We start from the raw sequence: 60,948 nt of genomic DNA, 5'->3' as shown, positions 1-60,948 counted from the left end.
GAAGAACAAACAAAACCCCAAGTCAGCAGAAAAAAAGAAATAAAGATCATAGCACAAATAAATGAAACAGAGACTAAAAAACAATAGAAAAGATCTAAAACTAAGATCTGGTTCTTTGGAAAAACAATGCTTTCAAAAAACAGCCTTTAAAAACATTCTGAAATTAAAACTTTTTTCCTTCATCTGTATGACTCCAGCTTTGTAATACTGGAAGGGAAAGTGTATGTGTGTAGGAGTATGAAACCGCCTACATCTGTATTACCAACCCCCAAAAGCCAGAGAAAGCACAAAAATGTTATAAAACAACATTTATTCTGTAATATTTTATCAGAGTGAATTGCATCTCTTTGGTAAAAATAAACTTTATAAACAATTTAATAATCAGAGATTAGATACAAAAACTAAACATTTGTTAAGTTGTTTTTAATATGAGCAAAGACTGGCAACTAAGAAGTGGTTCACTTAGACTGGTCATCTACTTACTGGCAGTTATAACTCAAACTCAGGGTAATTTTTATGCTACATTAGAAAAAAGGATAAGGACACAATTTAATAACTCAAATTTCTTAAATCAGAAACCATTCTTACACTTTCACTTAAAAATAAATAATAGTTACAATGAATTGGCAATTACACATTTTTATACACTATTTAATGGCAACATAATACTTTAAAATTAAGCACTTAATAAGAAATGTACAACAATTTTGACAATGGCACTGGCAGTCAGATGCAAAAAAAAAAATGTGTGCTTTAAGAAAAAATGGCAGGTATAACATTAAAATACTTTGTATTTCAGAAAATAAATATTCTGACTACATCATTAATGTATTGAAGCAAACTCTGTTTAAATCAAAGCTTATATAACGTTTCAAACCAAAGAAAACTATAAAGTATATATATGTAGACCAGAAAGCCTCAGTTTCTTAATTAAATGCTATGGTCTTCACAAAAGGTTGTTAAGCTACTGCAGTATTTAAGACAATAGTCTTTACAGCTTTGTGAAGTATTCACAACCATTGCTTAAATTGCTGAGAAAGGCCTCCTGGTCTACCAAGACACACACACACACACACACACATACACACACACACACACACACACACACACACACACACACTCCCCCTTAACACTTTCTCTAGCTTTGAATTTGTGCTAACATATAATTAATTGACCACCTAGTATGACCCTTTACACAATGCCTCAGAGAATAGGAAAAGAAAAAAATATGTATATTCTAAACTTTACTATATACAAGGAAATCAAAGTTAAGAGAAGCCATGTTGGTTATAAGAAGGATAGGAAAGACAAGGAAATCAAAGTTAAGAGAAGCCATGTTGGTTATAAGAAGGATAGGAAAGGCTCAAGGTAGAAAAAAGGAGGTGATCCATCAATTCATTTCCCATGTAATGTTTTCTCTGAATTTGAAAAGTTAAATAAAACATGAACTAACTGAGTTATACATTGCACAAATAAATTTCAAAAATATATATTCATGAAACACTGATTCTATTTGGCATGTGAAAGATGAAGATTAATTGTTAAAACTTCTACTAGGGATCTGTCATAAACTGAGATTGGCTGTAACAATTCATATTGACTCAATGAAAATTATACATTAGCTTAAGTCACAATTTTAAAAGACTGAACCTTTCCAGGATTTCCAGGTTGTTTTTTATTACAGTAAAATTTGCTAGTAATATATTCTTAGAAATACAATTTCCAGTCCATAGGACTAGAAATGACTTCCCTTAATTGGGTGGTTATTAGCCATGTTTTTATCTCAATACACCTGAGGAATGGGATTATGTCTATGGAAGTAATAAAGGGGGATGGTAATTAAGGTTCTTCCCCTTAAAAATAACTGCCTTGGAAAATCAGCACATGGAAAGTGATACAATGAATTCTATATAAGAATTCAATAAAGCATCCTGTAACTTATTCCTGTTAGCATTTAGTGTGAAAGTTTACTGACTTTGCTAGTGATGAACATAATTTTTAACTTTTAAATTTGTGGTAAGAGTACATGAAGAGGGAAAGAAAATCAAGTTTAAAAGTTATTGCTATTTATATTAAGACAAAAATAACTTTAAAGATCTTTATTTGAACTGAGAATGACTTTCTCCCTTCCTTATATCTTAGATCATTTTCCTTTACTTACAAAGACTAATGATCTAATGGACAAGAACCAGAGAGAACATTTGTAGTACAGAATTTCAGTTAGCAAAATAAAGTGGAACCAGATCATTAAAACACTGTTAATAAGGTCTATCCAGAGGACCACAGTAAACAGCTTAAAAATATTTTGTTATTAAATGATTTTTATAATCTGTGTACTATTTGTGTGTATGTGTGTGTGTCTGTGTGCTAGTCTCTCAGTCGTATTTGACTCTGCAACCCCATGGGCTGTAGCCCACCAGGCTCTTCTGTCCATAGAATTATCCAGGCAAAAATAATGGAGTGGGTAGTCATTCCCTTTTCCAGAGGATCTTTCCAACCCAGGGAGTGAAGCTGGGCCTCCTGCATTAAAGGCAGATTCTTTACCACTGAGCCACCAGGGAAGCCCCATGTACTATTTATACTGTGATAAAAACAATTTAATAATTTTTGGTGTTATATTCACTGTGTATAGTAAAAGATGTTAACTTAGGTTAGCAATTTTATGCAGCAGATGTGATATATATGAAGAACAAAAAATTCAATACCTCATCCTGCATACTTGTTATCAACAAATTGAAAGATTATTACTTTCAACAGCAGCAATTCTATTACTGTGGCTACCCAGGTTCAACTACAATTAACATGGAAACAGGACAGATAAAGTTGTTATCCCTGGCTTAATGTCTTGACAACTGAAAAAAACATTTTCATTATGCTTCTCATTTGACAGTTTTGCCCAAATAAACTCTACAAGAAAAATGTCTTTTTTTAAAATGATTTATCATCATAGAAACAGCTAAAAGTAACAAACCAAAATCATAAGCTTATGTGTGTATGTATGTATATGTATATATGAAATTATCAGAAAATAAAAACAAGGTCATTTATGAAACAGGATGTAGCATGTGATAAGACTGAACTTTTAGAAAGCCGCTTTTGCCATTGTAAAAAAATACATTATGAATAAGTTTAACTTTATTAGTATCCTTTGTCCTTTTTGAATGATATAGTCAAGCTATATAAATGATATGAAAAAATGTGTATCATATAAGCAGATTTGTTCAAATACTGAAAAAGGCCTTGGGCAATACACATTTGGAAGAGTAACAAAATCTTTTAGGATGGATTTAATGGCACGTAATTACACTGCCTCCTTAAAAGGATGTATAAAATTTTATACAAATTTTAAAATCCATGAAGGCATTTTATCTCTACAGTTTTGTTAAATCCTTTAACGTAATTGGGTGCACATACAATTTAATTCATACAAAGCTTGAATAGAAGTTTTTTCCTAAATGATCTACCTTTATTTATGATGACATAAATAACACATATTCAAATGTTTATATTAGATTACACTCCATTCATGTAATTTTCAGAATGCAGTACATTTAACAAGCCAATGAAAGATCCTCTTATTGCAAAAGTGTGCCTAAATGGGACTCCATGGCTATATCCTTTCATTGGATACTTTCTCCTCAACAAAGACAGCTAGTGGCTAAAATCAAAATAATGGTTGCAAAGCACTTTGGCTCCAATAAATGGCTCCAATCAACACTATGGAATATCTAGGAAGTTAAAAATTTTGAAAAAATAATATTGTAACAGGAATTGAAGTTCTTAGATGAAATTACATCACAAAATTGCCTTTTCTAAATCTTAGAACTTTTTGCTATCTCTTTGCCAATGTATGCAAAAGGAACTTTCTAGACATTTAGGATCTTTTCCAACTTATATTCAACTTTGTTCATGTGTCAACAAAAAATATTTAAAAACAAAAATTAAGACAAAATAAAATATTCAAATCTCATCCTACTGGATTACACATGTCAAGAGAGGAGTATGGGAGAAAGAAAGCAGCAAAATTTCTAGCTGGATCGGCAACTATAGTTAATTACAGATAGGAAAAGAAAATGAAAAAAAAAGTTAGAGTTGCCAGTTCTTACACTTGGACATATTAACAGAACAAAAGACTTCCCTACAAGTTTAAGACAGAGGCTCTGGACTTTTTTTTTTAACATAAAAGTTCCAATCTTGAAGACACTTATCACAAAAATTATGCATTTAGGATTTCACATCATATTGATGATTGGGCATGATCCTAACAGCAACTATTTTATAAAAATTCAAAAAACAAAAATATTTTGAAATAAACAAGTAATTAGCACCCCTCCCCCACCCTAAAACAAAAGAAGTCCATTATGGCTTTGATATCCCTTGTAAAGAATTAAGTAGAAGAGTATTGCCACATTTAAAAATAATTTCACACTAGTAAGTATTTCTATTTTTTCCGCTGCTTTTGATTCTGTGTCTTTGCAGTACTTATTAGGGAACCTAGACACGTACGAATACCAGCAAGGTGGAGCAGAGATCCAGCTGCCTCTTTGAGCTCCTCATCAATTTCTTGACATGCTTGTTTTCGCATCTTTTTGTCTGGCTGCCCCTTTTCAGTCGTATCTGCACAAGCCTGCGACGCATAGCCACTGTCTCCAAGTGGATCATCTTCATAGTCAACGTCTGTGTCTTCTTCACTGCGAAATCCTTCACTGCCATCACTTCCTACATGGCTACTCTTTGGGATAAATTCATACACCTCATCCACAGAAGACAGAGAGGACACACTAGACCTGGACGCACAACGCTGCGCTGCCATGCTACTTGCACTGTAATTGTGGTCTTCTTTTGGATCAATGCTGGTGGCTAAAGAATCACTCTCATGTAATCGCACAGCACTGGGATGACTGAACGCATTGCTATAACTTCTCTTTTTTTGCATTGCTGTTTTCAGAGGCAGAGGCTTCTCACCTGTGGAAAATAAAGCTTCCATCAGTAAATCAAATGCATGTGACTGCAGAAACAGGCCATTTAAAACTATTATATCACTCCTGAATAAGTGTGTTAGACTGGTGATGTTTTGTGGGTCTTTAAATTTTATGCAGACCATCATCCTGTAGGAATCAATCTAAAATATTTTTAAACCATTTAATGGTATATCTTGACCTTCCCATGGAAAATACAATTATTTTGAGCTGCTTGCAGAAAATGCCTCAATATTAATGTGTCACTGGTTAGCTAACAATTTACTTGTTGATATTTAGGTTGTTGCCAGTTTTTCACTATTACAAGTAATACTGCAATGAAAATCCTCTACATGCCTTTTCTTACACATATGGAATTTTTCTAGGAGAGATAAAATATATATGTTTTAAATTTTAGTTGGTGTTTCCAAATTGCCTTCCAAAATAGCTGTATCAATTTATATCCTACATTGCATGACAACACCCAGCTACTATACTTAACCTCTAACATTATCAATTGTTTTAATTTTTCATAATCTCATGACAAAAAGATATTATCTCAATATTGTTTCATTTTACATCTCCTTGATTTCTAGAGAAGCTGTATCTTTTCAAATGTGCGCTATCCATGTGTGTATTTCCTGCTCCGAGGCCTAGCTATTCATATATTTTGTTGAACTGTTTTCTTATTTCTTACTTACAGAATCTTTTTATGTTGTGCATGTATGTATACTCAACATTATTCCTTTGTCTGCTATATACAGTGAAGAAATACGTCATCCCAGTACTATGCTTGTGTTACTTTTCTTACAGGTATCTGCTGTTGTCAGAGCTCTAAATAAGAGTTTGATGTTTAATTAAATTTACACAAGCTTTTATGGATCTTGCACTTTGTATGTCAAAGATAGCTTTTCTCATTTCAAGGTTATAAGCATACTTTCTATGTTTTCTTATTCATAGCTTTTATTTTTACTTTTATTCATTTCTTTAGAATATTTATTTTTATTTATTTATTTGGCTGCAGCAGGTCTTAGTTGCAGAATGTGGGATCTTCAACCTTTCGTTGTGGCATGTGAGATCTTTTGTTGCAGCATATGGGATCTAGTTCCCTAACCACGGATTGAACCTGGGTCCCCTGCATGGGGAGCACAGAGTCTTGTCCACTGGACTACCAGGGACATCCCCATTTTCACTTTTAAATCTTTAAGCTTAATTTCTAAACATGCTATTTATTTCTTCATTTCTTGGTCAATGTAACAAGAATTATCATAGCATTAACCTCAATTTTACAACTGCTCACATAAATTAAAAGAAAATAAAACAGAGACTATTTAGATGAAAACACAACCTAGTTAGAAAGAAGTAATTTTGCCTGTCCTAAATGACATTTGAAAGGTGCTCATGAAAAAGAAAAGCATGTTTGCTTACATTCCAAAATTCCTTGTTCTATAGAAGTATTTAAAAGCATCATTGCAGTGGCAGCATCAATATCAGATTCTAAAAAAGGAAAAGAGTCATAATATTAATGTTCTTTATAAAAAAGAGGCTATCATAGTGTATGCAAACAAAGATAACCAACATTAAGGTTTTGGTGTATCTTCTAGTAAAAAAATGTATAATGTATATAACATGTAATTTATACACACACATGTATATAGATATCATATATATATACAGACACAAACACATACAGATAAATGTACAAAATGAGACATTATTTCATAATCTACTTTTGTTCACTTAAAATTATGAACAATATTGTATAAAGGAGAATTGAGAGGCACTAGAAATAATGAAAGTTTTCTTTAATTATTCACAATGAAAATAAGAACCTGACCTGCATTTCAATAAGGATTGCCCTTAAAAAGATTAAACTAGCTAAGAACACACATAAACATTAGCACCGTCTTTAGTCATAATTACATGCAAGCCTGTAAGTACTACAATTATGGATATTCCATAAGAAAAGTGGATTTTAATAGGCTGGTAAAAACAGCAGGTCCTATTCCAGAGGTCATTACACTCTCATATCTACTTTTGCACTAGCAGTTCCTCTACATCTTGGCAATCTGTTAGCCTTTATAACCATAATCAAATAAAAGTAAAATGGTACAATCTAAAATGTGAAGGACAAGTTAGAAAATGTTTACAAATTTTAAAGGATAGGTTATAAAGGATAATTTATATAATAATTTATATATCCTTTAGTTATAAAGGATAGGTTTAAAACAAGACTCAAAAACATTCCATTTCTGCCCCAAAGCTGGAAAATTTTTATTATCCCCAAATCTTACATTCTATTTATATCTAATTATAAAATTATCTTAGATAATAAAGCCATGTGGATAGTTACTAGTTTCCTCCTCATCTTGACCACAAACTCTGTAAAGGCAGGAAATGTTATGACCTTAAAAAATAGGTTTAAGTAAATCAGAAGACTGTTGCTATGAGAGAGCACATATTCTTCTCCTTTGAATACAGTGCAATCTCATTAATCAGAGCTTCTATATGAATGTCTTTCCAATTAGACTGTCAGCTCCCTTAAGGTAAGAATCATGTCTTATTCTCTATATTCCATAATACCTGGAACACACAGTAGTTCCCTGATAAATGAGTGAAGAATATATTGTATCTCTGCCACATCTCCTTTCTTTAGATTAAGCTGATTATCACCAAATTACTAAGCCTTTGGCATGTTCTAAGTATTATTAACTCATCTCACTCTCATAAGTTTATGATGTGGTACTGTTAGTATTTCCATCCTAAAGATGAGAAAATGGACAAAGAGGGATCTCTAGGAATGATAGAGATGGGATTTAAACCTGTGCGGTCTACCTCCAAAATCCAGGCAATTTGTAATCTCATCATCCCTCAAAACTTACCAAGTATCTATAATTAGAGTAGGAAATTTTGCAGGAAATTATAGAGTATAATGGAAATTCTCTGTTACTCATTCAATAAATTGAGTGTCCTATCTCACATTCCAGGCTGAAAACAAAACAGGAAAATCCCTGACTCTCAGAACACAAAGAAATACAACTTCTGAGAGATAAACACTAGGGAGAAGAAAATTGGAGGGAAGCAAGACAGAGAATGTGGGGAAAGGTAGTTGCAACTTTAAATACAGAGGTTAGGGAAGGCCTCAAGGAAAGTTAATAGTTGAGCAAAAACCTCAGGAAGGTGAAAGAAAGGAAACTATGAAGATATTCAAAGAAAAAGCATTTCAGGCAGAAAAAAAAAAAATCAGGTTATAAAGAACTTGAATTAATGATTCCCAGATGCCACAGCCATAGACGCTAGTAAGACAAAGACCTCTCCAATTCCCATCTTTTAGAATGAGACTTGACTATAATAGAGTTCAGTATTCTAACATGTCTTTAAAGAAAAAAAGCTAGTACAGCTCTAGCCCATATTGTATCTCTGTGTGAACTGGAAAAAAAGCAACTGGCCTCCAGGTGAATGCTTCTCTAAACCAGGGCACACAGCTTGAGGACTGGGTGTAGTCCAGTCCTTCTGACATCAGCCCACTCATTGTCTCAGCCAGGTGTCCTTTGTGCAGGGTGCAACCTGGCTGGCATTATACTAACAGAGAGACTTCTGTTCCATGAAATAATTTTGTTTTCTTTTAATTTAAAAGAAAATTTACTTTTTTTTTTAAAAAAAGGGAGAAGGGTGGTGAGGGAAAGAATCTAATACTGGAATGCATTATAACAAGTAAACAATTTCAGGAAATTTATTAATCTTGTAAATGAAGCACCTATAAAAGATTTTTAACTTTAAAATTAGTGTATCTTTATAGTGTGTATAGGGGCTTCTCTGGTGGCTCAGAAGGTTAAGAATCTTGTCCACAATGCGGGAGACCGGGTTTTGATCCCTGGGTTGGAAAGATCCCTTGGAGAAGGGAAAGGTAACTCCATATTCTTGCTTGGAGAATTCCATGGACACAGGAGCCTGGAGGGCGATAGTCCATGGGTCTCAAACAGTCAGATATGACTGAGCAACTAACACTTTCACTTTCTGTAACAGTAGAAATGACAGGAAAATTGTTCTTTAAATACAAATTCTTGTAGGAATTTGTTACAGCCAAATTAATTTGAATAGTCCAACATGAAATTACTTCTTTGCAAAAGGATTTTATCTACATCTGACTTTGTTTGATTTAGAACATTCGTTAAATATGCTTCCCACAACATCTTGTCAATTAACTTAAAAAAAGTTTAACTTCAATGTTAAAATAAGCACCAGAGAAATGATCCCATCTGGTAATCAAGAACACCTGATTATCCAACATGGCATTGGAAGTGTGGAGTCCTAACCACTGACCCACCAGGGAAGTCTCCTATCCAACACTGTAAATCAACTATACTTCAATAAACACCACCACCACCTAATTATCAACTTCAATAAACACCACCACCACCTAATTATCAACGATTTGTCCAAAGTACATTCTTGAACTTCTTGGAACAAAAGCAACAAAACGGTGTAGATTTTACAATGCTTATTTATAGTACCAAATCAGTTTTGGTATTAAAATTAAACCTAAGACTTACTTATTGTCACAGCTGAAAACACTTTATAATGTTTTTTCATTAATAAGTATAGGGTTGGTTTGTTCAGGTTTTTCCATAACATCTTACTGAAAAATCCAAAAAAACTTTTTGGTCAACTCAATACATTTGCAATTTTAAAGATGGCTCTGTGTTCTCAATAAACATACTATTAGCTATATTATCTAACACATTCAGAATAGAAATTTCATTTTTTTATAAAGCCTTTTGTATATATTTTCTCTGACACTATTTAACTCAATAATTCACTTCCAGCTTAAAGTCATTTGTCATGAGAGCCATCCAAACAGTGAGTTAAATAATCACAAAAATGACCTGTTAAAAGTCATATTAAACAGTTCCCTTTTTATCCTTCGTAGTTCTGACTAGAGTTCAAAATATGCTAGTGATTTAGTAACTGGTTCAAATAAATCTCTGTCAAAACTGTTAACTTATGCTTCCTAGTTTATATTTTCTTAGCCTTGATGCTAAGAAATTATTAACAATAACAGAGAAAATTAAAAAGACTCAGTTTTAACTATGCGAAAGTAAGAGTTATAATAAGCCAAGTTTCTATTACCTGATTCTCAGTCCATTTGCTTAAGGAACGATATAAGAACCACAGTGGCATAATTTAAATGATTATAAGCCAAGTATTAACTACAGCAGGATTTACTGCCTTTATCAAAACCAGTATACACATTTACAGAGCATCCAAACAAGGAAGCTGTTTCTCATGATTCTTAAAAGTAGGAGAGTGATTTCAATAAATTACTAGTATGTGAAGCTGTTTGAACTACCAGTTTACTTTCACTTTAATTAAGATACAAATTGTGCAAATTTGTAAACTTAAATTTGAACTTAGATTTGCATTTAGTTCCTACCTTCATCATTAACTATCTGAATTTTATATTTGCTTGTAATACACTACATACACTTTAGTGCTTAAGTATAAATACTAAAATTTACTAATCAGAATATGGTTCCATTTTTGCCTTCTTTGTTCACTGATGCATCCCTGGTGCCTAGAGCAGTGACTGGCACACAAATGCACTCAATAAATATTTTTCAACACATGAATTTACTACAAACCCACACCAAATCAAAATATTGACCAAAAAAGGTTTTGTTCTGCTATCTCAGTATGAGATTTCTCTGCCTCCTGCTGCCTGTTATACAATACTGTAACACTGCTATTGGCCAGATGAGCAAAACACAGGAGACTTTAAAAAGGATAATTCTATGAAGTGACAGATGAATTTTATATTTGATTCTACTATTATTTTCTTGGGCTCCAAAATCACTGTGGACAGTGACTGCAGCCATGAAATTAAAAGACACTTGCTCCTTGGAAGAAAAGCTATGACAAAACTAGACAGCATATTAAAAAGCAGAGACATTACTTTGTCGACAAAGGTCCATATAGTCAAAGCTATGGTTTCTCCAGTAGTCATGTACCGATATGAGAGCTGGACCATAAAGAAGGCTGAGTGCTGAAGAACTGATGCTTTCAAACTGTGGTGCTGGAGAAGACTCTTGAGAATCCCTTGGACTTCAAGGAGATCCAACCAGTCAATACTAAAGGAAATCAGTCCTGAATTTTCACTGGAAGGACTGATGCTGAAGCTGAAGTTCCAATACTTTGGCCACCTGATGTGAAGAACTGACTCATTTGAAAAGACTTCTGATGCTGGGAAATACTGAAGGCAGGAGAAGAGGATGACAGAGGATGAGACGGTTGGATGGCATCACTGACTCAATGGACCTGAGTTTGGGCAAGCTCTGAGAGATGGAGAAGGGCAGGGAAGCCTAGCATGCAGCAGTCCATGGGGTCGCAGAGTCGGATATGACTGAGCAACTGAACGACAACAATAAAGTTAGAGCCAACAGTGAAATTTCAGTGATACTTACAAAACACAAAACTGACAACGTCACCTTATTCTTTAAAGACCTTCAGTAGTTCCCCTAACTCCTCATATCTGGTAGGAGTGCAGGCTCTGAAATCAGAGTTCCTTCTATACCATTTACTAGTTGTGTAACCTTAAGAAAGTTACTTAATCTCTCCAAAATTCGATTTCCTTATTTGTAAAAGGGGGTAACAAAACCTCAAAGAGTTGTTGTAAGAATTAAATGAAATAATGCAAGCAAAACACTAAAGTCAGGAACTCAATGTAAACTAACGTTACAGTTACAGGAAGAAGTTCCAACTCATTATGCTAAAGAAGCTCTCCTTGATTTGGCTGCTGCTGCTGCTAAGTCGCTTCAGTCGTGTCCAACTCTGTGCGACCCCATAGACGGAAGCCCGCCAGGCTCCGCCGTCCTTGGGATTCTCCAGGCAAGAACACTGGAGTGGGCTGCCATTTCTTCTCCGTTCATTTTGCTAATGCCTGCTTAGACTTCTTCATTCGCCTTGCCCATGCTAAACGATCACATCTATAGCTGCAGGACCAAGGCTACTTAGTCTTCTACGCGCTTAGGTTTCAGCCATGCTTACCAACCTGCAGTTCCTAGCAACTGTCCCAGACCAAACCTCTAACCAAGGTTAAGTATCTGTCCAACTTTCGAGGCCCAGAGCTCAGGCATCACACTTTCTTCTTGAAGAGGCCTTTCCCAACCTACCTCTAAGCTTAATTTGCCACCCACTTCCTTTTCTCCCAGTGTATTCTGTACAATTCTAATCAATTAAACAAGAATTAATTCTTTAATTAGACTGTATATTTTCTGAGACTAGGGCCTGGGTCTCTTTCTGCATATCCCAAGGCACCCAGAGTTCAATGATTAGCACAATGGATGAATTCAACAAGTACTTGAATGTTTAATCAATTTATTGCTGTATTTTTCAAACTTTTCCCTAGAAATAATATCAAGAGCTAAGAAAAAGCAAATTTCCTCAGAATCTACATATATGTGCTATATCAACCTGATTTAAATATAAAATTTCTTAAAGTTTTTGTGTGGTACAGTATTTCATTTTCTCCTAAAACTTCTGAGAGATGATGGATAATACATACAACTCATTAGATGAAAAAGTACCTATGCTCTCCTTGTGGAAGCTGATCCCCAAAGGAAGAAGCAGAATTCGGATGGAATAGAACAAGAACAAGAAGAGATTCTAAATAAACCCCAGAATTCAAGACAGAAAACGTTCTCAAAATGTGCATATGAGCTAAAGCTTAATAGACTAAGGGTCAGAATTTACTGAAGTAATAAAAAGAAAAAGGAAGTTTCAGCAATACCTAAACATAAAGAGAGCACATTTACTCATGTAGGTAACAGGAAAATGGGTACTTGCCTTATGTTCAGTCACAATATTATCTGAAGCAGACTCCTAATTCCATTAACTTCTTTGCAGAGTTCTCTTAAACTTTTCACACTCTTTCCCTCCCTTATTTTTACAGACCATCATCATATGTTTCCTAGGCTTGGCTTAGTATAGATTTAAAGAGCCAAAATGTCTCTGATACACAGAAAGGCTTTTCATCTGATAATTTTTATTTTTATAGATCAGAGTAACACCTGCAAGCTCCAAAGTAGCAATGTGAGGAAAACTTATGTTAGTATATCACTAACCTATAATATTAACTATGAGTAGAGGAAAAAACAACTAATTCAAAATTTTGATCTACTTTTTAAAAGTCAACCAAGTTCAAAAGTTAGCTTTTGAAAGCTTATTGCTTTCTTCCTAAATTATAGTTCTTTACACCTAATCTATAAAAGAATTATGTAAAACCATCCCTAACTCAAAGGCCATAACAAAACGAGTGGCGGCCAGATTTGGCCCACAGGCCACAGTTTGTCAACTATTCCAGACCGACAGACTTGAAAAGATGATTCAGTACTTATCACATTACTAAGAAATATTTCCCTATTTTCAAGGAAAAGTATACAATAAAAGGAAAATGAAAACAGGGATATAAAACAGTATACACAGTAAAATCTAAGTACTTGGAGAAAAAGTGTGTTTGAGAGGTGAGGGGTGGTATGTGCATATATGGGCATGCATGCAAACATATCTACTCTTGTGCAAGGCATAAAAAGGACCAAAGCAATTATATTAAAAATGTTAACAGCAGAGGGGCAAGATAGACAGGGTAAGAGATTAAGAGGTATAAACTACTATGCAAAAAATAACTAAGCTTCAAGAATATACTGTACAACACACGGAATACAGTCACTATTTTATAATTATAAATGGGGTATAACTTGAAAAACTGTGAATAACTATGTTGTATACCTGAAACATACAATACTGTACACCCAGTATAGCCCAATTAAAAAGTTAACAGCAGAATAAAGGGTAAGTTTTAGTTTCTTTTTTATAAATGTTTTTTATTTTTTAAACCTTCTATAATGAACAGGCAATATTTTTATAATTAAAAAAATTAAATAAAAATTCTGATTTTAACCTGAGTTCTTATGATTTAAAATACTGATCTTTCACATACCTTTGAGAGTTCGCACCTGGTTCTGCTTGAGTACAGAGCTTAAGTAGTGAGGTGATAAAGAACCACTGAAAAAAGAGATAAGACAAGCACACTCATTAAAAAAATTTTTTTATTTCACATTTTATAAAACTTAGTTACAAATACAACTAGTTTTTACAATAAAAAACAGTTTTTACCTTGTTTTCTTTGCTAATACTATTCAGTTTAGCAAGAGTCTGCCAAAGCAGAAAGAGCATAAGATCCAAGTTTAAATCACAACTATTTGGGCGTTCTTAGGCAAAATAATTAACCCTTTAGTTTCTTCATCTGTAAAACAGGAATAATTAAAACTCCCACATAGGGTTGTTGTGGTAATTAAATAAGAACATTAAATTTAAAATGCCCAAAACAACAGACAATACATAATAGTTACTGTTTGATTCTACAGTGGATGCCTACATTCGATAAGATATTAATATAGGTGTTACTACAGAAATGAAAGTGTTTATCAAAACAATGTTTAAAAAGAAGACTGTATGGTGATGACAAAAAAAGAAAAAGTTCCTGATTTAATTAAAAATATCAATTACAAATTAAAATTTCTATATTTATGAAAGAGACCAGCAGTTTCTTTTTTTTAATTTCAAAAATTTTAAAATATTTTTGGAACAAACTTTCCTCTTCTCTGGAATTTGTGATAGTATTTAAAAAAAAATCTGTTTGGCTAACTAAATTAAAACTCTATTTCTCAGTCACAGTTTCATATACACTATAGTTCATTCTCTTCCTCAGACTTAACCAATTATGGCATGAAAGGACTACACAAAGGCATGTCAGACGGAACTGTCATTTTCTCCAACAATAATATAGAGAAAATGTTTCTAAAAATATTTTACAGTCAAAGATTACAACCTCTATGCTGCTGTTTATCTACCTGTTTTTAAACCACAAAATCATCTCTATTTAACATTTAAACATATAAAGAATGAAAACATGAAAATGTTTCATATCAAAGGCACAGGAAAGTATATTTTTGATGGTGTACAAAAAAACTGTGCCAATTCTCCCATTTGATTTTTAATAAAAAATAGCATTGCTAAATAAAACATTAAAGTAGTATCAACAAAGCTTACCATTAGTTTCCCAACTACTGTTCTTTTAAACTAGGACATCTCTTAAGTACCAATACTAAGGAAAGTATCAACTCCCAAACAATGAGAATATAAACTCTGAAAACATCTTTTCAGAGTTTCATTTCATAAGGATAAACTAGTTCTTGTTATAATGATCCTTCTAATCTACTAATATGGTAAATAAGTTTAAAATCTCAATAAGTATTATGTATATATAATGGAGAAATTTCAACTTTAGGCTAATTTTTAAAACTGTATCAGCTACAAACACTCCTCTAAAAGTTATATAATACTTTAATTCCTTAAACACTACATGAAATGTTGGTAACTGCCGCAAATGGGAGTTCACTCTTCTACTTTTGTGAATGTTTCAAATTTTTCATTTATTATTTTACTAAAAAGCTTTAAAAAACTTTTTATAGACTACCCTTAAAAGTATTTTGACAAAACTGTCATTTTCAACTCAAATGAATATATATAATAGAGTTTAAAAATAAAGATTCTAAAGGCTTCTTTCAAAGGCAACAGTCAGATTTAAAGTCATCATTTTCAGATTTGACTTAAAATGGGAAAGCTATAAGATCAATTTAATGATCACGGAGTTAGAAAACAAAAGGCCAAGGAAAAGCATATTTGCCAACAGAAACAAATCAAATAAAAATCCAAAGCATTATTTTACTTGACATTTAAAAATTTGAGACTTGAACATAATTTTCAAATATTAAACATGCTGTGAAGGGAAAAAATCTTAAAATAGAAAAATGAATATAAGTATATATATATAAATGCTGCAAACAAACTACCTTATTTAAAAAATTTTAAATATACTTCTACTTTCTTGTGTCTTTAGGTCAGTACTAGTACTGCAGACAATGTAAACGATCTGATCTTTACAAAAAGGTTTCAGGTTATACCTCAATTCATATTATCACTATCTTCAGAGTTTAGTTAGAATATATTATTAATTATTAATACATTTTCCAGAATTTATGCTCTCAATTACACAACATCTCAGTTCCTAATAAGCAAAAATGCCTTAGTCTAATGTCTTATCCGTAAATAATTCTCTATGTAATTAAAAAAAAAAGATGAAAAAACCCCCACAACTTAAAAGTTACTCCATCTCATATAATGAAATCTTATATATTGCCACTGACATTTACATCTTAGATCCTGTACCTTTGTGGTGATGCAGGAGGGCTGTAAAATGTGGATTTTGAGGAGAAAGGTTGCTTCTTCAGTGCCTGCATAAGGTTGGGTTTATATTCTGGATCAACACACCATAAGGAACCTTTTCCATTAACCTAAAATAAATTACATAAGAATTAGTTACCTGGAATCAGACACAAAAAGTGTCTGAATGTTTTTCATAGATGTGTGGGGGAACAAAACCCAATAGCACCTTTTGAATACAATGTAAACACTGAAGTAAACTTGCTAGCAATGAACTGTGTGATTAAAAGCCCTGGAGGCAGACAGCCTGGGTTCCTATCTCCAGCTCTGCCATTTACCCGCTGTGTAATTTTAGGAAGGTTAACTAACTTCTATTTCTCTGGGTCATTATTCCTGTATTTGGAAGGTATGGATAATAACATTACCTACCTCACAGGGTTGTTCCATGGATTTAATTACACATAGAGTACTCTGCACAGTGCATGGTGCATAGGGCCACAAGACCACAACACTCTAGGACACACCATTCACATCACAGTTTGTGAGAATGATGCACAACACCAAGCTATGCAGAGAACAGCATGAAGGGCTATGCATGATGGCCCTTCAATTAGGTGCTGTCATTCCCCCCAAAGTGCTAAACAATATGATACTGGGTGATGCATCCAAAAATAATTATTTTTATGGCATTAACACTAGTGTTTATTTTCCCATTTAAACTGCTTAAATTCAAAGCAAACAATTTAATGAAGATATGGCAAAAGTCTCAGAGAGTAAAATAAAAAACTGAGGGATGGAAAAGACTCTTGTAAAAGATAAAAAAGAGGAATAAATACCATCCCTGCCCTCAAGATGGTTAAACTACAACATTTGAGGGCCTTTTGGATAATAAGGTAAGGGGCACACAAGCCCAGATTTCATGGAAATAGTCATAAGAATCTAAAAATAATAGAAACGTATGATTATTGGAAACTAGAGAAAATATAAACAGAAGCTCCCACTAAATGGCAGATGAAAGATGCCTCAAAGGATGGCTTGCCTACTCCACAGTTCCCCTAATATGACGAACAACTCACCAGGAAGGTAAGTGGACAATATACCTGCAGAATATCACTAAAATGATCTAATGTGCAGGCGAAAGACCAGACCAGGAGATAATTCCTTCAAAGAGGTTTGAAAAATGCTGCATGTTTTACCTCCTTTCTGCTTAGAAGGTCACACTACGTATTAGCAGGTTGGTGGTGGTTTAGTCGCTAAGTCATTTCCGACTCTTGCGACCCCACGGGCTGTAGCCTGACAGGGTCCTCTGTCCATGGGGCTTCTCCACGGCAGAACACTGGAGTGGACTGCCATTTCCTTCTCCAGAGGATCTTCCCGACCTAGGAATTGAACCTGGGTCTCCTACATTGCAGGCAGATTCTTTACTGACTGAGCTATGAGGGGTTCTAAGTAGTCTTGCTTTAATTAAACCTGTTTTGTATTAAAAACACTGATGTAACTGATGAATATGAATTCTTATAGAATATACTTTCCTAATGTTAACACTGAGAAATGGGTTTTATTTTTTTTTTTTGGGTAGGAAAAAATACAAACATTGATTAGACCATGAAGAAAAATAAATCTTATTTAAAGGTCACTTTAGTGCAAAAAGGAAAAAAAAACCCAATTGCAAAATTCTCTGACCACTTGGAAATTTATAAACGCTCTTAAATTTAAAAAGATATCCAAACTATAATTACATATTACAAAGGGCATAAGAAAAAACATAAAAACTAAGTGGATGTGGTCAAATACACAGACATTAGTTGAGCTAGTTAAATGAAATAACTGAAGGATTTCAGGAGCTGTAACATCACCTGCTAACTCTTCCTTAAGGATAGATCTATCCTATTTATTTAGCTGAACATCCATCCCTATCTACCAACCTGAACAGTCTGACTAGAAGAACATCCCTACAAATGTACCACATGGACCCACAGCTTACACATAGAAGCCCACAGCCATGCAAGAAGGATGTTCAACTGCAAACTCATGCCACTTCCCCAGAGCTGAACACCACTTGCACAGAAGTTAAGAGTATAAGCCTTGAAGAAGAATACCTACCTTTGGAAACCTGGCTCTGTCACTTAACAGCTGTGTAACCTTTAGAAAAATGTCTATGGTTCTCTGTGTATTAGTATGCTCAAAATATATATAAAACTGTACCTTCTGGCCATAAGTCCTTAACACCAAATACTACTATTGTTATGTTTTATGTTCATTTCCTTTGCAGTTTTAAAAACTGTTCCTCTTTCTTCCAGTCTAATATCATTGTTTTTATTCTCTAATAATTTGTTTTTCTGCTTCTACTCCACTAGATACTGACATTAAATTTTAGTAAATATTTTTGAAGATATTTAATCTTTTGAAGATATAAATATCAAAAGTTAAATGTAAGGTATAACCTGAACCCTTCTTACCATGGTATACAAAATTTCCTCACAAGATTAGTGAAATTCAAACCGCTACTAATTTTTGTTTTTACATTACATCTTTTCTATTTCAAAAACCCCTTTTGAAAGTTTGAATCATACCTCACAACATTAGCAATTATCTAGACAACAGTAAAACTGACCTGTGTCTTATTCCCCTGCTCCTTTCTGCTTGTATAAAATCCCATATGATGTAAGCTATTATGATTGCTGAAGATTTAATGTGATGAAAATTCCAGGGTGCTTCCATTTCCTGAACTGTTTTCAAAGTAACATTAGTCTATTATTGAGGTTTTTTTTTTTTAATCTCTGAATATCAAAACTACTCTAGCAGAACAGTATAATGAAAGAACGGTTTCACAGGTTTTAAAAGCGAAATCTTAAAACACTGCTTACTGACTGGCTACATGACATTGGACTAATAATTTAATCTCTATCTGTCCTCTAATTCATATTTTATCTGTAAAAAAACAGACCACTTCACTGAGTTGTGATGAGATTCAAATAAGATAATTTTTATGTAAGTGACAGAGCTGCAAAGTAAATGAATACTAAGAGGTTATATTGAAAATGGCAGAAAGTCAGTTTATGTTCCTATTCTTTTCTTCTAAGAGATTAAGGAATTTTAAAAACAAACAATAAGAACAAACATTAATTAATTTTGAATATGAGACAAAAGTTAGAAACAAGAATTAAACTGATAGGGGAAAAACACTTTTTTACCATACTATCAGATGAAACTTTTTCTGGCCTGTGGTAGCAGGATATCACATGAACTACATTGAAATTTTAAGTTTTTCCAAAGGAAGTCAAATTTCTACCCATGTATTTTTGAATTAAGTGATGGACCATCCCATCTTAAATTAGATGTAATTCCAATCACTTGGCCTAAGTGGTAAGTGTATTCTGAAGATGGAGAAATAAAACTTTAAAGTGATAGCACCCACAATATCCTTTGTTCCCAAACCACTTCAGTTTCATATAATTATTTTTCATATATAGATTAAGACAATTATTTTAATGATTCCAACCATGTTCTATCTTGGTATTCCTGAGATTATACTCCCAGAAGCTGTTTAGTTCAAGTCGACTTTTAAAATTCTATTGTGAGAGAACTGCAAATTGTTTTGATCATAGAAGAATCGGTATTTCCTTGAAATAGCAAATTGGAAGCACTAGTACTGAAAACTTGCAGTTCAGGGCAGTTAAGTATCTTGAGTAAGGTCTCCAAATAACCGTCTGTTTTGTGTTACCATGGCAGCACTTCCGTTCCCTGAGCCCGTTCACAAACTATCAGTAACAAGATAGAATTATGTATTTGCTAATCTGTGTTTTAGAGTCTAAAGCAAAAAACTTATTTTTAAATCTAAGTCTCAGTTAAAAACTATGCCTCTTTATTAAGTTGTGCTTAGATGATAGAACACAAATATTAAAGAGTTTAAGAAGTATTAAAGCAAATATGACTATTACAAGAAATGCTTTTTTGTGCAGTGGAAACAGGAAATGTGCATTCTCTCATGTACTATTTTGCATTTTGAAACTCTAAGGCTTTTGGACATATTTGGTAAAGAACCACCGAAGGTTCAGAAGAAATAAGGAATATACTGAGAACTGAACTTTTAAGGTTTATCTTAATGGAAGTTGTAAAGAACACTGGGAGAAGAAACAAGGTTCACTATTCCTGAAATGTTTTCATGTACCTGCACTGTACATTTTAATATTTTCCCCCGCTGACTACCTTTTTCAATGTTTTTTAGAATCGCTGAATTTAAAAGGGCATTCATAATTCTTGCTCATAGTGTGAACTTTTAATGGTGGCTTGCATGACTTCATTTCTTGGGATTCAGCTATTGAAGCAAATCACCACCACGAAAATGTACACCCTGAAATTGTACTAAATCAGGCAAAACTTCTGATTTCACGTTCCCCAGCTAAATTCTCACCTTAAATATTTTAGTTTGGCTTTTATAACAAAGTTTGAAAAACAAATTTTAAGACTTCAATGTTAATGTTCAAAACATAAAAACAAAACAAAAACACCTTGCATAGCTTTTCTGGTTTTAAAATTCAAAATAACAAGCCAAGATTTTTAGGCCTATCTTTTGAGAGTGGTAACTATGGCATGGATGAGGGCAGGGAGCTAAGCAGCAGCCATAGCAAGTGACTAGGCATCTATATCAACCTGTAGTTTGACCTGGACCTTTGTCATCTTGCTTTCTTTTTTGAGATTATCATCTCCAGACAATTACTCATCAGAAAAAGTGCTTTTCAAGGTTGCCAAACCGAATGGAAGTAAGTATAACTTACTTGCCTTTTGCAGGTTGAAAAAGAAAAAAATCAGTATTTTGAGGTACTGATTCAAGCAGTATTTTATTAAAAAAATAAAAACAAACCACAAGCACTCCCAATCTCACTTGAATGTATCACTTTTTGTCCAAATTTTGCATTTAATGACAGAATGTTGGCAGCTTGAAAATGGCCACAATAGAAATATTTATATCATGGAAATCGGCAAAAGTGATACCTTAAACCTCATCCAATTGTTAAATATTCAGCAATACACCACTGTTCGTATATTTTTAATTCTAATCTTTCGGCTGCTAGTTGATGCTAATCAAGTTTTTTTTTTCTTTTGGCTGTGAGATGCAGCATATGGGATCTTAGTTCCCTGACCCATATCAGACCTGCACGCCCTGCAGTGGAAGTGTGGAGTCTTAACCACCACACTGCCAGGGATATTCCCATTTCCAGGTTTTTTTGTGCAACATTTGACACTGTTGCTCATTCACACTTAAACTTACCCTCGCTGGCTTCCATTATACCATACTTTCCCTAGACCCTTCTACTAAAAACCAATGCTGATGACTAGTTTCTTTTATATCTTGCCATAAGCATAAATACAATAGGTCTAAAACTAGAAAAGAATTCAGTAGATACTTTCAAGTCTGAACAGCACTGTCCTATGAAATCCTTCAGTTATCTAAAGATTTAATTACTTGCTTTTTAAACTTTTATTCCAAATAAAAATGGGAGCTTTCTGCTACCACTTGGGTTATAGAAAACTACAAAAGAACAACACTCCTAGATTAACAAGAAAAAGAACAAAATAATCTACAAAACCATAATTTTTTATGAGCCTGAGAATTTAGGCTGCAAGAAGAATTGATTTTGAGGTGTGACAGGTCCTGTGAGGAGGGATGAAACGTAAGAGCTGTTTCACTTTCAGTAGAGCATGGAAAAAGTGGCAGTCACGATAAAAAGTAAGAAAACAAAATACTCAAGGGGACCTAAGGAAGACACCCTTGGAGATGGAGATAGATGTGTTGAGCCGACTATGGTCTGTGGTTAGAGCAAGGTTATCAGGCAAAGCTCATTCATGCTCCAGGCCCTGAGTGAGTATAAGGTAAGATCAGGTGTCCGTCTGGGAAAGGCACTAAACCTGCCTAAACCCTGGACAAAGCAAATAAGAAGCAAAAGCTGTCTGCCACTGATAGAGAGACAAAGTACCCTCCCTCACCCCAGTCACCAGCAAAAGACAGCTGCTGTTGGAAGAAAAGTACAAAACCCAGTTATCCTCACACTTTACTGATACTAGGCAATGCAGTATACATCATGTGGAGGACAGGAAATTGGCTCATGCCCAAATGCTCCAAAGATACAAAGCAGAGATCTGCTGCTCCTGGGAAATGGTCACTCACTTGTACCCAGAACTTCCCACTGATATTAGGTAACATTTACTTACCATGATGGGAGTGGACAAGAAACTGGCCTGAATGCTGGAACAGTGCTGTTCAAAAGGAATTTATACAATGACAAAGTATCCTATATTTGTTCTCTCCAGTATACCAACCACTAGCCACATGGAGGTATCTGGCTATTGATAAGTGCAGCTCTGGACTTCACTGGGTAGATCGGAGTCTGCTCATGGAAGAGACAGGGACGTCCCACACTTGAGACACAGGCACACAATAAGCCTGCCTGACACTAAAACTGGAGAAGAACCAAGAAACCTCTCCTGTTCACACCAGGAACCCTGCACCAAGTAACAAGGAAGAACAATCTATTGCTAAGGGAGGAGCAAGAGCACAGAGAGATAATATTTAACTCCCCTCCCACTTCTAAGTTAAATGTGTCACAAACTGACAGATAAAGGTGGAGCAGAAAAGCTAAGAAAAATCACCTGACATTCCAGGCCTCACACTAAATACAAAGTATCAGCAGTCTCTCCACAGGAATGTAAAGACTATGGTATAGCAAAGGTGACTATGACAACCACAAAACCCACCCAACTCAACTGTTAACTAAATTGATCAATACCTGTCCATACTAACAACCTGATAGAAGTAGAGACATATCTATTTCTTGATAGAAATACTCTTTACTTCAGTTTCTACCATTTTTTCACAGGCAATGTCTGATGTTTACTGCAAAATTACGTGACACACAAAAGCAGGAAACAAAACAATTAACAAAACCAGACCCAGAGATGGTCCAAATATTGAAATTATCAGACAGACACTGCGACTATGATTAATTTAACAGACCTAGTGGGAAATTTTTAGCAGAAAGATGAAGACTATTTTTTTTTAAGGAAAATGAAAATACTTAAAAAAAAATGAAGATGATTTTATTAGGGTGATCATCAGAATGGATACAAGAAAGAATAAAACTATACACAGATCAATAGAAATTATCCAAACTGAAACAAAGAAAAAAAGAGTAGGAAGAGGGACAGAGCAATCAAGAGGTGAGACAACAGCAAATGGTCTAACATGTTTTCACTTGGAGCCCAGAAGTAGGTGGTGAATCACAAGAAATATTTGAAGAGATAATGAGGAAACAAATTTCTAAGTTTAATGACTGACAACAAACCACAGATCCAAGAACGTCAGAAAAACCAAGGCAGGATAAAATAAAGAAAAACACACTTAGGCACATTATAGTCAAACTGCTAAAAAGTAGTGATAAAGATAAAAATCTTGAGGACAGTAAGGAAAAAAAACTACAAACAGAAGACCAAAGATAAGAATGTCAACAGACTTCTCATCACAAACTATGCTACCCAGAAGACAAGAGAATAATGTCTTAAAGTATTTAAATAGAAAACAAATAATGTAATGATAGATTGAAATCCAACCATATCAATTACACTAATGTAAATGATCCATATTCCAATTATAAGGCAGACACTGTCATATTGAATAAATAAGAATATATAAATACAGCAACAAGAACATTACAGAAACTAAGAACAGAAAGTTTGGACATTAACTATGCTTCAATTTTTAAAAGTTAAAGGAAATAAAAAGGAAATAATAAACTCCTAATTTATACCTAATTTGTACCTTTAGTAGACTGAACATGATTCTGCTAGATTTACATCAATACTGAAGAAATTCAAAAACATCTGAGATGAAAGCAAATGGCAGACAAAATTAAGTTCAAGCTAAAGTAATCTGACTTGACTATTTTTTGTCTTCCTTTGACTTCCTCATATTTTAAGATCTCCATGCTATTTTCCCCCACCTCCCTAAATATAGCAACGTTCATAAACACTGACCTTGCCATGGCTTCTTTCCACTTTCTGAAAACATTTATTCAGGGACAGATTATGTCGAACAGAATTCTTCCAGCCAGTTGGTGCAGTTGCAAAATACGGGAAGCGGTTCAGAATCCAGCTATAAATTTCTTTGACTGGCAAACACTTATTTGGAGAGTGTTCAATAGCCATATAAATGAGAAGACTAAAGGAGTATGGGGGCTTTGAAGTTGCTGATTTTTTTTCTTGGTTCTGATAGCACGATGGTCCAAAGGATGGCACGTCATCTCCTTCTATGTCATACAATGGACTAACAATTGGAAGACCTTCGCTTCCAAAGCTGAAGTTTGTTAGGAGATTAGTACTTTCGTGAAGCCAGTTCAAGTTTGTGAGTTCATCATCTGCTGACTCATTTTCCACTAGAGTGGCCTTTGGCCTGGCAGCATCAACAGCTTCAGGCAAGCTTCCCATTTTGTAAATCTGGCTCAATCCTGCAACCTTTTCAGCTCCTGGAGTTTCAGCTCTCTTTTCTGGAGTCATTCCAATTACTGGACCCATTTACTCTTACAGTTCTGTAACAAAAGAAACAATTATCAACCAATGTTATACTTAAGATTCATAAGCACATGGAAAAAGGAAACACAAATTTAAAGATCCCCAAATCAGAGAAATTTTACAATCAATATCCCATATAATATTTAAGTATAATATTTGCATAACAAATGCTAAAGGTTATAATACAGAACTTATTTCATGTTATTTGAAATGGCTATAAGTAAAATGCCCGACTATAGCACAATATGTACAGGTGATATTAATAAAGTTGAATGTATTCTGAATACTTATTACAGTCCCTAGCCCATAACTGCCTAGTAAGTAATGTGTGGTATTACTAAAAATGAACAGATTATATCTTTGAATTCTAAAATTCTAGAATCTATTCATCTATAATTTCACTATAATTACAGTGAAATTAAGTCATACTAAGGCTCAAAATAGATAATAATCAAATTTAAAATAAGCTCAAACAGTAATTCCAAATAAACTCTTTCCTCAGATATGATTATAATACTATAAAGAAATAACTAATATTTTTATAGTATATCAAACTAAAAAGATAACATTTCTTAATCACTAAATTCATTACTAGCAAAATATATTTACTACAGATTTATTATTGTAAATTCCAGTATTTTTAACTCTTCCTTCTATATACTATCTCATCAAGTACTGATGGTGAAAGGTTGGCATTCTTAGTAAACTTTGAACTGTCATTGCATTTTCAAGGGGAGGAAAAAAAGCTGTTTCTAAGCTATCCTTTTATATTTCTATTCTCTCAATGATTTTTTTTTTTTTACTTCTGAAACATACTTCAATTCAAAAATCTTACTATGGAAGAATAACTGACCAAAAGGGAAAGTGGCAGAACTAATGTGCCATTTAATTCATTTTCAATGGTTCATCAAGGTACCTCATTTCCAAATTCTGTGAAAAACCCTCTACATATACTATTATTCTATTCAAACTTCTTATACTTCTGTAAGTGAAATAAGAGAAGCAACCCTGGAATTTTATTTTATTGAAAACATAGCTGGCAGGTTTCTCTAATTATGAAAACTGGTCAATGCTGGATATAAAACAATCTGGATTCTTGTAGCTATTAGATGTAGTCTCAGAATACCCAGTTATCAGTAGCAGCTATCAGCTAATATTTGGGGTGTAAGCCATTGTACTAAATACTACATATTGTATCTCAAATGACTATCAATTAAAATGCATAAAATTTTTTACACTATCACTTAGTTCTACATATGGTCCTTTTCCCCCCACTGTGAATCCCATGATAAGAGTCTTTTACTTTTGTACTCCTAATACATCATAACAAAACACTGGGCATAAGGAAGCACTCAAATTATAATTCCAAACTGAAATGAACTTATAAGCAACAAATACCAAGTGCTGTGCTACCTGCTTTTAAAAGTTACTTTATTTTCGAAACAAATCATTAATGCTAGGAAATATCCCCACTAGTTACAATCAGAAAGCTGAAAATCACTGTTATGGAAGCCAAGTAAGTAACTGCCTAACATTCTAAAGCTAATAAAAAGTGAAGCCAAAATTACAAACTAGGCTGAGTTCAAGATTCAAGCTTTTTTGTCCATTTGAATACACTCAATTTCTTAAGGAACATTCATTTTTAGCAACACTACTTAAAACAGATACTGTTGACAGTCTCATCAGAAACTAATTCAAATGGTTGCAAATATGTCATCCTCTAAATCACAAGTTTAGAATGAAATCCCATTACTTTAAGATGCAAGACAATACTATGGCAGCAGATGTGCCCAAGATTACATACAGCATTGCTTGCTTGCTTACTTTGCCTCAGCTGTTGTGTTCAACTCTTTGCCAGCCAGGACGGCAGCCCTCCAGGCTCCTCTGTCCATGGGATTCTCCAGGCAAGAATACTGGAGTGGGTTGCCATTTCCTTCTCCAGGGGATCTTCCCCACCCAGGGATTGAACCTACATTTCTTATGTCTCCTGCATTGGCAGGTCGGTTCTTTACCACTAGCGCCACATATAGCCAAGCAAAGTTAAAAAAATCAAGTTGAAAGACTGACATCCTCTTAGTTAGGATCAGTTGTCACTCTATATCAGTTGTCACTGTATTTTCAAGGAAAGAAAAAGCTGTTTTTAAACCATCCTTGACGAGTACTTTAGAATACCAAGTCCACCAAAATAAATAGGCAAATGACCTTTCCTTACAGATAAGTATATAAATAACAAACATATAGATAGATATGATAGATGGAGTGCCTGATGAACTATGGAATGAGGTTCACGACACTGTACAGGAGACAGGGATCAAGACCATCCCCATGGAAAAGAAATGCAAAAAAACAAAATGGCTGTCGGGGAGGCCTTACAAATAGCTGTGAAAAGAAGAGAGGCAAAAAAACAAAGGAGAAAAGGAAAGATATAAGCATCTGAATGCAGAGTTCCAAAGAATAGCAAGGAGAGATAAGAAAGCCTGCTTCAGCAATCAATGCAAAGAAATAGAGGAAAACAACAGAATGGGAAAGACTAGAGATCTCTTCAAGAAAATCAGAGATACCAAGGGAACATTTCATGCAAGATGGGCTTGATAAAGGACAGAAATGGTATGGACCTAACAAAAGCAGAAGATATTAAGGAGAGGTGGTAAGAATATACAGAAGAACTGTACAAAAAAGATCTTCATGACCCAGATAATCACGATGGTGTGATTACTCACCTAGAGCCAGACATTCTGGAATATGAAGTCAAGTGGGCCTTAGAAAGCATCACTACGAACAAAGCCAGTGGAGGTGATGGAATTCCAGTTGAGCTATTTCAAATCCTGAAAGATGATGCTGTGAAAGTGCTGCACTCAATATGCCAGCAAATTTGGAAAACTCAGCAGTGGCCACAGGACTGGAAAAGGTCAGTTTTCATCTAATCCCAAAGAAAGGCAATGCCAAAGAATGCTCAAACTACGGCACAATTGCACTCATCTCACACGCTAGTAAAGTAATGCTCAAAATTCTCCAAGCCACACTTCAGCAACACGTGAACTGTGAACTTCCAGATGTTCAAGCTGGTTTTCGAAAAGGCAGAGGAACCAGAGATCAAATTGCCAACATCCGCTGGATCATGGAAAAAGCAAGAGAGTTCCAGAAAAACATCTACTTCTGCTTTATTGACTATGCCAAAGCCTTTGACTGTGTGGATCACAACAAACTGTGGAAAATTCTGAAAGAGATGGGAATATCAGACCAGCTGACCTGCCTCTTGAGAAACCTGTATGCAGATCAGGAAGCAACAGTTAGAACTGGACATGGAACAAGAGACTGGTTCCAAATAGGAAAAGGAGTACATCAAGGCTGTATATTGTCACCCTGCTTATTTAACTTCTATGCAGAGTGCATCATGAGAAACGCTGGGCTGGAAGAAGCACAAGCTGGAATAAAGATTGCTGGGAGAAATATCAATAACCTCAGATATGCAGATGACACCACCCTTATGGCAGAAAGTGAAGAGGAACTAAAAGTGAAAGTGAAAGTGGAGAGTAAAAAAGTTGGCTTAAAGCTCAACATTCAGAAAGTGAAGATCATGGCATCTGGTCCCATCACTCCATGGGAAATAGATGGGGAAACAGTGGAAACAGTGTCAGACTTTATTTTTCTGGGCTCCAAAATCACTGCAGATGGTGACTGCAGCCATGAAATTAAAAGACGCTTACTCCTTGGAAGAAGAGTTATGACCAACCTAGATAGCATATTCAAAAGCAGAGACATTACTTTGCCGACCAAGGTCTGTCTAGTCAAGGCTATGGTTTTTCCTGCGGTCATATATGGATGTGAGAGTTGGACTGTGAAGAAAGCTAAGCACTGAAGAATTGATGCTTTTGAACTGTGGTGTTGGAGAAGACTCTTGAGAGTCCCTTGGACTGCAAGGGGAGCCAAGCAATCCATTCTGAAGGAGATCAGCCCTGGGATTTCTTTGGAAGGAATGATGTTAAAGCTGAAACTCCAGGACTCTGGCCACCTCATGTGAAGAATTGACTCATTGGGAAAGATTCTGATGCTGGAAGGGATTGGGGGCAGGAGGAAAAGGGGATGACAGAGGATGAGATGGCTGGATGGCATCACTGACTCGATGGATGTGAATCTGAGAGAACTCTGGGAGTTGGTGATAGACAGGGAGGCCTGGCGTGCTGCGATTCATGGGGTCGCAAAGAGTCAGAGACGACTGAGCGACTGAACTGAACTGAACAAACTTATGTATTAGAGAATATTCAACTTCACTGATTATTAAAAAATACAAAACAAAAATGTGACACTAAGTACGATAATATACTTAGCATAGTGTCTGATAAACACAAATAACTAGTAACATTATACAAGTTTTGTTGCCTAATGTCATTGGTTTCATGCTAATGCTCAGTTGCTCACTTTTTGCGAACTCGTGGACTGCAGTCCACCAGGCTCCTCTGTCCATGGGATTTTCAGGCAAGAATAGTTACGGGGGCAGGGGAGGTGGGGGGCAGTGCAGGGCGGGGGGGTTGCCACTTCCTTCTCCAGAGCATTTTTCCAGACCCAGGGATCAAACCTGTGTCTCCTGCGTTGGCAAGTGGATTCTTTACTGCTGAGCCACCTGGGAAGCCCGATCACCAGTTTAAAAAATTTATAATACACAATTTTGGGCAAGGACTTGGGGCCATTTTGAAAAACAAGATGGCAATATGCACCAAGAATCATTAAAAATGTCATATTCTTTGATTCAATGCTTCCACTTATGAGTCACTCCAGTGAAATAATCCTAAATCAGAGAAAATATTCTCTCCTTTTCTTTTACGTACACACACAGATGTTTATCCAGGAATTATGAAAAAGAGGAAAACTATAAAGTTTATATATTTTATTAAAGAGAAATAGCCAAGTAAACAAAAGCACATCTATTTAATCTAATATTTAGTAGTCATTAAAAACGAAAATTATGAAGTAAAAATTGAAGATTGTGAAGTAAACAAAAAAACTTACTAAAAACTTGGGGAAAAAAAGTAGGAAATATACAAGAAGTTAACAGTGGTTTATATAATAACTTGGTAATTTTTTTCTGTTATATTTTCCAGTGTTTGAGATGTTTATTACTTTTATAGTTTAAAATTAAAACAATATACTCAAGGCAGAAAAGGTTGTGTTAGATTATTTTTAGTTGTATTTCCATTTCACACAAAACAAAATCACAATCTGATCAAAGGCCTCTGTCAAAAACAGAAGCTACCTCTCATATTCTTAGCACAGTTTACTTTGTTACTAAGCTTTTCTGTAACACAAATTAGCTCACTGGTATGTAGGGCAGAAGATTTTAGTACAACGTGAAAGTCACAAAGGTTTGTACATGATTTTTCTCAGCCTATGTCTTTACACTGCTAAGTAATAAAAGCTAAACCTGAAATAAGCTAGCATAGTGGAAAGCAGTAAGCTGCTGCTAACAGAGCGCTATACACAATTCTCATTCAACTCATTTTCCTCCTCTTGGCACAGCTTGGCCATGTGCATTTTCTAGAAAATACTTAATGAAATCTCCTCTCCAGATCTTTATGCATTCTACTGCTTCCTTAACCCTGTAGCTTCAGTCTTTCCTGGCACACCCTTCAATCAGGCTATTTTCGTCTTTTTTTAAACCTCAGGTTATCTGTAATATTTCTTTACTTGTAATAGATTTAATGTATCTTTTAAAATATTCTAGCATTCTTATTAAGATTTACTTCTGTTAGTGTTCTGGTTACAAAGCTTTGCAAGTTTTGGGTGTGACCCATACCACCTACGCAAAATTTCAGTGTTTTCAGAAATATATAATATGTAATACTGTAACAAAAGGTCTATATATTCTACACCAAAATCAAGAAAACTTTTAGCTTTAAGTTTTTATGAAACTACTTCTTAAAATGAACTGGAAATATTCAGTAGCAGATAATAATACGCATGGAAGTTTGATTCATAAAGCAAAATAAGTACAGAAATAGAAGGAAATCTGGACTAGTGATGTAATACTTCAAGTAATCTTTCAAGAACAATACTTCAATCAACCAAACGTAATTGTTACACATAATAAGTGTCACTCAAAATAGGCAGTTAAGCCTAGAAAATGTGGGATTTGAAAAATACATCCTAGGCTTCCCTGGTGGCTCAGGGAAAGAGTGGTTACAAGTCTGCATGCCAGTGCAGGAGACAGGGGTTTGATCCCTGGACTGGGAGGATCCCACATGTCATGGAGCGACTTAAGCCCGTGTGCCAAAACTACTGAGCCTGTGCTCTCGAGTCCTGGAGCTGCCAACTACTGAGTCCACGTGCTGCAGCTCCTGAAGCCTGCATGACCTACAGCCCATGCCCAGCAACACGAGAAGCCTCTGCAATGAGAAGCCTGCCTGCACATCACACTAGAGAGTAGTCCCTGCTTGCCAAAACTAGAGAAACCCTGCGTGCACCAATGAAGACACTGCACAGCCAAAAAGAAAGAAAAATGTATCCTAATTTATTAGGTGTGGAACTAACATAACTCAAATAATGAATACATTCACTATAAACCGATTTCTAAAACCAAGACTCTGCTACCAAAAAAAAAAAAAAAAGGAAGTAAATGTACAAGACAATTTAGCAAAATACACATTTGTGGCTCTAAATCTACACTTCAGGAAAGAACAGAATTTTTTCTCACAAGGACAATTTTTAAAGTGGAGAGTTCAAATAATCCCAGTATTATCTGAGCCCCTGCCTGGAGTTCCACTGTGTGACGGTCATGGCAGTATCTTGAGAACAGGGCTCAGTATTAAAATGCACCACATTTTTTCCACAACTATGCAGCTCATGCATCTCTAAAGGGGTCTAACAGGGAACTGCATGTCTGCATATCATGTTCAATGATACAGTGATACTCAACTTCAAACAAGATTTCATCTTGAAATTCTTAGATCACATCTCAAAATGTTAGAGGAAAGCACTTTTGCTTAGGTTTGTATTATTAATAATACTTGTCTGAGAGGAAATGCTTGACAGAGAATAAATAAGGGAAACCAAGGCAGTGAATTTTCAGTTTTACAAGGTGCTGAATTAAAGGTATTAGAGATCACACTGAGAGCTTTTTTTTGGCCCCAAATAACTAAGAAACCTCCTAAACATACAGTGTTGTTTAAAAACCACATAGATGTTTATGCTTTAATCTGTTCACATTTTAATTGATTGTATCAAAGACAAAGCAAATGAAAATTTTTTCCTTTATAATTAGAATCCTTGAATATTATACTCCTTAGCCCTCTAAGTTTTTCACACATCTTACAAAATTGAGTTGTACTGAAGCTTGTTTTCCCGTCCACCAAATTCATTAACATTACTGCAGCAGTAATTCATTTGTTTTTTTATAGATGACTTACATTCTACTTTATGAATACACCACAATTTATTACACTCTTTAGACATTTATTTATGTTTATGTTTGGGGCTATTACAAGTAATACTGCTATGGACATCCTTGTTTATATCCCTTGGAACACAACTGTAAATAAGTTTTCTGAAATTCTAAAAGCACAATACATGTGAAGCAGCAGGGTTATTGGGTCAGAGTACTCTTTTCTTCAACTTTACCTGCTAATGACAGATCACTACCAGGAATGTACAAGTATACTGTTTGCTCCATGAACCCAACAAAAAAAATTTTTGCCAATCTGATGACTGTGAATTTGTATCTCCTTGTCCATTCTGAAGGAGATCAGCCCTGGGATTTCTTTGGAAGGAATGACGCTAAAGCTGAAACTCCAGTACTTTGGCCACCTCATGCGAAGAGTTGACTCATTAGAAAAGACTCTGATGCTGGGAGGGATTAGGGGCAGGAGGAGAAGGGGACGACAGAGGATGAGATGGCTGGATGGCATCACGGACTCGACGGACGTGAGTCTGAGTGAACTCCGGGAGTTGGTGATGGACAGGGAGGCCTGGCGTGCTGCGATTCATGGGGTCGCAAAGAGTTGGACACGACTGAGCAACTGAACTGAACTGTGGTATAATTTGCATCGCCCATATTATTAATGGAGTTGACTATCTCTTCATGTACAAAAGAAACCTAGAAGGCAAATGTGTATATATATATATAAATACATATATAATTTTCGTGTGTGTGCCATTTCTATTAAGTGTGTGCCCCTTTCTATTAAGTGTCTACTGAAGACATTTGTATTGTTTGGATACTAATTTTTATATGTAATGCAAATATCTTTCCCTATTTAGATGGTTTGTCTTTTTGTTGCCTATTACTGAAAAAGTTCTCAACTTTAATAGGGTGAATTAACCCTTTCCTTTATATAGTTACTACAGTTTGTTTCTCATTTAAGAATTTCTTCTGTATACAAAATTCATAGAAGTTTTATCCCATACTGTCTTCTATATGTATTCTAGCTTTTGCCTTTCACATTTAAGTCTTCAACTCACCCCCAAAATGTATGGATGTATTTTTTAAAATTCAACTTCATCTTTTACATATGAATACACAATTGTTCCAGCATCGCTTGCTAAAAGTTCTGCCCTTCCTGTCGGGGGGACCAATCCATCATCGGCTCTTAGCACCTAACATTCTCACCGGGTATGCAAGACATTCATGTGGCCCGCTTCTCAGGGCTGTGTTTGCCACACGCAAAATCGAGGAATGACTTCACACTTTCTAGACAAAGGGCAGCAAGAGTTCCATTAACATGTCCTTTTTCGTACCTAAGTTATTTAAAAGAATATATCCTAATTTCCATGGGATTTTTTTTCTTAGTGATTTCTAACTTTAATGATTTATAGCATACTAATCCTCTGAAATTTGCTGAAACTTGCTTGATGGTCCAGTTGGTGTTGATTTTCATGATGATTCAGGTGATGTTTCTACAGTGATTGGATGCAATGTATGTCCATTGGATGAAACTTGTTAACTACATTGTTTGTGTTCTATATTCCTGATTTTTTTTTGGGGGGGGGGGGGTCTGCTCTCTTTACCAATTAATGAGGAAGATATATTACAATATCCGACTACACTGGTGAAACTTGTCAATTTTTCCTGGTGGTTCTATTAATATGTTTTATTTGTGGTTTTGATTATTAGTTGCATATAAATTTAAAACTTCTATATATTCACGGAGAAGTGAAACATATACTATTGTGTATCAACTCTTTTATCTCTAGTAATTCTACTTGCCTTAAAAGTCTATTTCAAATGATATCCCAGTTTTCATTCCATTAATATTTGCCTGGAGAAGGCAATGGCACCCCACTCCAGTACGCTTGCCTGGAAAATCCCATGGACAGAGGAGCCTGGTGGGCTGCAGTCCACGGGGTAGCTAAGAGTCGGACACGACTGAGTGACTTCACTTTCACTTTTCACTTTCATGCACTGGAGAAGGAAATGGCAACCCACTCCAGTGTTCTTGCCTGGAGAATCCCAGGGACGGGGGAGCCTGGTGGGCTGCCGTCTATGGGGTCGCATAGAGTCGGACATGACCGAAGCGACTTAGCAGCAGCAATATTTGCCTGTTATATCTTTTTCCATCATTTTACCTACAACATGTTTTCCTTTTGTTTCTTTGTTGTTTAGCCACTAAGTCACGTCCGACTCTTTGCAACCCCACAGACTGTAGCCCACCAGGCTCCTCTGTCCATGGGACTCTCCCGGCAAGAACATTGGAGTGGGTTGCCATTCCCTTCTTCACTGTTTCTTTGTGTCTGTACTAAGTCCCATATAGCTAAACATTTTGAAATGTAAGGCACTGATATACTGGGATTTACTTGTATCATCTTATTTGTTACTACATTCTGTTTCCTTCTCTCTTATCCTGCTTGCCTTCTTTGGGATTATTTTTCTCTGGTTCCACCTTTTCATCATCTACTAGTTTGGAAGTTATGTATTTCTATTCATTCAATATCCTGTGATAAACCATAATAGAAAAGAATATGAAAAAGTATATACATATATGTACACCTGAATCACTTTGCTAAAAAGCAGAAATTAACACTGGATCAATCATACTTCAATCTACAAAAAAAAGTGGTCTGCTAGTGAACTTTCAAATTTCTCTGAGCATGTCTTTACTTTGCCCTTGTTCTCAAAAGTTATTTTTTTTTGCTAGCTATAGAATTCTGGGTTGAATCGGAGTAGTTCAGTGGCAACCCACTCTAGTATTCTTGCCTGGAGAATCCATGAACAGAGGAGCCTGGCAGGCTACAATCCACGGGGTCGCAAAGAGTTGGAAATAACTGAGGGACTTAACACTTTCACTTCAGTTTCAGAGTAGGTCAGTTTCTAGATTTATTTTCACTGAGTTTATTATTTTCATGGTCTCTATTTCCATTATTGCTATTGAAAACTGATAATCCTTTCAAGGTGCTCCATGTTTTCTCTTAAAGATTTCCCCTTTACTAACCTCTTTTATAATTTTCATTTTCTTGTCTCTCTGTATTTCTTCAGGTTTATCTTTCGTTATATCATTTTTTTCTCCAATGGGGTCTATTTGCTTTTATCTATCCCTTGCATTCTAATTTCAGTTACTATATATTTCCATTTCTAGAACGTCTGATTCTTTTACAAAATGTTTGCTCTTTTCCTCACTGAACATATTATATTCTTTTATCTTTTACATCTGATAACCCCAAGACATGATCTAACTGTAGGTGTGATTCTACAAATTCTCTTATATTGTGCCCTATTTCCTTAGATGGTTTGTAAACTTTTATTTTAAGCATCTCATTTTTCATTAAAACTTTACCAATACAGGAATTCTTTCACGATTATGATTTGTGCTACTTCTGTCAGGCCCCTGGGAGTAGCAACAATCCAGGATCAATTAAAATTCTTAGCTTGCGGTCTAATGTGAATTCAGGCTGCAAACAAGTGTCAGGGTTGGTTTGTGGTAACAAATTTTCAATAGAGATTTATTTTTCCTGTTCACAGCAATATTCTAGAAAGATAACTTTCTTTGTTGGGAAAGAATTTCTAGATCACTCTTATACCTATTTTCTGTTTGGTAAAGTGCTCTTATCGGGGACGACCTAAATGTTTTTACTTTGGCTGGCTCTGGGTTTTGATTCATGATCCCTGAGCCCCCAAAAGGCCATGAAAACAGAAGCTCACTTGATTTGGTAAATACCTTCAAGGCAATAGCCAGCTTCAGTACTCAGCTTACCTCACTGGGTTTCCAATTAATGTTCGGTTTAAACAGTCTTTACTTTTGGGCCTGAGTACTGATGCATTTGATCCAGCACTTTAGGTTGTTTTCAGCAGAAAGGCTGGTCCAGGTACTTAGTTCGCCATGTCACTGGAAACAGATGTTTACATTAGTTTCTGATGGCAATTATCTCTGAAGTATATTATCCTGTATTTCAGGGCACTGGTTCTTAAGTTTCTTCTGCTTCCCTACATTTGAGAACTTTGACTATCACTAAGAGTTGCTTGTAACGACAGTGATTGCCAGCTGGTAGTAGGTAGAAGACAGTTCCCTGGAGGTGAAAGATAGTAATTGAAAGTCATGTGTACATTTTTTGTTCAAGAGGGTGCTTCTTCTCATCCCCGTTAAAAATCATACTTTTTAAATATAGGAAGATTTTAACCCCTTCACTACGATTCACGCTGGGGGCCCCTGATCTGCGCTGGGGCCCCACTGGCATGTCTTGACTCAGTCTACCTTTTGTGTCCTTTCCTCTAATGATTCTCATAGTTGAGGCAGATCTAGAAGCCTTAGGAGTCAAAGGGAAAATGTGGTTCCAAGTGGAAGGTGAGGTTTAAGCCCCACTTCAATGTTTGTATTGTTTCCATGGCAGCAGGTCACAGAACACCAAAGTGAACAGGGGCCGAGAGATACACTCCAACCCTTTCATTTTACTGTGGAAGAAATAGCCTCAGAGCCAGTGATTCTGCCAAAACCATTTCCTATGAGGCAGTGCATCCAGGACAACACCTGAGTTTTCCGAAGCCCACTCTCTCCATCCCAACCCCGTTCCACTTTCCTCTCACCTTTTCATCCAAGTGCCAGGCTGTCTGGCACATAGCAAAAATACTCAAAGTGTTCAGAAATGCTTGGTGGCTTGCAAGAAAAATCATTAGCCTTCCCAACTCCACTTATGTTCGTATATCTCCTAGTTGCATATATGAAGGGCTTCTCCCGGGGCTCAGCGGTAAAGAATCTGCCTGCAGTGCAGGAGCCGCAGAATGGGTTCGATCCCTGGGTTGGGAGACCCCCTGGAGGAGGGCATGACGACCCACTCCAGTATTTTCGCCTGGAGAATCCCATGGACAGAGGAGCCTGGTGGGCTATAGTCCATAGGGTCACAAAAAGTCAGACACAACTGAAGCAACTCAATACATACATGATTCAGGCTACTGTAAACAAAGATTTGGCAAAGAATAATACTCACAGGGATTGTTCAAGTATATAGGACTGTTTGCCACTTTCTCAGTATTTCTCAATTAGTATCTGCCATAGATAAACTCTGGGGGACACAAGTTTTAAAAATTTTCATTTTGTGCTTTCATTTTAGAAGCAATATAAATGAAAACAATCAAAGAATTAAAAATAAACTTACTTCAGATACTAAAGTCAGTGATTCTAAAAATGGAATCTATCATCATTTTCTTTAAAAGAGATCCATGTATTATTCCAGTTACAAACACTGCTTCACACTGAAAGGTCTCACATTTGCTACACTTGAGTTACTGGATTAATCTTAGTTCTATATCCTAGTTTTCAGTTGTACTGTAGTCACTGTACCTGATTATACAGGTATATGATCCCTTATCTAAAATCCTTGAGGGCAGATATATTTCAGAATTTATAGAGTATTTTGGATTTTAAAAAGGGACTACGATGTTTATGTGCTATGTTATATGACATGTCATTGAGGTCTGAGACAGGACCCCATAAGAAAGATGTTAATATTTCTGGAGAAAAATGTATATCCACACTAAGAAGGGAGTAAATAAAGGTCATCAATAGTCTTCTAACAGTTCAGATTATGTTTTACTACTCAATGGGTTAAAAGAAAATTTGGCTTTCAGAGCATTCTATTAAAAACATGGAAATACAATTATAGAAACATTATCTGCTATAGATTGGAAAGCCAGCTAAGTTTCATTAGAATTTCATACAGATTTGATAAGTGCAAAGAGTCCACCTTAGGGTACATGAATTTAGTGCATAAACTTTGAAAGTTTTTTCCCAACTACTTAGGAGACCCTTTTTGTCTACTTATAATTTAACAGTTGAGGAGACAGAATAAATAATCTCCTGTTAAGCAGGAAATGTACTATAATATGAACTCTAAAATGCCAGAAATATCTAAATGCATATAGGAATTTTAAATATATTCCAAAGGTAACATATTAGCTATACTGGATTATGAGTATAATGTCTTTACATAAAGTAATGTGATAAAAGAGAGAAAGAGAAGTATAAAAGTTCTACTATTCAGAATGCTCTCTCCTGGTCCTTCAAGAAGAAACCTTTTATTCCTACTACACTCAAGGCTCCATTGTCATAGTTGCTAGCTATATGGTAAAACAGTGTACAACTATACAATGAAAGGCTTCTTCCTCGAGAAAGGAATAAATGTATGTAATACTAGAAAACACTGAATAGAAACGTGAGGAGGCAGTACATTTGAAGTTACAATTGTGAAAGATAAGACAATTTCATATTATAAAGTCATAAAATAGAAATCACTATTATTAATATTAGAATCTGATGGCAGTGAAGCAGAGGGTTTAAGAGGAAGCATGAGTCGTGAAGAGATACTCCTGGGTTCAAATTCCAGCTCTGCTACTCAACAGACTAGAAGGCCTATCAATGCAGAATTCTAACAGTACCTACATAGGATTGCCAGTACAAACTGAATGAGAATATAAAGGACTTAGAGGTAGAGAGTAAGGACACAATGAATACTAGCTGGTAATTATTATTACTATTATTAATTTTTAAACTATTATTAGGTTTCTTTCTAAAGCTGTGTGTGTGTGTATATATATATATATATATATATATTGCATCTCTCAAATTAAAAAAATAGAGTATAAGATCCATAACAACATTTTATGTTTTAAAGTTTATAAATTTTTAAAAAGTTCTAACATTAAGGATGGGTCTCCTTTTAAACTAGTGACATCCTCTGGTATGGCACAAATTAGGACTTCTCAGAAGAGTGCTGCAATAACAGTTTCATCATTTTCTTTATGATGTGACTTTCACTTCCTTTTACTGTTTCCATGAACTTTATGTTATGTCAATCTTTTACCAGTCATGCCACATGACAGAATCTTTCTTCAAACCTTTCTAGTTTAATAATCTAAAAGAATTAAACCATATAGAAACTTTCAGAACTTTTTGAAGTTGATTGCTATTAATAGCCCCTGAAGAGTTTAAGTTCCTTTATTAACAGCTCTGCCTAATGCTAACATTCTAATACATAATAAAAGAATTTATATATATATAAAAAAAACAAACCAACTACACTACCTATGAAATAAAGTATGCTAAGCTTTCACTAGTAACGACATTGTCAATAATAAAAAGATGCAGTGGCAATATAATGCTATAATCAGAACAGGACAAGAATATAAATACATACATGTTGTTGTTTAGTCGGTAAGTCATGTCCAACACCTGTAGTCCCATGGACCATAGCCCATCAGGCTCCTCTGTTCATGGGATTTCCCAGGCAAGAATACTGGAGTGGATTGCCATTTCCTTCAGGTATCTTCCTGACCCAGGGATCAAACCTGTGTCTTTGGCATTGGCAGGTGGATTCTTTATTACTGAGCCACCAGGGAAGCCCCATCTACATACATAGTTTTATTTATATCCAACTAGTTCAGAATCTACTATCCTGAATCTACAGAATTCTCACTAAGTTAAAATATACAAAATAATTTCTTTCAAGATATTACTATATTGTAAGTTTCTGGATAATATCTATAGTACCTTAAAAATATGGACTCATGTATATAAAATTAAACAACCCCCCAAATCAGGCCCTCAGTCCAGCAATTCCCATGAACATAAAAGCTTTTTCATGTATACCTTAGTAAAATAAATCCATGGCAAATAAGGAATTAATTGCAATTAATTCAGTTCTATAAATGTGTTTAATACTTTTTAAAAGTCCTTTTCAAATTACTCTAGAGTTTCATGTTACATTTTTCAATTTTAACTGTTTTTATCTTCCCTATATCATAGTTCTTAGAACCCTGTATCTGTAAGTTGTGAGAAAATGTTTTAATTTTAAATTTATATTTAATTCATTATATCATATAATAAGATATCAAAAAATAGCTAATTTTTGATGTGAGTTTATTTGTGTTAGTTGCTCAGCCATGTCTGACTCTTTGTGACCCCTATGTACTATGCCAGGCTCCTCTGTCCATGGAATTCTCCAGACAAGATTATTGAAGTAGGTAGTCATTCCCTTCTCCAGGGGCTCTTCCTGACCCAGGCATTGAACCTGGGTCTCCTGCATTGCAGGCAGATTCTTTACCATCTGAACCACCAGGAAGCAAATTTATTACAATTTATTTTTTTCTTACACCCCTGAACATCATTGAATATTTCTTTCCTCATTATACAGAAAAGGTAAATGAGAAAAATCATTTTGCTGTTTCTAAAAAACTTTTACTACACTGGAGTGAAAAGGAACCATGCCATCTGTTATGTTCTACTAGAACTGGAAAGAAGTTGAAACTCTCTTGAGCAATCATACCGAGAGGCCCTGAAGAAGGCTTCCAGTCAGTCCCATGCTTAAAGCAAGGGACGGATAATCTCAAGCTATATGGCGGCATCTGAACTACAAATAAAGTTGTTTCTCACCATTTTCACCCTACTAGTCTAGCTTCCTATTTAAAATCAGTCTCACTATAAATACTTTAAACATCTAAATTCCTTAAAACTTGTGACAAATGAGTATGATATTTGGTTATATTTAATTTTGTACACATACAATATTTAATTATGTCTTTTTACATGCTCTTAAGACATTTGGAAACATGTCTATTGACTTGTCATTTTACCTCTCACCAAGAACTTATTGTTATCCATAAATTAAACAATCTTAGTTAGAAGTGTCAAAAGAGCAACCAGAGAGTAGGCCCCTTCTCAGACTTGTGGTTTTTCCATCCAATCACCTTAAAGTAACCAATATAAAACATCATCTGACAGGCTACGGCAACCCAAGCAAGGGGAAACAAGCTGTCATTCACTTAGCTCAGATGACTAAACAATGCTTTCCACGGAAAATATCTAACACAGAGTTAAGGCTTAACACAGAGATCCAAGAAGTTTATGAATTTTATCAGAATTGCCTGGCAGTTACTTCAGTTCTTTACTGTGATTTAAGCTTGGTCTCTGATTAAGATATGCTATATAATAAAAGGAATTTCCACTCAATTTCCCCCTCCTTTCCTCATCTTCATCTCCTTAGGAAAAAAACCATTTTTATTAATTAATTATAAAATGTACCACTACTCAAGACTGAAGTCACAGTACTACATTTATTAGATTGACTCAGCAATACAATAAGCTTACAACAAGCTCACCATGAAATATTTTAGCAGTTTACAGATACTATTTCCAAAATCTCAAGTTCATTTTTAAATCATGAAAACAATTTTCTTGCTTATATACCACACTGGTAGTAATAACACTGTAACACGTATTGAGCAATACTATTTGCAAGGCATTGTGTAACAAATACAACGCTAGAAACTTTAATATTCTACTAGCTCACATTATCTGATAACTTTGGTAACTCTCAAGTAAGAAAAAAATAAGCCATACTGAAGGAACTCACAACCTTTTCCTACAATACATTCTTTGTTTTAAGGTTCTCTGTTATAAACATGGACAGGGAGTCCTGGCGTGCGGGTCTGAAAGAGTCAGACACGACTGAGCGACTGAACTGAACTGATCCTGTAAAATCCAATATTGAGAGTAGAGGGTAGGTTCAAATCCCAAAAGTACGGCTGCAAAAAGACGCATGTTTGGTTATAATGCTACATGATGTCACATATCCAGGACAACTGAAGCATTTCGGTCTCTGAGGGATAAAACTGCCTCTTGGTCACAGATTTAGGTGACACAGCATGTGATCCATTGTCTCTAAACAAAAAATGTGTGCAGCTGCATTTGCCAGTCAAGAAAGGGAAAGGGAGGGGAGGACACAGAATACAAAAGGGTCAAAGATTTGTCTCATAGGGAAACTGTTTTTCAAATAGGGATTAAAAAAAAAAAAGAAAATTGAATGAGGGAAAAACCTTTGACCAACTCATGCTAAATGGCAGAAAACATTAAAATCAAGGAGGGGATGGGGAACTGGTGTGGTAATCTTCCACCGAATTCACTTATCTCCTAAATCAACTTGCCCAGATACATTGTGTAAACCATGGTTCAAATGCCACTTCTATCTGAAAAATTTTGTGCTCTTTGTACACAGTATAGAGTTTCCATACACACTGCGGCGGAACTTGTCTTTAAAAAATTAAATTAAAAAAAGGGTCTCAGTTGTTCATTTCTTTCTTGGAGAAGTTAAAATGAAGCAATAGCTTTATAAGTTAAAAAAAAAAAGAAAGGTGTTAGCTTCTAACCAGTAAGTTCAGTTCAGTTCAGTCGCGTCCAACTCTTTGCGACCCCATGAATCGCAGGCACGCCAGGCCTCCTTGTCCATCACCATCTCCCGGAGTTCACTCAGACTCACGTCCATCGAGTCCATGATGCCATCCAGCCATCTCATCCTCGGTTGTCCCCTTCTCCTCCTGCCCCCAATCCCTCCCAGCATCAGAGTCTTCTTCAGTGAGTCAACTCTTCACATGAGGTGGCCAAAGTATTGGAGTTTCAGCTTTATCATCATTCCTTCCAAAGAAATCCCAGGGTTGATCTCCTTCAGAATGGACTGGTTGGATCTCCTTGCAGTCCAAGGGACTCTCAAGAGTCTTCTCCAACACCACAGTTCAAAAGCATCAATTCTTCGGCACTCAGCCTTCTTTACAGTCCAACTCTCACATCCATACATGACCACAGGAAAAACCATAGCCTTGACTAGACGGGCCTTAGTCAGCAAAGCAATGTCTCTGCTTTTGAATATGCTATCTAGGTTGGTCATAACTTTTTTTCCACGGAGTAAGTGTCTTTTAATTTCATGTCTGCAGTCACCATCTGCAGTGATTTTGGAGCCCAGAAAAATAAAGTCTGACACTGTTTCCACTGTTTCCCCATCTATTTCCCATGAAGTGATGGGACCAGATGCCATGATCTTCGTTTTCTGAATGTTGAGCTTTAAGCCAACTTTTTCACTCTCCTCTTTCACTTTCATCAAGAGGCTTTTTAGCTCCTCTTCACTTTCTGCCATAAGGGTGGTGTCATCTGCATATCTGAGGTTATTGGTATTTCTCCTGGCAATCTTGATTCCAGCTTGTGTTTCTTCCAGTCCAGCATTTCTCGTGATGTACTCTGCATAGAAGTTAAATAAGCAGGGTGACAATATACAGCCTTGATGTACTCCTTTTCCTATTTGGAACCAGTCTGTTGTTCCATGACCAGTTCTAACTGTTGCTTCCTGACCTGCATACAGATTTCTCAAGAGGCAGGTCAGGTGGTCTGGTATTCCCATCTCTTTCAGAATTTTCCACAGTTTGTTGTGATCCACACAGTCAAAGGCTTTGGCATAGTCAATAAAGCAGAAATAGATGTTTCTCTGGAACTCTCTTGCTTTTTCCATGATCCAGCGGATGTTGGCAATTTGATCTCTGGTTCCTCTGCCTTTTCTAAACCAGTAAAGAAACCTGATATTCTCTGTATAAAGACCAAATTACCCTTTTTCTTAATGAACCCTAGCACATAACCCGCTTTTCAGAGAGACACTGGTTTCAAAAAATAGTCCACAATAGATCTAAGTTGAGTGAAAATTTTCTCTGTTGAGAAACATAGGTATTTCTAACCCTTGGATGCAAGGAGATCCAACCAGTCCACTCTAAAGATCAGTCGTGGGTGTTCTTTGGAAGGACTGATGCTAAAGCTGAAACTCCAATACTTTGGCCACCTCATGCGAAGAGTTGACTCATTGGAAAAGACTCTGATGCTGGGGGGGATTGGGGGCAGGAGGAGAAAGGGATGACAGAGGATGAGATGGCTGGATGGCATCATGGACTCGATGGACCTGAGTCTGAGTGAACTCCAGGAATTGGTGACGGACAGGGAGGCCTGGCGTGCTGTGATTCATGGGGTCGCAAAGTCGGACGTGACTGGGCAACTGAACTGAACTGAATAAATGCTTTTAAAGGCTTCCCTGGTAGCTCAGACAGTAAAGAATCTGCCTGCGATGCAGGAGGCCTGGGTTTGATCCCTCAGTTGGGAAAATCCCCTGGAGAAGGGAAGGCTACCCGCTCCAGAATTCTTGCCTGGAGAATTCCATGGACAGTTGAAGCCTGGTGGGACTGTGAGTCCCAGTTCACGGGGTTGAAAACAATCAGACAAGGTAATGACAAAATAATTTGTAACTTTTATTAGTATCTAAAACACAGCACGAGTTTATCTTACATGTTATGAAACATGATAGAAAAAAAAGCACTAGTAGCTTTTGGTGTAAATCTAGCTTAAGAAGACCCATCTTCTCAACCTTTGGGATGACGATCAATGTCATGTCTGAAGAAAAGTACATTAGAAGCTGAAAAAAACAGTACAGAAAAGTAAACAAAACACAAATGGAAGGAAAATACCTCTACCATGTAGAATGAGAAGTAATATCACCATATTGTAACCAGGAAGCCAACCAGCACTTCAGTTTTTCGATAGTGCTATAACTGTACTTGAAAAGCTATTTTGAAAGGAACAAAGTTTCAGAAACCTGAAAAATCAACAGATCAAATGTCCTAAAGTAAAAAGATAAATTTGGTTGGCATGAGAATACAAACAGGTGGTATTCTTTGTCACCAAAATTTATTTATGGGTAATATGGCTTTCAGTGCTTTGAATATAAGCCATAATTAGTCAGCCATGCAGTAAGTATACAGTAAATTAAATTGTTCCACTGAAAATAAGCATCTTTTAAAAGCACATTCATGATCAAAATAAATTTAATAAAGGCAAACAGTGATATCTTGCATTACTAATGCCCCCATAACAAATTTGGAAAGCAAAATTAGAACTTAAGACTGTATATGGCTGATTTAATATACTGATTTTTTATGTAATTCTAAAAACAATACAGGGGCTCCCCTGGCAGTTCAGTGGTAAAGAATTCGCCTACCTGTGCAGGAGACACAGGTTCAATCCCTGATCCAGGAAGATCCCACACACACCACTAAGCTCGTGTACCATAACTACCTTAGCCGGTCCTCGAGTGCTGGGAGCCTCCACCTCTGAGCCCACATGCAGTAACTGCTGCAGCTCGGGCTCCCCAGAGCCTGTGCTCCACAACAGGAGAAGCCACTGCAATAAGGAGCCGCACACCACCACTAGAGAGCAGCCCCTGTTCGCCACAACTGAAGAAAAGTCCATGTAGCACCAAAGACCCAGCACAGGTAAAAATAAACAGGCAAATAAAAACAAACACCCCCACAAAAGTAAGTTACCATAAAATTAAGTCCTCTTTAAAACAGGACTAAGCTAATCTTATATGAACACTTACTGACGTCAGATATATTTATGCTAAATTATTAAAGATATGTGTTATTAAACAGAATATCTGCTTTCTCCTGCAACATCTGGATTGTTTACCCTCCCTACCACTATTCAGTCAAAACCCTAATATTTATGGCCTCATTTAATGACAATTCCTCCATGTAATTCCCACCTGAACTTCTCTTAGGGATTTTCAGTCTCTCTTAACAATGTTCTAAATGTGTTTATATGTCCTCTTTTTACAGTGGTTATTTGTGTCAACAGCGCAAAAGAAATAATCAACATGAAATCCCTTTATAAACACTAAAGTTCTATATTATAAAGTAAATAAAAAACTAATAAAACCCAGAAGAGACTAGGAAATAATGGGCTCCACACACCTAAGAAGAATACTTCAAGCAAGTACAACTTGGTTCTAACTTGCTGCCAACTAGACAAGAAACACAAAGGTAAAATTATATTTAAATTATACTGCAATGATAATATTACGTTAGATACTATGTTCCACTATGCTCTGTGATCTTTTCACTTCCTAAATTTCACTTCTCTACTTAAGAAATTTTATCACAAAAGAAAACTTTAAGACATCAATTATTTTAATTCCATGTGAACAATATGCTATTTTGAAGTTGCAATTAAAGGAAGCCTACTGTTAACCCATTTGTATAAAGAACTACCAAAGGAAAAGTCTGACAAAATAGGGAAGATGAGTTATCAAAGGTACTGACACAGCATTAATAAAGCCCCATTATGACTATGAAACCCACCTCACTATATCCCATTCCTTGGGGAAAGTTCTCACTCTGTTTCCACAGCACTAGAATCTACGTCTAGAAGTGTATGTCTCATACTGCAATTATTTACTTACATGCATCTGATTCTTAGTATTTAACCCATTTTTGCTCCATAATTTAAGAACGGTTCTAGGTGTATCACTGTACGGTAACCTAAATGTAGGTTAGCTTTTAAATACTGGAAAAAGCTAAAGCATTACAAGTCAAAGCACGAACACTTGTATGCACGCAACAGAAAGGCAAGCCCATTACCCTTTCACAATTTCCGAAAGGATCTTTAATAGATTCTTAAAGGTTCTCTTATTACAAATAAATAATCATGGTAAAACAACAGGTTCAGAGTTTTGTAACATGTACCTACAATCAGTGGACAGTATCAAGTGGCAATAATTTCAGAAGAAATGAAAGTTTTTTGTTAAGATCTGAGGGGAAAAAGACATGCGCACTCCCCAAATTAAATTAGGAAAAGGATTTTGAGAAGATAGTAACTTTGGTGGTAATAAATTTTGATTCCTTGAAAATCTTCACATAAAAACAGAGTGAGCAACTAGACAGCAAACCCCAAACCCACAGGTAATACGGATATCTACAAAACTATGTTTAACAAAGTCTCCCCACCAACCCCAAAAAACAAAGGGCTTAAACAAATCACCAACAGTCCACAGTCTTACTTTCTGTCAGTGTCTGGGAGAAGACAGAGGGAAGCAAGGAGGGACTTGAGAACAAAACGACCTGGAAACTACTGACAGGCGGTTTGTACTGAACAAAAGCTGAAACTAAATGCAAGGAGACTACAGTAAGGCTACAGTTCCTACAAGCATGGAACAATCTAGTCCCTTTGAGCATTCAAAACTTGACATTTGGGGCTCTCTTCTAAGACAAACTCTAAGCTTAAGAGGAAGTACTAGGAATGGCAAAAAAAAATTAAGCAGGATAGAGAAAAAAGAGATAAAAGAGAGTCCAGACAGAATACCAGAGTAGAACAGAGCTGGGAAATCTCAGAAAGCCATTCACCATTCTTAAAATACTGAACAACAACAACAACAAAACAGGAATGTGAAGTTAAAAGAGTTATCAGAACCAAGCCTCCTCCTAGAAGTTCAAGAAAACTAGTTTCATGTAAAGAAATGATGAAAGGCATTGAGGAAGAATATCACACAAAGTTACAATAAGAGAAACAGAAAAACAGTTAAATTCGGAAGCAGACGGGAAACAGGGACCATGGGTAAAAGTTTCCATCACACAAAATGAGTATGTTCAATACTAGAGATGTGCTGTACAACAGAGCTTCTATAGTTAACAATACTGTATTGTACACTTAAAATTTTAAGAGGCTAGATCTCATGTTAAATGTTAAACACAAAAATGAGCTTAAAAATTACATAAGACATGAAAAAAAACCATATATCAGAGTTAGAAAAGTTCAGAAATAAAACAGAGCTCAAGAAATAATCTGAAATAAAAGAGGGGAAAAAAAACTTTCAGAAATGAAGACCTAAGTAAAGAAGAGAAAAAATAAACATACAAAGCCTTAAGAGAAACAGAGAATGAAAAGGAAGAAAAGTTAATCAGAAAGAAATAAAGAGGAAACAGGCTACCCATACTGTATAAGAATACATAGTTGGGAAACTTAAGTGATTCTCAGAAAAGCTAGAATACTGGTTACATTTTGAAGAAAAGGAGCTATGCTTTGAAATAGGCATGTAAAAGGGCATCTAAAGTAGCTGGCAAAATTCTATTCCTTAACATGAAGGATGGTTACATGAGGGTTGGCCTTAGAATAATTCACTAAGCTACACATTTCTTGGGTGGTTTTTAGCATCTACATTTTAACAGTAAAAAGCATTAGAAATTTTAGAAAATAACTATCAGTTCAGTTCAGTTGCTCAGTCATGTCTCTTTGCAACTCCATGAATCGCAGCACACCAGGCCTCCCTGTCCATCACCAACTCCCGGAGTTCACACAAACTCACGTCCATTGAGTCAATGATGCCATCCAGCCATCTCATCCTCTGTCATCCCCTTCTCCTCCTGCCCTCAATCCCTCCCAGCATCAGAGTCTTCTCCAATGAGTCAACTCTTCACATGAGGTGGCCAAAGTACTGGAGTTTCAGCTTTAGCATCATTCCTTCCAAAGAAATCCCAGGGCTGATCTCCTTCAGATTCAACTGGTTGAATCTCCTTGCAGTCCAAGGGACTCTCAAGAGTCTTCTCCAACACCACAGTTCAAAAGCATCAATTTTTCAGTGCTCAGCTTTCTTTATGGTCCAACTCTCACATCCATACATGACTACTGGAAAAACCGTAGCTTTGACTAGACGGACCTTTGTCAGCAAAGTGATGGCTCTGCTTTTTTAACACGCTGTCTAGGTTGGACATAGCTTTTCTTCCAAGGAGCAAGTGCCTTTTAATTTCATGGCTGCAGTCGCCATCTGCAGTGATTTTAGAGCCCAAGAAAATAAAGTCTGTCACTGTTTCCAGTTTCCCTATCTATTTGCCATGAAGTGATGGGACCAGATGCCATGATCTTTCATGCACTGGAGAAGGAAATGGCAACCCACTCCAGTGTTCTTGCCTGGAGAATCCCAGGGACGGGGAGCCTGGTGGGCCACCGTCTATGAGGTCACACAGATTCAGACACGACTGAAGTGACTTAGCAGCAGCAGCACCAGCCGTGATCTTTGTTTTTATGTTACTACTTCTAGCTATCAGTACAAAACATAGTAACAAAAACATCTTGGAATAACCTTCAAAATGACTTAATAAAATTACAGGACAAACCAAGAGACAGGCTTCCCAGTGTTTCATCCTGATGTTTGGCAACCAGGACAACGAATTAAAAAGTCCACCATCTTATTATACATAACTGACGTGATCTGTTTTTCACATGTAACACATGCTCTAAAAGTATCTGGCATTTACTCATTCTTAAGGTAAACTGCAATACTTAAAACATGCAAAAGATTTTTTCCATTGAGAGATACTCTAAAACTGCCAAGAAAACTCACCTTTGAGAAAAACACACATGGTGATTTTAAAAATAAACATAATTAAATTCAACAAGCATTCACTCAGCATATGCTATGTGTGCTAAGTCACTTCAGTCACGTCTGAATCTTTGTGACCTTATGTACTGTAGCCCGCCCAGCTCCTCTGACCATGGGATTCTCCAGGCAAGAATACTGGAGTGGGTTGCCATGACCTCTTCCAAGGGATCTTTCCCACCCAGGGATCGAACTAGTGTCCCCTGCATTGGCAGGCAGGTTCTTTACTGCTAGTGCCACCTGGGATGCCCATGTTATGTATGAGGTGCTAACAATTCAGTTGAAGAAATAAGTAACACAGATAAGAGAAAGCTATATACAGTAAGTGCTTTGAGAAAGGTACAAAGTACTATGGAAGAAAAGGACAGAAGAAGAAAAGGACATCCCGCCTACTTAGTATTTTAACCAGATGCCTCTCATACTCCTCCAATTCATCTTCCCCAATTCTAGCAGAATGATCTTTCAAAGACCCCAAATCCTCTTTTTAAAGAGGATTTTTCCCCCCTTTTTTAAAGGGATTTCACAAAATGACAGTACACAGCAGACAATTCAAAAGCCTTACAAGAACCAGGCAGGCAACAAACAAGTAAAGCTGGTCTTCTGTAAGAAAGATGGACACTGCCAAAAGAGGGCAGTTACTTATAAGTTTCAGCCAATCAAAACTATGAAACCAATGCTGCCACAATATTCATTTTTTCCAAGGGACAAAAGAACTCTAGATTTTTGTGTGAAATGCACCAACATTTAAATATTAGCAAACAGGCAAAAAAAAAGTGTTTTGTTTTGTTTTTTAAATATTTCAAGCCCAACAAAACACAGCTGGAGGTAAAGGTTGCAAACTTTGGCTTACAGAAATACTAACGTTCCAATAAAGGGCCCCTACTGTCCTCAAAATTGAGTAACGGTTGTTTTCAAATTCAAAGGAAAAAATGAACAATTTTCTCATAACGTTTTCTTCAAACTTTAGCACCTGCTACCATTAGTCTGCTGGCAATAGCAAAAATGCAAGAAAAAATAGAAAAGGAACATTTGATAGTCCCCTTAAAAATGCTTCACCTTTTTTTGGTTGTGATCAACAGTTGTGCTCACATCATTTTATACTATATACCTGTTACACGGTCAAATTTTCTGTTCCTAAAATTGTTTCTAGATTATATGATAGAATCAAATATATTAATATATCTGTTCTTTAGCAAAAGAATGCCATGAGGTTTCAGAAAAACCACGGGCCTAATAAAATCTAAAATCTTTAGCGTGGTGGCTGACAAATCCATACAAAATCTGGCTTCTGTTTGCACCGATTTCACACCTCCAAGCTTCCTAAATATCCAGTGCTCTTTTACTCCTTAAGATGTATTTCAGGCTCTCCACCCTATGTTTCAGAGACTCAAAGTTCTCTCTCTAGGAGCCTTCCTTGAATTACTTAATTTTTCCAATCATGCTTCCTCAGCATCCTACTTAGGGTACTATTACAGAACTTGGGCTTCCCTGGTGGCTCAGACATATAGAACTTACTTGCTACTTCTGATTATTCACCATTATTTGCTTACCTTTCTAATTCAGGCACTAGACCAGTAGTTTTCGAACTTTTGATGCTACCCCACAATAAGAAATACATTTTTATAAGAGAACCATGACATGCTTACATATATAACTGAAACAAAATGAAATAACACTTTTACCCTTACCACATACAACACACTCACATTTTCTATTTGATTGTATTTTTTAAGAAACATTGGTCACAATTTACTATATTGATTCTCTATCATCCATTTAAGAAATGCTGTACTAGAATATAAATCCTTGTAGGCAGAACAAAAATACATTCATTTTTATTCTCAGCCACATACCGTAACATTTAGTAAGCAAATGTTTAAATGAGTAAATAAAGCAGCATTCTGTACTAGAGAAGTAAAAGAGTAATAAGGCTTTGAAGTCAAGCAGACCCATAACCTACCAACTTACTTATGTGTCTCTGACAAATGACTTCACCCCCTTACATCCCAAGGAATAACACTACTTATTTAATTCACTATGACAACAAAGTAGTGGCCTTCATATCACAAAATGTGCGAAGTCACTTCATTCCTGTTTGATTCTGTGTGACCCTACGGGCTGTAGCCTGCCAGGCTCCTCTGTCCATGGGATTCTCCAGGCAAGAATACTGGAGTGGGTTAAACTTGGGCATGCCCTCCTCCAGGGGCTTTTCCCAATCCAGGGATCAAATCTGTGTCTCCTGCATTGGAAGGCAGGTTCTTTTACCACTAGAGCCACCTGGGCACAGAATAAGCATTGTATAAATATTAGTTTGCTTTCTCTAAACTGTATTCTTCCTTATTTTTTCCTGGGAAAGAAACATCTACCTCATCCTGGCAAACATCCATTTTTCAAAGACTTCGGGTCACAGTACAAAGAATATGAAATTTTAAAATCTGACAGACCTGGGTTCAAACACTCAGCTCGGTATTTACATAACTTCTGTCTCTTTATAAGAATAAAATATATCCTGCCCAGTCATTATGGATAATTATATATTCATGTGTCTAATATAATACCATGTCAGAATATAGCAGGCACTTGATAAAAGGTAGGAATTGTTGCTATGATTATTAGTAAGTGTTGCTCACTCAGCATAGATGAAGAATTTAACCTGAACTTTTCAGGAAGAATTGGACAGAAAGTTAGGGCAGACAGATGGAACAGTAAAATCTCAATTTACAAGAAATCTCTTCCTTTTTTCCTGTAATTCCTCTTTTAAGACAAATAAACCACAAGGATGTAAGTTCATCAATTTCCTCAATTCTCTACTTCTAAGGTTATATAAAAAATTCAAAATAACTGTACTCTGTGTCAAAATTCTAATTTAAATAATAAATTATGCTCAGTCAGCTGAACATTATAAAATGTGAAAAGTGTAAATGTATTAGCAATGCATTTTAGAGAGAATTTCAATAAGAGTTCAACGTAAAAATGCTTTCAGTTAACCCAATTAAACAGAAAAAATTAACTGAAATTCTTACTCAACATTATCTTTCAAAGCACTTCTGAGGGGGGAAAAAAAACCTCTAAGTAGCAAAAGCAGCAAATATCTATGAAAATACAATCAAGAAGTCAAAAATTTTCTTGTACAATGTGCAAACTTGATAAGATATGAAGATAATTAATGATAATTAAACTATTCTAACTTAACAATACTACACCTACTTGGAGAGAATCAAAATAATTTTCCATTATTCATGTTGGTAGCAAAAAGATGGCTATTTTAATAGTATACATATTTAACTTTTACAATAACAGCATATTTCTACATGGCTACTTAGCTTTATTTAGCCTTTTAGGCTTACAGTAATACTATGTTTACAACTGTCAATGAAATAAGACCTATATAGGTGAGCGGATATATTCTATTTTATGTTCACATCAGGCCGACTCCAAAAGGGTAGAATGATGTCTCTTGTTCACCACAAGAGATATACTTAAATACAGTAGATGCTCGGATACTTAAATACAGCACTTAAATACAGTAGATGCTCGATAAATATCTGCCCAAGCTTGATGTTTATTTATGGACAGGAAAATTAGGTTGAGGAAAATTAAAAAATACACAAATCAAAATTAGGTCAAGGCCTTGAGCGTGAGCCTTGCTTGGCAACTTGACTCCAAACAGCTGAGTATAAATGGGTGGGGAATGAAACCTGACAAAGACCTCAAACAAGCAATCAAAGCCTGTTAACATCAATTTTTTGTTGTCAGTATGTACCCTTGATATGCTGTGATGAGAATGGCACTTCACCTCTGTGGTCTTCCTCCCTAAAACCCATTACCCATGTCTACTCATGAGGAAAACATCAAGTAATTTTCAATTGAGGGATGTTCTATAAGATTTCTGACTGGTACTCCTAAAAACTCTCACAATCATCAAAAATAAGAAAAATGTGAGAAACTAGAATTCTCAAACAGAAGAAGGACACTTGGGAAAAACTAATGAAGTATGCAATTTAGTGAATAGTAAATTAGCAACTTTGTTTCCTTAGTTATGACAACTGTACCATAGTAATGTAAGAAGTTAACAATAGGGTAAATTGGGTGAGGTATACTCTACTGTCTGGCTACTTTCTGTAATTGTAAAACTATTCTAAAACCAAAAGTTTATTTAAATTTAAAAAAAGGGCAAGGGAAATAAATATATGAATCAAAATCCTTTGGAAGTGAATGGTGATAAACATTTTATTGGATCCTTTATATTTGGTAGCACTCTCATACAGTGTAAATTAAGGTTTTGAACAAGTCTACAGTATTAACTATGAAGTCACATATGACCAAAGCAGATGCTCCTTTTGTTTTCCAAAGCATCATTTTTAGGCCTCCATACTTCACTTAGTAACTCTGTAACAAAAAATTGTAACATCAGCTGTCATCTCTATATTGAATGAACTATCTCATACCTCTAATCTCTATAGTCATTAAAGATTATATTCACCTTGATATCTTCTACTCACATTACACTCTAACTAAACTCACCATCTTCTTGATTATGTTCCCTTTCCAAACCTCATTCTCAAAGTTATTCCCCTTCCATAGTCAATAACTAGCCTTGCACAATGCTGTCAAATGAACCTTCCTCAAATAAGGACTTTATCCCCTCATTCCCAGGCTTAAATGACATCTTTTTTTTTTTTTTTTTTGGATTACACCATGTTTAAATTCAAAAGTGATGTTTGCTAGGGCATCCATAATTGGTTATTCTTTCGTACCGTTCATACATACTTTCAATCCATCTCTCTACCTTGTAAGTGCTGCCTTTCCTTTATTCAGAAAATAATCAAATACTAAGCATCTATCTGGGGGCGGTGGAGGGAAGACTCCTCTGGGTGGTCAAAGACTTTAATTTTCTTGGGATGAAGAATAGGGAATCTGTTTTGCAACGCTGTAGCCTTAGTTCTCATAACAGTGCCTGACAAATGGTAGGTGCTCGAAAACTATTTATTAAAAACCACACACAAGGTAGTATAGCGTGCTACAACCCAAGAGAAGAAGACTTTTCCACTGGAGAGGTGGAAGGCAGATCTAAAATGATTCCAAGGCTCTCAAGACAATTAACATTTTAACCAAGCCTCAAGTTTGAGTAGATTTTCAGTGGTTAAGAGGACGTGTGTAGGTGCCTTTCCAACAGAAAAATGTTGTATCAGCCAAGGGAAAAAGAAGTAAATTGTTACACCATGTTGAAGCAGTAAATAATGAACAGTTCCTGTGGAAGATAAGATGGGAGACTAGGTCCAAATCTCAAAAACTCTTGAGAAGAAATTTGATATTACTCTTGATATAAGAGCTTTTGGTCATTAAGAGTGATATAATCTTTAGGAAGATTAATCTAGTGGGACTTCTGAAAGCAAAAATCTTACTCTCTTCAAGAAGTTACCCCTCTATCTTACTCATACCTTCTAATTTCCTTCTCAACTCTTACAGTACCTGCCTGCATCATACAATTTAACTCCTAATTACATCATCTCACACTGTAATTTTTTTTCACATGTATTAATCATGTCTCTTCAACCCAAGAATAAGGATCAAATCCTAGAGTACTTTTTCTTCCCTAAGAAATGAACAAAGAATTGGGCCCTTTATTCTGGAGGACCTTTTTGCAAGTATGCAAAATCCAGTTGCGAAAATGATAACAATCCAAAAGCAAGGCACACATACACAAGCTGCCACAAGAACAAGATTAATCCTTGTTTGGATGGCACTTTGTAAAGTTTTATTTGATAGCCACATCCCGTAACTATTAATGTAGTTATCTCCCAGCATATGTTTCCAGTATTTCCTCCATTATATAAGTACTTTTTCATCTCATTTAGTTTTCTTTCTCAACTATGCACTGGTCTCAGTGGTCACTCCACATATTCACTTCTCAATTGCATTGTCTCTTCTGCACTGAAGCCTCTCCAATCTTTTTAGCTATTAGCTTCCCTGAAAACCATTATTATGGCATATTAAAATTCTAATGAATGGTGCTGCTATAACTTTTACACATAATTCTAAATGTTTCCTGTGGTTTAGCACTCTTCAAATAAAACTGATGCAAATAAAAACATATGTTACAGAAATAATTCAAATTCGCCAAAACATTTACAAAATTTAACATGATGAAATCAAAGATTGCATGTACTTAAATTGTATGTATTGATACATAAATTCTGAAAACTCCAAACTGTCCAAATATCTATCTTCAACCTTTTTTTTAACTTATCTTACTTTAAAATAATTTAATAATATATTTATTTTGCTTTTTGTTATTTTTGATCTTCAGCCCTTGATCTCTTACTTTTATATATTCTAAAACAATTTCATTTCTTTAAAATCTGTTGATGTTAACATCTATACTAGCTGTTAATACTTTCCCTTAAAAAAAAAAGAAAAGTGCCCATGCACAAATCAAACAAAGTATTTTATCTCTGAACAAGTATTTCCACTAGTAATACATCTTTTCAGGTCATAATGAAACTATCAAAAACAAATCCTCCAGAATGTGATTACTTCTGATTACATTAGAAACTTATTAACCACTCTGAAATTCAAACGGATTTTTTCCCCCCGAGTTGAGAAACTCCATAATGTACTCTTCTGTTCCCCAACACTCCTTCATGGTACCTAATACTGCTTAGATTTTAAATACGAATCATCAAAATAGGAGAAAGCACCTTACACGGACTGCAAGAAAACAGGGAGAAGTCGACTTGGTTTGAACAGAGATAAGAGAGTAACAATTCAGCTTTTTCCACTTCCCCATCTCAGGAAACACCACATGAAGGTGCAAAGCAACTACAGGGCTACAAAGCCCCTGGCTGCCACTGAAGCCTCTGCTCTAGCGGCGCTAGGGCACTCAATGACACTCAGTCGGCCACGTGGCTGTCACAATCAGAAGACAGGATTAACAGCGTAAACTAACCTGGAAATAACAATCGACCTCTTCCCAAAACCTCAGAGTTGGGGTGAAAGAAACAAAGTTGTGTGTCATTTCCTTGCACGCTAAGGCTTTTATCTATAAATAGAAAACGAAATACAGGGGCTGCTTTAAAGAGATTTTAAAGCAGAAAATCAGGTCCCGGAAGATTCCCGAGAGTGTGCCCCCACTGAATTAAGACACGCTAACTCTCGTGAGCGGCGATGGGAACAGAGGCATTCTGCAAAGGGGTAACGGGGTGGAGTTTAGCACTATACATTTGGGCGGCTTTCCCCTGACTCCCACCTTCTTCCCGGGTTCCAAACTCTTGGCTTTGCCGCGGGGCGAACTCAGAAGGGCTGAGGGACCTCGCACACGCCCTCACGACCTCTCGCCTTCCCAGTAAAAAGAACTGAAGGGCAGAGATAGAGGGCCCAAGAGAAGCTGCGAACAGGAAGTGTCCATATTGCAGAGCAGAAACACTAACTCCCACCCCGAGATAGCACCCTCGGCGGACCCCCGGGCGCCCGCTGGAGGAAGGGCCCGAGCGTGCCGAGGTCTGCCACCCCCACATCCGGGACCCAGCCCTGCCCACCCCAACGCTCGGCCGCCCGGCTGTTCGGAGTTCACTGCCGGCCGCGCCCGGCGCCTCCCCGGGCTCTACTTGGCCCGGCCCAGCCAGTCCGCCCGGGGCCGGACGAGAACTCCACGCCCGGCACGTCTCGCTGCACTTCAAGCCGGGGGAGGGGTTCCGGCAATGACTCCCGACGGGCTTGGGGCGCTTCCCTCAACAGTAGATTCGCCCCGAGTCGAGCCCGAAGAGTCCTCGGGGCCACCTCCAAGCCTTTCCGAAGCGCCGGCAACACTAGCCGCGGTTTCCGCCGTGGACACCCGCTCCCGGGCCGTCATTACACCCCTCAAGAAAAACTCCTAACTCCTCACCGGGCCGCACTACCCTCAGTTCGCCGCCCCCCGGGAGCCCACAAACCACCCAAGCCACGCGCAAGGGAAGACTCCCGTGGCGGCGCCAATTCATCACGGGACAAAAATGTCCGGGCGCGTCACGGGACAGCCGCCTCCGCGCCCCACGCCCGGCGCCTGCCGCACGCGCTGTCCCCGAGCCCGGGAGCCGCGGCGCGGCTCGGGGCCGGGAGCACGGACGCCGGGCAGCGCCGGCTGGGGAAGGCGCCGCTCCGCTCGGGACTCACCGTCAGCTCGGCCGCCGCAGCGGAGGGGCGAGGGATGGGTAGGGGAAGACACAATATGGCAGAGCACCACAGCTGCTCTTGGCAGCTTCCAGTAGCCGCCTCCGGGAAGACGCGGCCACAAGCAGGCAGCGGCAGCTGCGGTGGCGGCCGCAGCAGTACCACATCCCCCTCCCGTTCGCTTCCTCCCCTCCCTCCGCCCTCCCCCGCTGCCATGGCAACGAGGCGCCAAGGCGATTAGCCCCGCCCCTCCCTCCAGTCCCCGCCTCCAGCGACTCCTCGGGAGGGGGGCTCCGCCCGTCCCTCCCACTCCCCTCCCACCTCCTACCCGAAGCCCAGGCCTGGGAACTGGCAGGCTGCTGAGGCGGCAGGAGGCGGAGGAAGGGGGATGCGGTGTCCGGAAGGGCGGGGCTCTCACGGAAGGCAGGGCGGTGACGTTGTGAGCCAGTCAGGTTTCGGGCTGTGGAGGGGCTGGGGAAGGCGGGAAAATGGAAAGGCCTCGCCTGTCCGGGAAGGACCTATAGGAGTGAGGCGGGGCGCGGGGCGGCCGCTGAGTGGCCGTGATGGGGAGGGGGCGGGGCGAGGGTGGACGCCAGGCTGGTCAGAGAAGCTAGTGCTGCGACTGCAGCGACCGCCCTTTGTAACCCGAGCTCTTGTGTTTCCTCGGGAGCTTTCCGCCATTGGCCAGGCCTTAATTGAAAGAGCTTTAAAAACAGTAAAACACTAATAGAAATTTACGGTAGTATCACCCTCGCTTGACTGAAAGTTTATGTGGAAACTAAGCTCAAAGTGAGATTAAAAAAAAAAAAGGGCTTGGGAATCAGACCCAAAATTTAATAAGGAGCTCCGGAATGCGCACTAAGTGCTATGGACTAGTCTAAATTCTTTACAGGGTTACATTGTTGTAACCGTAATGCTAAAATAGTATTGCTAGATAAAATACAGGTGTGTCTAGTTAGAGCCGAATTTCAGCATAAGAATGTTCCATTTGAGAAATACTTCCTACTTTGTTTTGTTTTTATACGAAATCTGCCAACTCTCTCCTAACTCCTAATAATTCCCACTTTACAGTTAAGGAAACTGGGGCATACAAAAATAACCTGTCAAAATGGGTAAGTGACATAAGGCTCCATTTTACCGTTACCGCTTTGATCCTGATAATTAAAATTATGAATTCCCTATACTACATTTTCAAAAACTAGAGTAGCAACACCTACGTCGCAAATGTGTTGAATGGATTTTTTAAGAAGTGAAGTGAAATCGCTCAGTCGTGTCCAACTCTTTGCGACCCCATGGACTATAGCCTATCAGGCTCCTCAGTCCGTGGGATTTTCCAGGCAAGAGTATTGGAGTGGGTTGCCATTTCCTTCTCCAGGGGATCTTCCCTACCCAGGGATCGAACCCGGGTCTGCCGCATTGTGGGCAGACGCTTTATCCTCTAACCCACCAGGGAAGCCCAAGGGTATATGAAATAAACGTGGACAGTAACTGAGGCACAGTAGGTGCTAACTGAAGTTCATTTCCTTCCTTAACAATGAATGTTAACAGTATATGAGCCAGGTTCTAAGTACAAAGTGGGCAGAATATGAAACAAGCTGCCTGCTGAAAACAAGCCAAGCTGTGGGGATGATAGAGATACAGGAGAAGTATAGTATATACTTCACCGTATATAATCACCGTGTATAGTAACCGTATATAGTAACAAAAATGGAAATGTTCCCCTCATTCCACGGATGAAAACACTTTTTATATGAGTTGTTCAGTCATCTACTAGTTCCGCTTGCTTTTGATTACACTGTCCTAGAGGGCCTCATAGCTGCATTTAGAGTTAAAAGACCACAGGCAAATGTACAACATGCTTCGGTTGAAGTTAAGAGTTGCTTCGCTTTCTCCCTTCAGTGCAATCACTGTTGCCCCCTCAAGTGGGCAAATTCAAGGAAGTTTTAGAGGAAGAGTGTAGCAGAAAGGGAAGAGAGGTAAGCAGGAAGTTTGAGAGACGATGGCTTCTGGGGAATGACAATCTTCTCAGACCTCAGTCTTGTTTTATCTCTGCTGGTCATTGTCGTGGTGGCCACTGACATAGGTCTTCATCTCCCTACAGATTATTGTACTAGTGTTTTACTTGAAATATGGGACTTTAGTTTCTCTTTTTCCTTCTAATCTATTTTAAACCCAGATGACCAAACAATCCTCCTCAACTCCAGAAGAATTACAGAATAAGAACTGGAAGTTATATATACTTTAGAGATATTTCATCTAGGAGCTCAATCTATCATAGATGGGAAAACAAATCCAGAAAAATGATGTAACTTGTCAATGATCAAATAATGAATCTACTGCATCTATATTCAATAAGTTTTCTCTACTTGTCCTCTCTACTGATTGATTCACCCCAGAGAAGCTGGAACATTTAAATAATTTCTGTGGGTGAGGCTCATGTCTCTTAGGAAATCTGTCACACTTAGTTCAGAGTCCAGGGACACTTGTATACTTAGTGGCTATTTTAGAGGACTTTGAATACCTACTGAGGAAAATCTCTGATTAAAAATAACTATGATTTAGAGTGAGTAGCTTTTCCCCAGGAGCTTACAAGAGTAAAAAGGCTAAGAAACCAGAGCCTAACTCTTTAGGAAAAAGAGAATCCTGGCATTTAAGATCTCCTGGGTGATGCAGTGGTAACAGGAGACACAGGCTTGATCCTATAGTCGAGAGAAGATCCCCTGGAGAAGAAAATGGCAAGCCATTCCAGTATTCTTGCCTGGAAAATTCCATGAACAGAGGAGGCTGGTGGGCTACAGTCCATGGGTTTGCAAAGAGTTGGACACAACCAAGCAACTGAGCACACAGCACACACAAAGCTTGTATTCTTCTTTCTCCAAAATATTTCACAGGAACATAGTCATTAATAAACTTTACTGAAGACAAATTTTAAAAGTATGTTGTTTAAAATGTCCTCATGTTTAGGTTAAAAAGTGACAGTGATCTGGGGTGGCCTCAGCCTGCAGCAGCTTGAAGCAGGCTTTCAGTTGCCAGCCAGAGTTTGAGGTGAGACAGTGTCAGGGAAAACGCTGAATCCTAGCCACCAGACCACCAGGGACCAGTTTATGATGACAAGCTGTGTAGAAATGAATTTCCACATAGAGACGGAAAGTAGTGAAGCAAGTAAAGAATTTATTAGGAGAAAAGAGAATACAGTATGTTTGGATAGACACATGGGTGGGCTCAGAGAGAGTCGCACTCTTCTGGTGGTTTGACTCACTTCTATGGTGGCTCAGTTGGTTAAGCATCTGACTACAATGCGGGAGACCCAGGTTTCATCCCTGGGTCGGGAAGATCCCCTGGGGAAGGAAACGGCAATCCACTCCAGAACTATTGCCTGGAAAATCCCATGGAGAGAGGAGCCTGATAGGCTATAGTCCATGGAGTCACAAAGAGTCAGACACGACTGAGTGACTTCACTTCACTTATGGGGCATATCTAACAGATTTCCTTTGACCAACTTTCTTGTTTT

General features: G+C 36.9%; 1 protein-coding gene across 2 annotated transcripts; it reads right to left on the bottom strand.

Moving 5' to 3' along the window:
- Positions 1 to 4,441: 4,441 nt before the first annotated feature.
- Positions 4,442 to 57,536, bottom strand: FOXN2 (forkhead box N2). 2 transcript variants are annotated; one of them, XM_052649334.1, is made up of 6 exons: positions 57,441 to 57,536; positions 24,270 to 24,820; positions 16,245 to 16,369; positions 13,954 to 14,018; positions 6,387 to 6,455; positions 4,442 to 4,965 (listed from the first exon to the last, which is right to left on the bottom strand). In XM_052649334.1, exons 2-6 carry the CDS (start codon positions 24,804 to 24,806, stop codon positions 4,442 to 4,444), a joined length of 1,320 nt encoding a protein of 439 aa, XP_052505294.1. In that variant the 5' UTR covers positions 24,807 to 24,820; positions 57,441 to 57,536. The 2 variants fall into 2 exon arrangements, with proteins under 2 accessions (XP_052505294.1, XP_052505295.1); XM_052649335.1 differs by lacking the exon at positions 57,441 to 57,536 and adding an exon at positions 35,981 to 36,052.
- Between the last annotated feature and the right edge of the window lie 3,412 nt (positions 57,537 to 60,948).

The sequence above is a fragment of the Budorcas taxicolor genome, chromosome 11, assembly GCF_023091745.1.
Source record: "Budorcas taxicolor isolate Tak-1 chromosome 11, Takin1.1, whole genome shotgun sequence".
Taxonomy (NCBI): domain Eukaryota; kingdom Metazoa; phylum Chordata; class Mammalia; order Artiodactyla; family Bovidae; genus Budorcas; species Budorcas taxicolor.
Note: the sequence above shows the minus strand (reverse complement) of the source record. Positions and strands in the feature narration are given on the sequence as shown.

What these genes read in the sequence shown, in the direction of transcription:
- FOXN2 (XM_052649334.1), bottom strand. Translation starts at nt 24,806, where the DNA reads ATGGGTCCAGTAATTGGAATGACTCCAGAAAAGAGAGCTGAAACTCCA. An exon ending in TGGAAAGAAGCCATGGCAAG is followed by an intron (nt 16,370 to 24,269) that starts GTCAGTGTTTAT and finishes AATTTATTTTAG; the next exon opens with GTTAATGGAAAAGGTTCCTT. An exon ending in CCAGGTGCGAACTCTCAAAG is followed by an intron (nt 6,456 to 13,953) that starts GTATGTGAAAGA and finishes TTCCTTTTTTAG; the next exon opens with AATCTGATATTGATGCTGCC.